At 46.1% G+C, this 71,832-nt stretch overlaps 2 protein-coding genes across 2 annotated transcripts; one reads left to right on the top strand and one right to left on the bottom strand.

Annotated features, from left to right (window-relative positions):
• Nucleotides 1-25,945: 25,945 nt before the first annotated feature.
• Nucleotides 25,946-41,805, bottom strand: LOC139163507 (matrix metalloproteinase-9-like). The gene is made up of 10 exons (XM_070744309.1): nucleotides 41,576-41,805; nucleotides 41,005-41,234; nucleotides 40,675-40,823; nucleotides 35,310-35,441; nucleotides 35,053-35,226; nucleotides 32,685-32,858; nucleotides 31,841-32,014; nucleotides 27,675-27,830; nucleotides 26,691-26,802; nucleotides 25,946-26,016 (listed from the first exon to the last, which is right to left on the bottom strand). Exons 1-9 carry the CDS (start codon nucleotides 41,732-41,734, stop codon nucleotides 26,696-26,698), a joined length of 1,455 nt encoding a protein of 484 aa, XP_070600410.1. The 5' UTR covers nucleotides 41,735-41,805; the 3' UTR covers nucleotides 25,946-26,016; nucleotides 26,691-26,695.
• A 16,360-nt stretch (nucleotides 41,806-58,165) lies between these two features.
• LOC139163450 (matrix metalloproteinase-9-like) lies at nucleotides 58,166-66,901 on the top strand. Its single transcript, XM_070744251.1, is given in 9 exon segments — nucleotides 58,166-58,394; nucleotides 58,780-59,009; nucleotides 60,082-60,230; nucleotides 61,726-61,857; nucleotides 61,942-62,115; nucleotides 64,132-64,305; nucleotides 65,007-65,180; nucleotides 66,027-66,182; nucleotides 66,831-66,901. Coding segments are annotated over 9 exon segments (1,416 nt in total). The 5' UTR covers nucleotides 58,166-58,238.
• The last annotated feature ends 4,931 nt before the right edge of the window (nucleotides 66,902-71,832 follow it).

Below are 71,832 nucleotides of genomic sequence, written 5' to 3'. Positions count from 1 at the left end.
ATATCCACAGCACCACCTTGATCCAACACCTTTGTGACATAGTCAAAGAAATCAATGAGATTAGTCTGACATGATGTGCCTTCACTAAAGCCATGCTGATTTGGGTCCAATAAGTTATTGTTTTTTAGGTGCTGATTTATCCTCTTTTTGAGTAGAGTCTCCATCATTTTAACTACAACTGATGTCAAACTAACTGGCCTGTAGTTACCAGCTTCCTCTCTATTGCCCTTCTTGTGGATAGGCACAACACTGGCCATTCTCCAATCCTCAGGAACATCTCCTGTTAACAGGGATTGGTTAAACAAATCAGTCAGGGAGGTAGCAATGACAGATCTGAGTTCTTTAAGAACTCTGGGGTGGATGCCATCTGGACACATTGCTTTATTTATCTTTAATCATTCAAGTTCTTCTAAGACATCTGCTTCTAAGATCACTGGAGCTGAATCCATACAGCTGGAAGCAATGCTGTATCCCTCTATAGTATTATTTTGTAAGGTGTCTTTTGAGAAAACTGAACAGAAGTAGCTATTGAAATGGTCAGCGATCTCCTTATTCCCATCAATGCATGTATTTTTCCTGGTACTAAGCTTTGTGATGCCGCAATTTTTCTTCTTCCTATCACTAATATATCTGAAGAAGGTTTTATCCCCCTTTTTTACAGATTTGGCAATTTCTTCCTCTTTTGAGGCTTTAGCAGCATATATTATCTGTTTCGCCTCCTTCTGTCTCATTTTATACACCTCTCTATCAGCTATACTTCCAGACTCTTTATACCTCCTATAGGCAGACCTTTTCTTTCATTAACTATAGCCCTTACATCATTGCTAAACCATAGCGGTTTCTTCTTCCTTTTATCTTTAGTTATTTGGTTTACATAAAGTCTTGTGGCTTTTAGGATGGCCTTTTTCAATACAGTCCACTGGGTGCTCGCTTCTGCCATTTTATCCCTCCTCTTTAATTCATTATTTAAATATTCCCCCATTGCATTAAAATTTGTTTTTCTGAAATCCAATACTTTGGTTGCAGTATAGGATTGGTCACAATCAGTTTTTACATCAAACCACAAACATAGATGGTCACTGCAACCTAAATTTTCTCCCACCTTGACCTCTGAAACCCAATTCCCATTCATAAAAACTAAATCTAGAATATTCTCCTCTCTAGTTGGTGTCTTGACCAGCTGTGCCAGAGCTGCTCCTGTAAAGGCCTCTACTATATTCTTACTTTTGCATGTAAGGGCACTGGGGATATTCCAGTCAACATCAGGCATGTTGAAATCACCCATAACCACAATGTCTCCCTTCACTGCCATTAGGGTAATTTCATCCACCATCTTGTTGTCATATTCCTCGGATTGCCCTGGAGGCCTATAGATCACCCCAATTCTAATGACAGAACCTTCTTTATTTTGCATGCAAATCCAGAGAGTCTCCCGACATGTATTTTGAATTAGTGTTGTTTTTAGACTTTCTTTAACATAAATGGCTACTCCACCTCCCCTTCTCTCTATTCCGTCCTTCCTATATCCTGGTATGGATATTTCCCATTCATTAGAATCCTTAAACCATGTCTCAGTTATGGCAACCAGATCCAAATTATCTCTAGATTTTATGGCCATTAACTCACAGAGCTTGTTGCTCAAGCTTTGAGCATTCGTGCACATTACCCGAATAACATTGTTTTCATTATTAGTTTGCCCCTTATCATCAACAACTACATCTATTTTATTTGCAGCTCCCTTTTCTTAAGCTTCCAGAAACTGATTTATCCTCATTGGTCGGGGACAGAAATCATCCACATCAGTTACATCTCTGTCACCTTTACCTAGTTTAAATGCCTGTCCAAAAAAGTTCTGAATTCCTCACTGAGCACCTGGGTACCTCTGTATGATGGATGCAAACCATCCCTCTTAAACAACTCCCTATTAGACCACCTACTGACATCATGACTTACATAGCCAAAACCTTCAGCTTTACACCACTGCCTTAACCACACATTAAACTCTCTGATACAAGATGTTTTATCCTCCTGGTTTCGGACTCATGAGGGTGATTGCACCAAAAGGAATGGCCTAGCTTGGCTGGCATCACGTTTGTATATTCCACTGGCATTGAGGCCTATAATATTGGAAAGAGGGCATGACTCTAAGGTGGCAAGACATTTTGCTTTCTTGAAAACCTTGCATTTATTAAGAAGGCAGTTCTGGTGGCCCTCCATGAAAAAGGACATTGGGACTTATGTAGCAAGTTGCCCGGTAGGTGCAGCTGCTAAACGACCCCCAGGTCACCCCCAAGGATTGTTGCAGACAGTGGCGAGACCGGGGGCACCCTGGAAAGAAATATCAATGGATTTTATTGTGGATCTACCTGAGAGTGGGGGGAATACAGTGATTTGGGTTGTTACTGACCTTTTCTCCAAACAGGTGCATTTTGTGGCGTGTTCAAAAATCCCCACTGCCAAAACATTAGCAAGACTATTCATACAACATGTGTATCAGTTACACGGAGTTCTTGAGCAGATCATATTGGATCATGGGATGCAATTTATCTCTAATTTTTGGAAAGAGTTCATGGGATTATTGGGTACCAAACAGGGGCTCAGCTCGAGCCATCATCCTCAAACCAATGGGGGGGGTGAGAGGACAAACTCCATCCTAGAACAGTACCTGAGGTGTTATTTGAACTATCAACAGGACAATTGGAGTGAGCTCTTGCCCTTTGCGGAAGTGGCCTATAATAACTCATTACATAGTAGTACGGGGTTTACACCTTTTAAGTTAGTAAGTGGACAAGATTTTGTACCAATTCCAGAACTACCCCAGGATGAGCCTCAGCACCCATCCTTAAAAGATTGGGTGTCGCAACTCAAGGCTACTTGGCCCATAGCGAGAAAGGCACTTGATGAGGCTCAGACTTCTCATAAGGCCCAAGTGGATAAGAAAAGGGTAGCTGCAGAGTACAAGGTGGGAGATAGGGTTTACCTCTCAACCAAATTCTTGAGGACAACGCAGAAATCCAAGAAACTGGGAGCTAAGTACGTAGGTCCTTTCCCTACCATACAAGTGGTAAATTCGGTGGCAATGAAGTTAGAATTGCCAAAAGAGCTGAGGAAAGTCCACCTAGTGTTCCGTGTAAGCTTGCTGAAACTGGAACGCATAAGTGAATTAAGACCTAATTGTGTACTATGGTATTGTGTACTGTACTGTTTTTTATTATTGTTGTGAGCCGCCCCGAGTTTGCGGAGAGGGTCGGCATATAAATCCAATAAACCTAACCTAACCTAACCTAACCTCCGCAGCCAGATCCCCCAGCCCCATTACTCATTGAGGGTGAACAACATTTTGAGGTAAAAGAGGTGTTGGACTCTCGGAAAACCAGGGGGGAAATTCAATATTTGGTCGCTTGGAAACATTTCCCAGCATCACATGCAGAATGGGTGGATGAGAAACACATGAATGCTCAGAGGGAAATTGACCCTTTTCGATTGAGATATCCTGATAAACCGTAATGTAGTATTGTATATATTTGTGTTGTTTTGTTTTGTCTTTTAGGACTAAAGTCCCATTTCCATGGGGGCCGAATGTCAACCTGCGCTGCCTGCTGCTGCATTCTTTGCTTGGTTGTCATAGAGACGGGGAGGGGTAGACAATAAAGGGGGGTTGGGAAGTGTGCAGGAGGAGAAAAGTTGTGTTAAGTTTCGATTTCCCAGGCATCGGCGAGACCGTTAGACTGGCAGATTCCTGAGATGCCCGGGAGGAGCATCTTGGACCACCTGATGCATCTGGACAATGGAGATTGGGCGGATGCCCTACAGGGGGGTGGGAAAAGGGTTTTTTAGTATGTGGGTTACGCGCCATTTTCTTCAGATTTTGCTTTGCTTCTGATGCTTCAAGTTCTGATTTTGATAAATTCACTTTTAACCTTAAATGAAAGGACTCTGAGTTTTATTTGTCTGAATTCTGACTGGCAGCACCTGACAATTTCCTAGTAATGCCAGAATGGATTTCACCGATAGAAGCTATTTCTCACCCCAATTTATTAAAAGAAGGTAAAATGTGGAAATATAGAGATTTACTTAATGATCAATTAAAACTGAAAACAAAACAAGAATTACAGGAGTTAGGGGGGGAAATATATTGGTGGCAATACGCCCAGATTAACTCTAGATACCAAAAAGACGTAAGGACATTTATATTTAAGAAGGAAAATAATATACTCAGGAAAGTATTAATCCAAAATCAGGAGAAATTGATTGGGAAGTTGTTGTGGTTAGCTCTGGCCCAGCTCCTGCCCCAAGGACTGTGGATGTGGGGGAGACATCCACATGCTGCAGGCCTGTTTTGCCCCCGGTGGAATCTGCTGATGAAGGCTCCTCTGACCAAGAAGACATGAGTGACAGGGAGGAGGAGAGTGTGGCAGACAGCTCAGAAGGAGATCAATTATCTAGCTCCTCCTTGGATTCAGAACAAGAGTTAATGATACAGCCACGCATGCGGAGAGCGATGCATAGGCAACAACAACTGAGAGATTATTATCAAAGAAAATGAGGCCACCTGTGGTTGGGTGGGGCTGTGGTAATTAGTGAGGCTGCTATAAATAGCAGCCTGTGGGTTTGGCCATTGTGGAGGATTATCTGATCATTGTCTTTCGTGACTGCTTTACTGATTTTGACCTTTTGTGTGCTGATTTTTCCCCACTTTGAAACTAAACCAGGGCAAAGTGTGTTTCACTTTGTGAAAGAAGAAGGACTGTGAATTGCCTCACAGCTGCAAGCTAAGTATCACAGAACTGATAAGGGACTTGTACAAATTACCAGTTTGTTTGGAGACGAGTGCTCTTTGCTATACCAAAAGAGGGCTTGGTTTAAGTGAATTTTCATTATAAAGAACATTGTTTTGAATTTTCAAACGTTTGTGTGTCTGAAATTTGTACCTGTGAATTTTTGTGAGGAGTCTACCAGAGAGCCCGACAGAACAGAAGTTATATAAATATATAATAAATTATAAGACAATAGGTTGGATATTAAAAGATAACATGATCAGTTGGTGTAAAAATTTAGGAAAATAAATAGATTTAGATACATGGGAAAAGGTCTGGATATATAACTGGAAAATAACTAAATCAGTCTCTTTTAAAGAAAATCAAATCAAGATGTTCTATAGATGGCATCTGCCACCTAATAGGATTTCAAAGATGTTTCCAAGCGCTTCCCCCATTTGCTGGAAATGTAAAAAAGAAATTGGCACTTACTTTCATGCATGGTGGATATGCCCCAAATCTAAGATTTACTGCAACAAGATAGAAAAATGGTTAAAGGAAATCACAAATAGGAAATTAGGAAGACTCCATAATTTTTTCTACTAGGTATTACAGATATTAGATACAAAAAAGAAATACAGTGTTCCCTTGATTTCCGCGGGGGATGCGTTCCGAGACCGCCCGCGAAAGTCGAATTTCCGCGAAGTAGAGATGCAGAAGTAAATACACCATTTTTGGCTATGAACAGTATCTCAAGCCTTCCCTTAACACTTTAAACCCCTAAATTACCATTTCCCATTCCCTTAACAACCATTTACTGACTATTATTACTGGTACTCACCATTGAATAAGACACTTAGTGATCCTGATATTTATAAACATAATTATTTGTTAACAATAATTATTTTTCTGTTATTTATTTGCAAAAATTATTAGTTTGGCAATGACATATGATGTCATTGGGTGGAAAAAACCGTGGTATAGGGAAAAAACCGCGAAGTATTTTTTAATTAATATTTTTTGAAAAACCGTGGTATAGACTATTCGCGAAGTTCGAACCCGCGAAAATCGAGGGAACACTGTATATTATTTAATAATTCATACATTAGTAGCAGCAAGGATTACATTTGCACAAAAATGGAAAGAAAAGGACATTCCAACAGATGAAGAGGTCTTTAGGAACATTATGGAATGTGCAGAATTAGATATGATGACGAGACGGTTAAATAATCAAGCTGAAACAGAATTTTACAAAACTTGGCAGAAAGTCTACAATGGGTGGAATGCAAAAAAGAATTTTTAAAGGTATTAAAATAAAGTACAGTGATCCCTCGATTTTCGCGGGTTCAAACTTCGCGAAACGGCTATACCACAGTTTTTCAAAAAATATTAATTAAAAAATACTCCGCAGTTTTTTTTCTATACCACGGGTTTTCCCACCTGATGACGTCATACGTCATCACCAAGAGTCACTTCTCTCTCTCTTTCTCTTTCTTTCCTGTCATTCTCTGCTTCAATCATTTTCTCATTTCTCTTTTTTCTCCCTTTTTCTATCATTTTTCTCTCTCTATCTACCTTCCACTCTCCCCCCTCTTGCTCTCTCTCTCTTTCTCCCTCTCCCTCTCTGTGAGAACACCTGCCCCCACCTCTCCTGCAGCCCCCTCGCTGATAGCTGGGACGAAAGTGCTCTCAGCTAAGGGACTGTGAGAGGGGCGAGGCAGGCATTCTCAAAGCGCTCAGAGCGGCTACCAGCCGAATGAGGAGGATGAGAAGCCGTAGCCACCAGCGCTGCTGCAGGAGGACCCGTGTCCGAAGAAAGCCGGTGAGAGGGGTGGATCGGGCGGGCGGTAGCGGCGAGGGGGCCGGAGGCGCTGGGGGGGCAGGAGCAGCCGACATTCAAAGCAATCTTTGTCAGCCTCCGCACTTTCGTCGCTCCCTGCCCTAATTTCAAGCCCGGCTCCTTGCGCTGCCTTGAAAAAGGGTGCGTGGGGGTAGTTTTTGGCTGTCCATAGCCAAAAATGGTGTTTTTACTTTCGCACCGCTACTTTTCAGAAAATCGACTTTCGCGGGAGGTCTTGGAACGTAACCCCCGTGAAAATCGAGGGAACACTGTATTGAAATAGTTAAATTTACTAGGTTGAATATACTATATAATGATATTAAATAAATAAGCTTATTCTTTCTTTTTTTTTGTAAATATTTTTTATTGATTTTTAACAATTTAACATCACACAACATAAAACAGTGCGTAGTGAATTGTGCCCACCACCCCGACATACACACATTCCCCACCACCAAATTGGGGGTATTTCTTTTATAGTCCACTTAACCCAAGAGCAATATATCTGTTTACATATTATAGAGTGATTCCAATTTATTTCTTGTACCTTGGTCTCGGATTCTGCTCGTCATATATCGTCTTACCTTGTCCCACCGTCCCATCAGCTTTCCCAACTCAGTTTCATTATCCAAATTTATCCTTTTTTCCATAATTTCAAATTGAATATGGTCCACCATGTACCTATACCAATTTTGCATTGTCCATTTTGTCGCATCCTTCCAACCCAGAACTATTACTGCCTGAGCGCTTTCTATTGCTGCTTTTTTTATTTCTCTAAATTCTCCCATCGCATTACTTTTTACTAGTACTGCCATTTCCTTAGTGATTGTCCATTGTATATTTAACATTCTATTGATATCCTCTTTCACTTTTTGCCAAAATTCCTGCACTATCGGGCATTCCCAAAACATATGCATAAACACTCCTTTGTCTTGACATCCATGCCAACAATTCCCCCTGACATTCTGCTGAAAATGTGTGAATTGAACGGGAGTAAAATACCACTTATGTAATATTTTCCTTCTCATTTCCCTGATTCTTGTATTTTTAATTTTCCTTATATCTTCTACTATATTTTCCATTTCTTGTACCTCTACTAATATCTCATTTTGCCACCATTTAGTCAATCCATCAATCGTATCCCCTTCTGACTGCACTAGCAATTTGTATATATTAGTTGCTTGCGCCTTTATCCCCTCACTTTTTTCTCTTATTATTTTCTCTAACCCTGTCTCCTCCCGCCATAATACTTCTTTATTCTCCCTTTCATTTAGATATTTAGATATTGCATTTATTTGTAGCCACCTTCCCTTACTTTACCACCATTCTATACGATTTCTACTTGGCCTGCCATCCTTCTCGTATAACTGTTCTATCTTAGTTATCCCTCTTCCCTTCAACTCTCCTATAACCCTATTTAAGTTAATTTCGTTTTCTCTATTTATTACATAAAGCGATGACAGTTTAGATTTATATAATCCTATTTTCCCCTGCCATTTTTTCCAAATTTACATAGTCCCTTTCATTGGGCCTATTAATTTACCTATGTCACTCCTATTCCACTTTCTAAAAATTAATTCTCTATTGTTCATCCCGTTTATCTGTTTTTCCAATTTCACCCATTTATTTTCACCTAATTGCAACTCCATTAGCCTTTCCACTTGAAAAGCTTCCCTATACAGCTCCAAACATGGAACTCCCCATCCCCCCTCTTTTTCATTCGCAATTAACCACTTTTTTCTTATTCTTGGTCTCTTGTCTTCTTCAATCCAATAATTTAGTTTTTTGTCCCACTCTTTAACCTTACATACCGATAGCCCCCCCCCCCCCCCCGACAGCACCTGAAATAGGTACATCATCTTGGGAGCTATCATCATTTTTAAAGCTCTTATTTTAGAGAGTCTCCTTAGCTTTTTATCTTTCCAGCTCCTCAACTGTTTCAACATTTTCCTCCATATTAATCTATAATTAATCTCTTCAATTTTCACTGGGTTTTTCAATAACCAAATTCCCAAATATTTTATTTTTTTAAGTCCTAATTTCAACACTGATTCTTTCCTAATTTCTATCTGTTCTCTCGGATCTATATTTAAACACATAATCTCTGATTTTTCCATATTAACCGACAGTCCCGATTCCTGCTTAAACTCTTGTAAAATATTTATTATACCTTTAATCATCTCCATCGGGGTCTGGGTCAATATAATTGCATCGTCTGCAAATAAATTTATTTTCATTTCTAATTCCCCTATTCTATATCCTGCCCAAGTGTTATCTTGTCTTATCTTATTAGCTAAGATCTCTATTGCTATTACAAATAATTTTGGAGATAAAGGGCTGTTGGATCAGAAAGATCTTACCAAGCAGAGTACTCAGTTCGCTAGAACTGAAGTAAGGCTTTCCAGAGGTCAATGGATATTAAAGCACAACCATTCATGTTAAAATGAACCAAACTTTTATTATAAAAAGTAGGAAAAATAAAGTTAGCCTGGAAAGGCTGAAAAATACATCTACATCTCTAAGAGACAAAGACCAGATAAAACATGTCTTCTTCTTCTCTTCCTGCAAGGAGGAGGAAGTGAGAAAAGCAGTTACATCATAGAGAGGGAGGAGCTACATTAATAGACAGAGTTAACTATCTAACTACTGGATGTTTCTTAATGTCTTTGGAGGCTGTCAATCCTCAGCGTGACACCCCTTCTTTGGCAGTCATCAGGGACATAAGGGACATCAAGACATCAAGGCCTCAATTCACTTAAGGCACGTTTTGTTGGAGAGGTATTCATGTTGATCAACTGGCAACGGCTTATTCAGCAAGTCAGCGATGTGCTCAGTAGTAGGCACATACTGGATTTTCACGAATCCTGCTTTCACACACTCTCTGGTATTTCTATACCGGATGTCAATGTGCCGTGAACGAGCTCCAACACATTCAGCTTCAGCAATATATGTGACTGAAATATTATCTTCCATGATAACAATTGGTTTCTTTGGACTTTCCCAAATACTATCAATAAGAGCAGAAACACAGGTTAATGCATTACAACAATCAGAAACACATGCATATTCAGCCTCAGTTGAAGAGCAAGAAATAAACTTCTGTTTCCTAACTTTCCAAAAGATAGGACAACCATTTAAGAACAATATGTAACCAGAAGTACTTTTTCGTGTTTCTACATCACCTGCCCAGTCAGCATCTGCATAACAAATCACTTCAGGGTACTTATCATGTTTCAGCTCAAGGAACACCTTCATGTCCTTAGTAAGCTTCATGTATCTCAACAGTCTCTTTATGCAAGACCAGTGAAACGTAGTTGCTTTTCCAATGTAGCAAGGTCCCTCAGGCAGAGAATGAGGGGATGTTCAAAGGGGAAGTTGTCGTAAATGTCACCAAACCATCAAGTACAGTTAGTAGAAATAAAAAGAGGACACATTTTCTTGTGGGTGATTCGACTGTTAGAGGTGTTGATTTGGGACAGAGCAAGGATGTGGTTAAGGTGCTGAGGTGTCTCCCAGGGGCCACTGCCAGCAGGGACAGGAGGCGGATTACAAACATTGTTAAGACTGTGAGTAAAGGTAATAACGTTGATGTGGTGGTGCATCTTGGCACAAATGATTTATCCCAGAGAAATGTTAATGTAGTAAAAAGAGATTTTCAATGTCTAAGTGTGGAGCTGGGTAAAACAACTGATTCAGTGACTTTCTCAGAGGTGTTACCGGTTTGTGGCCAAGAGGATAAAACAACGTGTATCAGAGAGTTTAATGTGTGGTTAAGGCAGTGGTGTAAAGCTGAAGGTTTTGGCTATGTAAGTCATGATGTCAGTAGGTGGTCTAATAGGGAGTTGTTTAAGAGGGATGGTTTGCATCCATCATATAGAGGTACCCAGGTGGAATTCAGAACTTTTTTGGACAGGCATTTAAACTAGGTAAAGGGGACAGAGATGTAACTGATGTGGGTGATTTCTGTCCCCGACCAATGAGGATAAAGCAGTTTTTGGAAGCTTATGAAAAGGGAGCTGCAAATAATATAGATGTAGTTGTTGATGATAAGGGGCAAACTAATAACGAAAATAATGTTCTTCGGGTAATGTGCACAAATGCTCGAAGCTTGAGCAACAAGCTCTGTGAATTAATGGCCATAATATATAGAGATAATTTGGACCTGGTTGCCATAACTGAGACATGGTTTAAGGATTCTAATGAATGGGAAATATCCATACCAGGATATACACTGTATAGGAAGGATAGAATAGAGAGAAGGGGAGGTGGAGTAGCCATTTATATTAAAGAAAATCTAAAAACAACACTAATTCAAAATACGTGTCAAGATCTAGAGACTCTCTGGATTTGCATGCAAAATAAAGAAGGTTCTGTCATTAGAATTGGGGTGATCTATAGGCCTCCAGGGCAATCCGAGGAATATGACAACAAGATGGTGGATGAAATTACCCAAATGGCAGTAAAGGGAGATATTGTGGTTATGGGTGATTCCAACATGCCTGATGTTGACTGGAATATCCCCAGTGCCCTTACATGCAAAAGTAAGAATATAGTAGAGGCCTTTACAGGAGCAGCTCTGGCACAGCTGGTTAAGACACCAACTAGAGGGGAGAATATTCTAGATTTAGTTTTTACGAATGGGAATTGGGTTTCAGATGTCAAGGTGGGAGAAAATTTAGGTTGCAGTGACCATCTATGTTTGTGGTTTGATGTAAAAACTCATTGTGAGCAATCCTATAATGCAACCAAAGTATTGGATTTCAGAAAAACAAATTGTAATGCAATGGGAGAATATTTAGATAATGAATTAAAGGGGAGGGATAAAATGGCAGGAGCGAGCATCCAGTGGACTGTATTAAAAAAGGCCATCTTAAAAGCCACTGGACTGTATGTAAGACAAATAACTAAAGGTAAAAGGAAGAAGAAACAACAATAACTTATTGGACCCAAATCAGCATGACTTTACTGAAGGCAAATCGTGTCAGACTAATCTCATTGAGTTCTTTGACTATGTCACAAAGGTGTTGGATCAAGGTGGTGCCGTGGATATTGCCTATCTGGACTTCAGCAAAGCCTTTGATACGGTTCCACATAAAGAGCTGATAGATAAATTAGTGAAGATTGGACTTAATCCCTGGATAGTTCAGTGGATTTCAAGCTGGCTGAAGCATAGACATCAGAGAGTTATTGTTAATGGCGAGTATTCTGAGCAGAGACAGGTTACAAGCGGTGTGCCACAAGGGTCTGTTCTGGGTCCTATTCTTTTTAATATGTTTGTGAGTGACATAGGGGAAGGTTTGGTAGGGAAGGTTTGCCTATTTGCCGATGACTCTAAAGTGTGCAATAGGGTTGATATTCCTGGAGGGGTCTGTAATATGGTAAATGATTTAGCGTTACTAGATAAATGGTCAAAGCAATGGAAACTGCAGTTTAATGTTTCCAAATGTAAAATAATGCACTTGGGGAAAAGGAATCCTAAATCTGAGTATTGCATTGGCAGTTCTGTGTTAGCAAAAACTTCAGAAGAGAAGGATTTAGGGGTAGTGATTTCTGACAGTCTCAAAATGGGTGAGCAGTGTGGTCGGGCAGTAGGAAAGGTAAGTAGGATGCTTGGCTGCATAGCTAGAGGTATAACAAGCAGGAAGAGGGAGATTGTGATCCCCTTATATAGAGCGCTGGTGAGACCACATTTGGAGTACTGTGTTCAGTTCTGGAGACCTCACCTACAAAAAGATATTGACAAAATTGAACGGGTCCAAAGACGGGCTACAAGAATGGTGGAAGGTCTGAAGTATAAAACGTATCAGGACAGACTTAATGAACTCAATCTGTATAGTCTGGAAGACAGAAGGAAAAGGGGGGACATGATCGAAACATTTAAATATGTTAAAGGGTTAAATAGGGTTCAGGAGGGAAGTGTTTTTAACAGGAAAGTGAACACAAGAACAAGGGGACACAATCTGAAGTTAGTTGGGGGAAAGATCAAAGGCAACATGAGAAAGTATTATTTTACTGAAAGAGTAGTAGATCCTTGGAACAAACTTCCAGCAGACGTGGTTGGTAAATCCACAGTAACCGAATTTAAACATGCCTGGGATAAACATATATCCATTGTAAGATAAAATACAGGAAATAGTAAAAGGGCAGACTAGATGGACCATGGGGTCTTTTTCTGCCGTCAGTCTTCTATGTTTCTATGTTTCTAAGAAACCGCTATGGTTTAGCAATGATGTAAGGGCTATAGTCAATGAAAAAAAGGCTGCCTATAGGAGGTATAAAGAGTCTGGAAGTATAGCTGATAGGGAGGTATATAAAATGAGACAGAAGGAGGCGAAACAGATAATATATGCTGCTAAAGCCTCAAAAGAGGAAGAAATTGCAAAATCTGTAAAGAAGGGGGATAAAACCTTCTTCAGATATATTAATGATAAGAAGAAGAAAAACTGCGGCATCACGAAGCTTAGTACCGGGAATAATACATGCATTAATGGGAATAAGGAGATCGCTGACCATTTCAACAGCTACTTCTGTTCAGTTTTCTCAAAAGACACCTTACAAAATAATACTATAGAGGGATATAGCATTGCTTCCAGCTGTACGGATTCAGCTCCAGTGATCTTAGAAGCCGATGTCTTAGAAGAACTTGAACGATTAAAGATAAATAAGGCAATGGGTCCAGATGGCATCCACCCCAGAGTTCTTAAAGAACTCAGATCTGTCATTGCTACCCCCCTGACTGATTTGTTTAACCAATCCTTGTTAACAGGAGAAGTTCCTGAGGATTGGAGAATGGCCAGTGTTGTGCCTAATCACAAGAAGGGCAGTAGAGAAGAAGCTGGTAACTACAGGCCAGTTAGCTTGACATCAGTTGTAGTTAAAATGATGGAGACTCTACTCAAAAAGAGGATAAATCAGCACCTAAAAAACAAAAACTTATTAGACCCAAATCAGCATGGCTTTACTGAAGGCAAATCATGTCAGACTAATCTCATTGATTTCTTTGACTATGTCACAAAGGTGTTGGATGAAGGTGGTGCCGTGGATATTGCCTACCTGGACTTCAGCAAAGCCTTTGATACGGTTCCACATAAAGAGCTGATAGATAAATTAGTGAAGATTGGACTTAATCCCTGGATAGTTCAATTGATTTGCAGCTGGCTGAAGCGTAGACATCAGAGAGTTATTGTTAATGGCGAGTATTCCGAGCAGAGTCAGGTTACAAGCGGTGTGCCACAAGGATCTGTTCTGGGTCCTATTCTTTTTAATATATTTGTGAGTGACATAGGGGAAGGTTTGGTAGGGAAGGTTTGCCTATTTGCCGATGACTCTAAAGTGTGCAATAGGGTTGATATTCCTGGAGGCGTCTGTAATATGGTAAATGATTTAGCTTTACTAGATAAATGGTCTAAGCAATGGAAACTGCAGTTTAATGTTTCCAAATGTAAAATAATGCACTTGGGGAAAAGGAATCCTCAATCTGAGTATTGTATTGGCAGTTCAGTGTTGGCAAATACTTCAAAAGAAAAGGATTTAGGGGTAGTGATTTCTGACAGTCTCAAAATGGGTGAACAGTGCAGTCAGGCAGTAGGGAAAGCAAGTAGGATGCTTGGCTGCATAGCTAGAGGTATAACAAGCAGGAAGAGGGAGATTATGATCCCACTATATAGAATGCTGGTGAGACCACATTTGGAATACTGTGTTCAGTTCTGGAGACCTCACCTACAAAAAGATATTGACAAAATTGAACGGGTCCAAAGACGGGCTACAAGAATGGTGGAAGGTCTTAAGCATAAAACGTATCAGGAAAGACTTAATGAACTCAATCTGTATAGTCTGGAGGACAGAAGGAAAAGGGGGGACATGATCGAAACATTTAAATATATTAAAGGGTTAAATAAGGTCCAGGAGGGAAGTGTTTTTAATAGGAAAGTGAACACAAGAACAAGGGGACACAATCTGAAGTTAGTTGGGGGAAAGATCAAAAGCAACATGAGAAAATATTATTTTACTGAAAGAGTAGTAGATCCTTTGAACAAACTTCCAGCAGATGTGGTTGATAAATCCACAGTAACTGAATTTAAACATGCCTGGGATAAACATATATCCATCCTAAGATAAAATACAGAAAATAGTATAAGGGCAGACTAGATGGACCATGAGGTCTTTTTCTGCCGTCAGACTTCTATGTTTCTATGTTTCTATGTTTCTATGTATCTGGACAGTAGATTCACACTCAGTGAAATGTCAGGTCTTGTCCAACTGCTGATGTACAATAGTGATCCGATCACTGACCGATACAGCGTTTGGTTGTCAAATTCAGGATGTTCTTCTTGAGTTAACCTGTAAAAATCAGTCTGCATAGGGGAACAACAAGTGTTCGCATCAGACATGTTACAATTCTGCAAAAGCTGGTCAACCTTACTTTCTTGTGAAAGAGAGAACCCCTTCTCAGTTTTTTCAAACTGAACACCTAGATAATCATTAATATGCCCTAGGCTTTTTAAGGTGAAATGTTTCTCAAGACCCTTAGCAAAAGTTTCACTCATGCGTTCATTGGGACCAATGTAAACAATATCATCAACATAAACAAGAACAATTTCATAAGTCTTACCTTGCCCTTTTGTGAACACGCATTCATCTGAGACGGACTTTTAAAAGCCCATTGAATTTAGCTTTTGGGTTAAGAGGTGGTACCACATAAGGGCACTCTGTTTGAGGCCGTATAAAGACTTGCTCAGAGACCAGACATCACCTTCTCAGTCCTGGAACCTGGGAGCACCCTTGACGTAGATCTCTTCATTCAGATCAGCGTTCAAATAGGCAGTCTCTACATCAAACTGAAAAACCTCTAAGTTCAAAGCAGTAGCAGTGATCAGAGCAATCTTGACACTCTCATTTCTGACTGTGGGTGAAAATGTGTCGGTGTAGTCATCTGGATAAATTTGAGAGAATCCTTGAGCTACAAGTCTAGCTTTGTACAGCTTTTCTTCATTAGGTTTTTGTTTGACCTTATACACCCAGCGTGTGCCAATGACTTTCTTGTTTTTAGGAGGCTCCATCTGTTGGAACACTTTCAGTTTCTTTAAACAGTCCAGCTCAAGTTCCATAGCCTCATACCATTTTTCTTGTTCAGATTCAGGCAAAAGTTTGATCTGATGAAAATGATCAGGTGGAAGTGTAAGATTATTACACAAGAAAAGAAAAGGAGATTGAGATACTTGCTGTGCAAATCTCTTTGGAGGAGTTCCTTTGGTGGTTCTCTTTGAATGCCTTGGAACGCTGGTCCATCCTTCATCATCATCTCCGCCTTCAAGTTCATCGTCAGGGATTTCCTCTGCGACTGTCGAAGGTTGTTCATCATCTGGAACATCAGGATCATCTGGAACAGCTGCCTGAGAATCAGGTTCCGCCATACCATCCTTAGGAAAATAAACTGAAGTATCATTACTATGTATACTGGACCAATATGTGTCTTCCTCAAATTTGGCTGAATTGGAAATATATGCTCTATGGTAAGAGTCAGCAAATTTGTAGTATTTAGAGCTTTCATCAAAGCCGATGAATCTCAGTCTTTCTGACACGGGACCTCCTTTTCTTCTTTGTTCAAGTGGAATGTTAACAGTGGCATAACAACCAAAAATGTAGATGTTATGAACATCAGGCTTCTTAGCATGAAGCAAGTAATAAGGAGTCTCTTGTATTGCGCTACTCCATGTTCTGTTAACAATGTAATTAGCATACCTTAATGCTTCGCCCCAGTATGAAAAGTCCAATCCTGCATCCTCAAGGAGACAACGGAACATTGTCTGCAGGACCCCGTTACGACATTCACAAATACCATTGTGCAAAGGCGTTGAGGGTGCTGAGGTCTGCTGACAGATTCCATTCCTGGCAATCCATCCTTGGAACTGTTGCAACATGAATTCGCCTCCACGGTCACTTTGAATTCGCTTGATCCAGACATCGTGTTGGGTAAGTACCTCTGCAGCAAAGTCTTTAAATACCTGAAACGCCTCAGATTTTTGCTTCAATAGAAAAAGAAAGCCAAAACGTGAGTAACTGTCAACTACAGTTAAGAAATACTTACGATTACCAACAGTAGGCCGAAATGGACCGACAACATCAGTGTGGACCAATTCAAAAATGTGTGTAGACAATCGAAGAGCAAACTTACGTATGGGAGATGCCCTGGACTTTGCTGTGTTACAAACTTTACAGTCTAAATGAACTTTGCAAGCCCCATCAATTTTGAAACCATCAACATATTCAGACATCTTTGCTAAAATGGGGTAAGAAGCATGCCCCAAGCGATGGTGCCATCTGTGAATACACCTGGAATGAAAAGATTTGTTTGTTAATACATGTTTAACATTTGTAACAGTATTTGGAACCTCAGGGATTTCATTGGCTTTAGGAGCCTCTGAACTAGTAGTTGCACCAGGTTGTCTCTCTGGACCTGTGCTTTCGCCCACTGGAACTTTTATACTTACATCACCTTTAGTTGGAGGTTTAGGTTTTAAATAAAAAACACCTCTAATGGGAATGGCAGTAGCAAGAATTTTGCCATTCTTGGTAATGTAAGTCTCTGAAAGGTCATGGCTTACTACAGTCCCTAATTCTTCTCTCAGGCAATACACACTAAGAATGTTGTTCTTGGCACTTGGAATGTAGAAAACACTTGAGATGTGGCAGTCCAGTTCTTTGACATAGACTTTTCCTTTTCCTTCCACTTTGCAGAGGCATTCTGCAACTCCAATCACCTCTTTGACATCTGTCTGGTGTAGCTCAGTGAAGGATTCCTTCCGGTATGCGATTTGCACCGCTGCTCCGCTGTCTAGGGTCCATAATTGACGTATGTCGTAGACTGGACTCTTGTCAGGAACAGCTTTGAGGAGGAGAGTGCTAACATAAGTAGGTTTCTCACCTTTAGAGTCTTTGGGAGTTGTCTTTGCAGTCCCAGAACTCTTTCCTCGGGATCCTTTCTTCTGTGCCCCCTTTGGTTGAGTTGGATATGGTGGAGGATCAGATTCGCCAGATTGAACACTTTGCAAATCAGCAGACTTACGAGTGTCATCCTTCTTAGGTTGTTTCTGGCGTGGGTATCTCGGTGTACTGGTTTTCTGTTGACTGCTCTTGGCCAAGCTAGGTTTGTGCGTTGCTGACATTGGTCTAAAGTTAGTGTGCAGCAACTCTTCTTCTTCAGTTAGCATGTTACAGAGTCTCTGTGTTGTCTTTTGGGCCAATGGGTAAATATTAAACTTGTAAATGGCTTCCCTCCATTCAGGGCCAAGGGAATTTATGATAGCAGCATTGACTTGTGTATTGTCCATGTGATATCCTCTCTCCTCCAAATCTCTATGCATTGATAGCATGTTGGATAAGTGTGGAGCAAGTTCATTCCCAGTAGGAAGTTTAATATTATGAAATTTGGATAGCAGAATGAAGTTGCCTTCATCTGAGATTGGCCTGAACATACCATCCAGTGTCTCTAACAGCTCAGCAGAAGTAATATCAGGTGAAAACCTGGTTGATAATTGTGAGTCTACACTCATAAGAATAAGAAGTGTTGCTTTAATGTCAGCTTCTCTTTCTTCTTCAGTCCAGCGCCTTACTGGAGGATTCAGAGCAATTTGATAGATCTGATGAGCCAGTAGGAGCAATCTTATCCTGTGAAGCCAAATCTTATAGTTCTGCCCATTCGCTTTCAACATGAACTCACCTTTCAGTACTGATGAGGTGATAGTTTGCCTTGTAGATGCAGTTGGCATAACTGCTTGCGGTTGTTGTGGTTGAGCCACAACACCCACTGGCAAAGCTGAAGGTTGATGAAGCTGGGGAAACTGTGTTGGCATCTGTGGAGTCAGGACTGGAGGTCTCTGTGGTGAAGCAGAAGTTGCTGGAATTTGAGGAGTTGGATCCCTTTGCATTTGTGCGGCCTGAAAAGCTCTTGAGACACTAGGTTTAGTATCAGAGTAAAACATTTCATTTGTTCTAGCTTCAGGAAATGCCTTAACTTTGTGGGCATACCATCCACTAGTGTCCGCTGTTGCGTTACTTGCTGCGGTGGGTGAAATAGCCCCCCTTTCTCTCGCAACTGCTATGGGGGGATCCTCCCTCCTTCCTCTTGGAACTTCTGTGGGTAATTCAACCCCCCTTTCTCTTTTACCTTGTAAAGGAAAGGCTTCTATTTGTGACTCGGCAGCTGGGTAGAAGTGGGAAATTATAGAGGCGTGCCCAGTGTTAAGTGGTCATCCATTGAAATTGAGTGGGTGATTTGACTCTGTTGTGCATGACTGCCATCGGCTGGATAGGACAAAGACATTCCATCGCTATCAGCTTGTTTGGATTGGGCATGCGTAGAAATTGCCAAAGAAACACACTCCATCTTTTCAGTTAACAATTTAAACTGCAATTTCTTTCATTCCCATAACTCTTTTCTGGATTCAGTAAGTTGTTGCAAATAACACAGATACAAATCTCGCTGCTCTATATTTTTGCCACAAGGTAGATTATCAAGGTGAATACAGAATAACTCTAAACTCCGAATTTCATTCTCAAGCTTTCCAATTATTTCCTCAATTCTTTCTAGATTCAAGGCGGTTCCCTTAATTCGAGTAGAAGTCAGAGAAACCTGATCATCATTGTGCTTTGTCTTAGCAGTAGCTTTTGAAGGCAAAGTTGATGACTGGATGCTTTGAGTTTGGGAGGGAGTTAGGGTTTCTTCCTCTTCTACCTCTTCATCACTGGGCTGAGTAGAAGTAGTGTCTATGGGGACCCCAAGGACAGTTTTAACTTCATCTCCATTTCCCTTCTCAATCATGTAAGAATGACTTACGGTTTGTTGAGATTCGTCAGCATCAGAGGATTCCAGCATACGCTGCTGAGACATGGTGAAATTCCGTTTCTCTTCCGTTTCTCTTCCGTAGTACGAATGAGGTCTTTGAGGGCAGCTAGCTGTCCGTCGGAAATTGCATCGATGTGAATCTGAGTCAAAGGATTTTTCTTCCTTTTAGCTGGCATCGGGAGAACAGCCAGTGTGCTTATGGTTTGTAAGCGCTTGTTGCTTTAATAGGTGACTTTTAGTAGCAGTAGCATGGTGCATCACATTCATTACATTTCTAATTGGTTCACTTATTTTCCTTCCCTTCACGAATCCATATTGATCCTCTTCAATTATTTTTGGTAAAATATTTTCTAATCTATTTGCCAGTATTTTCATAAATATTTTATAATCCTGATTTGCCAAACTGATCGGATGGTAAGACCCAGGCTCTCTTAAATCTCGACCCATCTTCGGAATGGTAACAATTTCTGAAAGCTTCCATGTCTGCGGGATATCACGATTTAACAATATATTATTAAACAATTTCCCCAAATGCGGCAACAACACATTCACATAAGTTTTATAGAATTCCCCTGTAAACCCATCTGGGCCCGGTGCTTTGGCTTGTTTTAACCCTTTAATTACTGTAGCAATTTCATCTTGTGTAATTTCTGCATTCAAAATTTGTTTATCTTCTTCACTTACTATTTTCCCAAGCTTGAGGACTCCTATCTTCACTTGCTCCTCTTTATACAAATCTTCATAATATTTCCTCATTATCTCCTCTAACTGGTCATTACCATATCTAACCACTCCACTAGTGTCCCTCAATGCTAAAATACATGATTTTTCTTTCCTCTTCTTCAGATATCTCGCCATTTGCTGCATTGATCTTGTCCCCCAGCTCTGTAATTTTTGTCGCATCGTCATTCTCATCTTGTTCCATTTAATCTCATCATACACCATCAATTGTTTCTTTTTCAATTTCAATAAACTATTCCAATCTCTACTTTTAGTTAATCTTAACTGCTCTTGTATCAAATCTATTTCCCTTATCTTCCTTTCCCTCTCTCTACCCCACCTCTTCCTAATATCTGCTTCCATACATATACATTGTCCCCTCATGAAGGCCTTACATGCATCCCATACAATTGATTGTTTAATACCACCCACATCATTAATTCCTAAAATATTCTGATAACTCTGTTTGCAATTTCTCTTTATCTTTATCTACAACTGCATTATATCTCCAAATTCTTTGATTACGTTCCTGACCTATTTCCAATTCTGCCAATAGTGGGGCATGATCTGATATCCATATACTTTTAATGTCTACTTTTTTAACTTGTATATTGCCTCCCTTATTCATTAATATGTAGTCTATGCAGCTAAATGTATGATATCTTGCTGAATAATATGTAGCTCTGTTTAAAATATCTGCATGTAGATCCACCATATTAAGTCTGTTTAAATGTAACATCCTGCTATTTGCAGTCCCATTTGTTAATTGCATATTAAAATCTCCTGCCAAAAAAGTTGAGCCCTCCATAAAGTTGTCTAACTTCCTCTTAGTATTTATTATAAATTGTTTTGTTTTCACATTTGGGGCATAAATTGCTGCTAATGTCAGCTTCTTTTGATTTATTTTCCCTTTAACAAATATCCACCTTCCTTCTCTGTCTTTCTAAATTCCCACCTCTTCAAAATTAACCCTCTGATGAATCAGAATCTCTGTGCCTCGGCTATTTTGTATTCCTCTAGATTCAAACACCCATTTCCAATTTCTATCATTAATCAATTTATCCCTTCCTCCCCTTCTTTTATGTGTTTCTGTCAAAATCATAATATCCACCTTATATTGCTTAGCCATCCTTAATATCCTAAAACGTTTCAAATCCGATCCCAAACCATTCACATTTAAAACCATTATCTTACACTCCATCATAATATACCAAAATCACCCTTTTCCTCTCTTGTTTTGCCCTTGGTTTATTTTTCCCCCCTTTCTTTCCCCCTATTACCCCCCCCCAATGTGCCTCCCCCTGTGCTCCCCCCACTAAGTGCGGAGAAGACAAGAAAAAAACTTGCCCATACATGAGGCACATTATCTGGATTGCGTTCCCACTCGACTAGCTCCTCTTTCAACCCTTTTTAATTATAATAAAGAGAAAACTTCTCCCCCCCTCCTTTCTCCTTTAAATAATTCCTTCTTTAATTTTAAATTCTTAAACCACCTTTTTCTCCCCCTTAGACTTCCCCCACTGAATGACAGATATACAGGAATCCCAAGGCATCTCCAAGAAAAATAATAATACTAATAACAATAATAGTAATAGTAATAATTCTTTTCCTTTCTTTCTTTTTTTTTTCACAACAAGACAAGGGACCAAACACCATCACTTTCTGGCTCTCTTCTCACACAGAGCCCGTGTTTTTCTCTGCTCCTTTCTGATGGCCTCCACCTGCCCGCTTAACTCCTTCAGCTGCTCTTCCCTTCGTCTTTCCTCCTCGTCTGGGGTACTCCGACTGTCAAAAGCCTCTTCTCCTTCATATGCTAGTGCTCCAGTTTCATCAAACTTAATCCCCAGTTGATCCAATAAAGCCTTTCCCTCCTCCAATGAACGTGCTCTGTACATTTTATTTTCCTGGAACACCAAGATGGCCACTGGGTAGCCCCAGCTAAATCTGGTTCCACTTTGATATAGCCGGCTTGCAATTGGTTTCAAAACAGCTCTTGCTGTCAGGGTTTCCCAGGAAAGATCCCTCAGAACCCTTATCTCATTTCCGTCTTGTTTAAGGCTCGTAGAAGTCTTCAAAGATTTATAAATCATCTCTGCTTTTTTTTCACTAAGGAAAGCGACAATTATGTCTCTCTGCCTCCCGTCTCTTCTGGGGGCCGCCCAGTGAACTCGCAATAAATCTTCCAAGCTGACATGTACGCCTGTCTGTTTATTTAACCAAGCACAGACAGCTTCTGTTAACTTTGAATCAGAGGCAGAATCCATTCTGAACCCACGTAAACGCAAATTCCTTCTTCTCTGTTGGTCCTCCAAATTAGCAATTCTATCATTCATTTGTTTTATTATTCCATCGTAATCCTTCACTTGTTTTTCAGCTTTCTGTATCTTTCCAGCAGAGGATTCCTCCTCCTTTTTAATTTGGTTTACTTCTGAAGCCAACTCATCCATTGTACTTTCTACTTTAATAAATCTCTGCTCAAATCCAGAGCAAATGTCCAGCAATTTATCCAGTTTTTTTTCAATGTTCGCTAAGCTGGAAGCGTCTTCTTTTTTCCCCCCCTCCGCCATTTTAAGATTTATTGTACTCACTTATCACTTCCTTGTTACAGCGAAAGCACCTCCATCTTTGCTTGAAATCGTAAATCTTCAAATTCTCTTTGATGCCTGTAGACTCCTGTACCTCCTATTTTTTTTCCTAAGAAGGATTTATAGTATTTTTAAGGGAGAGAAAACCCTTTACATTATATATTAATTCGGAGCCAGAGGTGAAATGCCTAGAAACCAATTTGGCACATGCGCAATCCCCTAAATAAGCTTATTCTTACTGATTTTAGTTATATTAATTATAATTATATAAATGCTAGAAAATATTGGAAAGTTAAGATTTCTACATTATTATTGATTACATAGTGATTTTTTTACTGATAAGATTATTTTTCTGTATTGATCTAAATTAGAATTAGTATCTTTTTTCTGTATTAAGAAGACTTCTATACTTAGCGGAGTAATTGTAGCTCCCCTATATGTTAACTGTTGTATGTCTTGTTTTGTCCTACATTTTAAAAAATCAATAAAAATATGTTTTAAAAAAATAACATCATAGGTTTTTCCAATTGGCCTGGCTGGACTTTCTTTTTACAATTAAAAGTGGGGTGCCTTGTGGGGCCTCTCTGTGGCAAGATTTTGGTGGCTTTTCTAGGCTGCAGTCCTTCCATGCCAGGCCCTGGATGGAAAAAAGGCCCCTCCCCGAGACTGGCACCAACCTCCAGCATGATTCCCCCCCCAGGAAGCAGTTACAGCCCAATGGACAGAAAAGATGCAAGAGATGAAACAATCAAAGCCTTTTTTGCCTCCTGGGCCAAAGGATGTTAAACCTCCACGCAATTCAGAACCAGGGCAGTGAAGACTCCTCCTCTGTCGCAACGTTTGGAGTCATTTCAGCCTGGGGCAGTTTGAGCAGGAGGCCCGACTAGAAGACCTCCCAGGTCCCTTCCAACTCTCTCAGCCTGTTAAAGCCGGATATCAGAATTGCCCCTGACATGAAGCAGCTCCTAGGAAGGCCGATACGGATTTGGGTTCCAGGACAAGAGGAAGCAAAGGGGGGAGGTGTCAGATGAGAGCCCCCCCCTTTGAATCACAAATAGATGCAAAGCTGTGAAGAGCCCCCCCTCTGAAGACTCCCTCCTCCTCCTCTCTCTGCCGGCTGCTTCCTGAGCGAGTGATACCAAGCGATCCGGAGGAATTAGATAAAATAAAATAAAAAATTGATAGATAGAGGTGCCGGGGCGGAGGGCTTGTGGCCGGAGCTTCCCACCCCATTCAATAGATCTGGGAGGGGCACGGCTGAGAACTCTCCCCCCCCCCACAGCACAGCCCCTCCCTCTCCCTGGCAAGCCTTCCAGGGGCCGTGGGGGCGAGGGGCCAGGGCAGCATTTGGCCCACCAAGCAGAGAGGCTGCCTGTCAGGATGGCTCCACTCAGTATTTAAGAAAAGTAAATCTCAGAGTCCATGGAGAGAGGTGGCATATAAGGCCAATAAATAAATAATAAATAAATAAGTTTGAATGGGGTGAATCCTGTGCTACTGTGTAGCGAATTATTATAGGCCACTTCTGCAAAAGGTAAAAGTTCACTCCAATTGTCCTGCCGATAATTTAGATAGCAGCGGAGGTACTGGTCTAATAACAAGTTGGCCCTCTCACACGCCCCGTTAGTATGCGGGTGATGTACAGAGCTTAACCCCTGTGTCGTGCCAAAAACTCCTTCCGAAATCCTGAAGTGAATTGGACCCCTCGGTCTGAGATAACCCGGTTGGGAACCCCATGAAGCCTGTACACACGCTGAATAAACAGCTTAGCCAATGCTTTGGAGGAAGGGATTTTTGGGCAAGCCACGAATGGAACCTGTTTGGAAAAAAGTAACAACCCAGATCACCGTTTCCCCCCCACTCACTGGCAGTTCCACAATAAAATCCATTGATATTTCCTTCCAGGATGCCCCAGGCCTTGACACATTCTGTAACAGTCCCTGTGGCCGGCCAAGGGGCCTTTTTGCAGTAGCACACATGGGGCAACTGCCCACATAAGTCTCAATGTCCTTTTTCATGGAAGGCCACCAAAACTGCCTTCTCAATAAATGCAAGGTTTTCATGAACCCAAAATGACTCGCGACCTTAGAGTTGTGGGCTCTTTCCAATACTGTTAACCTTAGGGAGGATAATTAATTAATAATAATAATAATAATAATAATAATAATAATAATAATAATAATAATAATTTATTGGATTTGTATGCCGCCCCTCTCCGTAGACTCAGGGCGGCTAACAACAATAATAAACACAACATGTACAATCCAATAATAAAAAACAACTAAAAACCCCTATTATAAAACAAAACATACACACAAACATACTATGCATAACTTGTAATGGCCTAGGGGGAAGAGCTATTTCAACTCCCCCATGCCTAGTGGTATAAATGAGTCTTGAGTAGTTTACGAAAGACAGGGAGGGAGGAGGCAGTTCTAATCTCCGGGGGGGGGGTTGGTTCCAGAGGGCCGGGGCTGCCACAGAGAAGGCTCTTCCCCTGGGGCCCGCCAAATGACATTGTTTAGTTGACGAGACCCGGAGAAGGATGGGACATACAACCTAGACCCTATCCACGCTAGCTCATCTCGTCGAGTGCACTCCAAATCATGGGTCAGGAACCACTCATCAGTTTTCAGGACAATGTCAGGATAGCTCCACTCAGTATTTAAGAAAAGTAAAACTCAGAGTCCATTTTGAACTTCAAAGATAAACTTTACTAAATCAGAAATGAATGCCGCAGAAGCAAAGCAAAATCTGTGGAAAAAGACGCGATAGTTGCCCATATCAAAGTATCCCACATGCCCCCCTTTGGGGAACGGCCAACCCCCATTGTCCATCTTTGTCGGGTGGATGTATATTCACCATCGCATCATGCTCATGCACACCACTAATGGACCTCCTTATCTCCTCTTCTCATGAGTAATGAAACTCCCCTGACCTTCACCAGAAGTAACGAAACTTACTGGGACCCCTCCAGAAAACTTCCCCTCCCAAATCCCCAAACACCTACCCACCCCCCGTTACTTATGACAGATGAAGCATAGTTGAAGGATGAAAGATAGCAAGGTGGACACTGCCCCCATCGGCTGGTCGGCCAGGGTGTGGACGAAGCTGCGTCGAGAGGCATTTGGAAGCAGAGTCCAGGTGGGGGGTGGGTCGTCTCTCACTGTTCAGGGCACAGGATGTCCTGCTTGAAGTACCCCATGTGGGTCACCAGGTAGAGGGGCCTCATTTGCCAGCAGAAGGGGTGACGGCGGAAGTGGGACCTCTCTGGAAGAGGGGAAATCAATGAGGGTGAAGGCAAGTGGAGGGCACTGCGGAGCGGCCGTAGGGAGGGAATGGCAGGGACCCTCAGGGGAAAGCCCCTCCTGTGTGGACAAGGAGGCTGGGCCAAGGAGAGGACTGCAGTTCAGGGGCAGCACCCCATTCCTGCCGAGGCCCTGGGAATCTCCCCTCTAACCTGGATCCAGAGCTCCTTCCCAGATCCAGAGCTCCCACCATCTCTCAGCTTTTGGGGGGGGGGGTGTCAAAGGGGATTTTTCCTCCCTGCAGGTCTTGGACAGCTGGGGGGCATCAACCAGGCAGTGCCCTGACCTTCTTCTCAACTTCTCCCCCCAAAGTTCCCTTATTCCCTTGGGGGGCAGGGAGGGAAAGACCCTTGGAGGCCCCCTAGCTTCTCCACTGACATGGATGCAAGTGCCAGATGTGGGCTGCCAGTCTCCTGCCCATCTACTTTGCAGCCCAGAAGGGAGTCAGGGGAGGGGGCAGAAAGAGCCCCCAGGCCACAACCATCAAGAGGAGGAGGTTAAAGGGAGGCAAGGTTCCCTCTCCCACTCCCAGCAATTGTGGTCCTCCCAATAAGCCTCTTCCTCTGCATTGAGGAGGGGGCTCTATCCACTGAATTCAGCCATTCAGGCATGCCCCCCTCTGGCCTAGCCACTCACCCATCCTAGAAGAAGTCCAGCGCCTCATCAACCACAGAGGAGGAGTCCTCATCTTCAGTGCGGGCCTGAGAAGGGGAGATGGGCGCCTGGTACTGAGCACCCGTGTTTTGACCTAGTGGAGGGGGAGAGAAGAGGGACCTTGTTAGCACTATGTACATAACTGGTTGAGTTTGGCAATATATAAATAAACTATCAATGCATGTTTAAATGAATTATAACACTATAGCTTTAAGAGTTAGTGTTGCAATTATCCACAAGAGGGAGCCAGCAGCATCCCCTTCTCTCTCTCTCTCTCTCTCTCTCTTTGATTATTCTCTGCTATTACTGTTATGTTCTGTCACAGCTGTAGTAGAAACTGTGTGTTAAATGCAGGTTTATGCATTTGTAAGCTGAACAAGTAAGATATAGTATTGTATATGTATTGACTGATTTAACTGTGTATGGCTAGGATTGTTCTTGACTAAGATATTTGCCAAAGTAATTAATATTTTATACATTTCATGTATCTGGTTGTCAGCACCACTACTCATATCTCTGGGCCATCAGGTGAATATCTGCCCCCTCCACGTTTCCTCTGTGCATCCTTGCTAACTTCAGGGTTACTCTGCACACTTAACAGAGCAACACAAACATCAGGGGTCCAGATTTGGGGGTGGGAGGAGACGGCAGAAAAGTCCCTGCCCTAGTGCAGAAACAGCTCAAAAGTGAAGCCAAGGAGGTGAGTGGGGGTCTCCCTTGAAGGCGGGGATTGCTAGTGGACTGGAGGATCCCCAGGGGTCCCTCCACATCATGGTAAATGAATGTGGGCTTCATGTTGTCCATGGAAGGAGCTTCCAGACCAGGATCACTCAGGACACAGTGTGTGAACAGGATCCCCACCATGAGCCACCTGCTGCGAGTCCTCGGAGAGGGGCGGCATACAAATCTAATAAATTATTATTATTATTCAACCCCCTGGCAGCCCCTCCCTCACCTCCTGCTCACCGTAGAGATACTGGATTCCTTCGATGTCATCCGCATGCAGCTGGAAGTCGGCCTGGTCGGGGTACGAGGGGTACATCAGGGCTTCCCGAATGCTGGAGTGATTCAGGCCAAGCGAATGGCCGAACTCATGTGCCGCAGCCACAAAGAGGCTGATACCTGGGGTGCAAAGCAGCAGCGAAGGGTATTCATTAATTCATTAATTCATTAATTCATTAATTCATTAATTCATTAATTCATTAATTCATTAATTCATTCGTTCATTCGTTCATTCGTTCATTCGTTCATTCGTTCATTCGTTCATTCGTTCATTCGTTCATTCGTTCATTCGTTCATTCGTTCATTCGTTCATTCGTTCATTCGTTCATTCGTTCATTCATTCAAGTTGGAAGGGACCTTGAAGGGCATCTAGTCCAACCCCCTGCTCAAGCAGGAATCCTACACCACCCCAATAGACTGCCACCAGTCCAGCTAGACCGGGGCCCTGCCTTGGAGGCCGTACCTGGGGCCCTCAATCCCTGGGTCATGCTCTCCCCTCACCACCCTTCCCCCTGCTGAGGAAGTCACCCCTCCCCTAGGCCACACATGGGGAATGTTGGCTCTTCTACGACATGTGGACATCTGAGAGTTGAAGTCCACAAGTCATAGGGTGTAGTGATGATTTATTGATTTATTGATTTATTGATTTATTGATTTATTGATTTATTGATTTATTGATTTATTGATTTATTGATTTATTGATTTATTGATTTATTGATTTATTGATTTATTGATTTATTGATTTATTGATTTATTGATTTATTGATTTATTGAATTATTGAATTATTGTTATACCATGCGGGTCATCAAGTCCAACCCCCTGCCTAAGCACGATCCCTATAGCATCCTAGCCAAATGGCAGTCCAATTTCCTCTTAATAATTTATTTATTTATTTATTTATTTATTATTTAGATTTGTATGCCGCCCCTCTCCGAAGACTCGGGGCGGCTCACAACAAGATATGACAAATCGTAAATTATTCAGATAGCTTTAAAATATTTAAAGATTTAAAAGAACCCCATATACTAACAGACACACACACAAGCATACCATGCATAAAAATTGAACAAGCCCGGGGGAGGTGTTTCAATTCCCCCATGCCTGACGGCAAATTTGGGTTTTAAGGAGTTTACGGAAGGCAGGAAGAGTAGGGGCAGTTCTAATCTCTGGGGGGAGTTGGTTCCAGAGGGCCGGTGCCGCCACAGAGAAGGCTCTTCCCCTGGGGCCCGCCAACCAACATTGTTTAGTTGATGGGACCCGGAGAAGACCCACTCAGTGGGACCTAATTGGTTGCTGGGATTCGTGCGGCAGGAGGCGGTCCCGGAGATATTCTGGTCCAGTGCCATGAAGGGCTTTAAAGGTCATAACCAACACTTTGAATTGTGACCGGAAATTGATCGGCAGCCAATGCAGACTGCGGAGTGATGGTGAAACATGGGCATACCTGGGTAAGCCCATGACTGCTCTCGCAGCTGCATTCTGCACGATCTGGAGTTTCCGAACACTTTTCAAAGGTAGCCCCATGTAGAGAGCATTACAGTAGTCGAAGCACAAGGTGATGAGGGCATGAGTGACTGTGAGCAATGAGTCCCAGTCCAGATAGGGCCGCAACTGGTGCACCAGGCGAACCTGGGCAAACGCCCCCCTCGCCACAGCTGAAAGATGATTCTCTAATGTGAGCTGTGGATCGAGGAGGATGCCCAAGTTGCGGACCCTCTCTGAGGGGGTCAATAGTTCCCCCCCCCCAGGGTAATGGATGGACAGATGGGATTGTCCTTGGGAGGCAAAACCCACAGCCACTCCGTCTTATCCGGGTTGAGTTTGAGTCTGTTGGCACCCATCCAGGCCCCAACAGCCTCCAGGCACCGGCACATCACTTCCACCACTTCATTGACTGGACATGGGGTGGAGATGTAAAGCTGGGTATCATCAGCATATTGATGATACCTCACCCCATGTCGTTGGATGATCTCACCCAGCGGTTTCATGTAGATATTAAATAGCAGGGGGGAGAGGACCGACCCCTGAGGCACCCCACAAGGGAGAGACCTCGGAGCCGACCTCTGACCCCCCACTAACACTGACTGCGACCGGCCAGAGAGGTAGGAGGAGAACCACTGGAGAACAGTGCCTCCCACCCCCAACCCCTCCAGCCGGTGCAGAAGGATACCATGGTCGATGGTATCGAAAGCCGCTGAGAGGTCAAGGAGCACCAGGACAGAGGATAAACCCCTGTCCCGGGCCCGCCAGAGATCATCCATCAACGTGACCAAAGCAGTTTCCGTGCTGTAACCGGGCTTGAAACCAGACTGCCGGGGACCTAGATAATTGGCTTCTTCCAAGGACCGTTGGAGCTGGAGTGCCACCACCTTCTCAACAACCTTCCCCATAAAGGGAAGGTTGGAGACTGGATGATAGTTATTAAGTACGGCTGGGTCCAGGGAAGGCCTTTTGAGGAGGGGGCGCACAAGCGCTTCTTTATAGAGTGTTGGAAAGACTCCCCTCCCCAAGGAAGCATTGGTAATCTCCTGGGCTCAGCTCCGTGTCACCTCCCTGCTGGCCGAAACCAACCAGGAGGGACACGGATCCAGTAAACAGGTGGCGGAACTCACAGCTCCAATGGCCTTGTCCACTTCATCAGGTGTCACCAGATCAAACTCTTCCCAGACAGGTGGACAAGTACGTGGCCCAGTCACCTCGACGACTCGTTTTACAATTGGAGTCGAGGTCGGCCCGGATCTGAGCGACTTTATCAGCGAAAAACGTGTTAAAATCCTCGGCACTACTCTGCAAGGGCTCCCCAACTCCCCCCTGGTTAAGAAGGGAGTGGGTCACCCTAAACAGAGCGGCCGGGCGGGATTCCGCTGATGCAATCAAGGCGGCATGGTATGTGCATCTTGCCGCCTTGAGCGCCACTTTGTAAGTCTTAATAAAAGCTCTTACGAGTGTTTGATCAGATTCAGACCTACTCTTCCTCCATCGCTTCTCTAGACGTCTCTTTTGGTGTTTCAACTCCCGGAGCTCCTCGTTGAACCATGGGGCTCTACGGGGTCTAGCGCCACGGAGAGGTCGCAAAGGCACAATCCGGTCCAGAGTATTGGAGTTCACAACGTCCGCTGGTAGGTTGTTCCACTGGTTGATCGTTCTGACCATCAGGAAGTTCTTCCTTATTTCCCAGTAGAACCTCTCCTTGGTCAGCTTCCAGGAGTTGTTCCTTGTCTGGCCCTCTGGTGCCCTGGAGAATAAAGTGACCCCCTCCTCTCTGTGGCAACCCTTCGTATACCTGTAGACTGCTATCATGTCCGCTCTGGCCCTCCTTTTCTCTAGGCTATCCCTGCCCAGTTCCCTCAGTCTCTCTTCGTAAGTCTTGGTTTCTAGACCCTTGGTCATTTTGGTTGCTCTTTTCTGCGAGCCGTGGTGGCGCAGTGGTTAGAGTGCAGTACTGCAAGATATTTCTGCTGCTCACCGGCTGCCAGCAGTTTGACAGATTGAATCTCACCAGGCTCCAGGTTGACTCAGCCTTCCTTCCTTCCAAAGAGGGTCAAATGAGAAACCCCAATTGTTGGGGGCAAGAGGCTGATTCTGTAAACCACTTAGAGAGGGATGGAAAAGCACTGAGAAGTGGTATACAAGTCTAAATGCTATGGCTATAATGCTAAGGCTATAGGGGAGCCAACTTGGCCCACCCCTGGACTGGACTGCCGGAGGGTCTTCCCAACACACTTGGTGTGGGTGCGTGCACACATGCAAAAGTAAAGATTTTCCCTGCCTGGTCATGTCTGGCTTTGAGGCACAGTGCTCGCCCCTCTTTCTTGGCCAAGGGAGCCAGTGTTGTCCAAAGCTTCTTCTGGGGCCATGTGGCCAGCAAAGGGATACGGCAAAAGTGGATGGAGTGCCGCTAACTTCCCTCTGAAATGGCACCTATTGATCTACTCACAGTTGCATACTTTCCATCAGGAGCTGGAGCAAAGGATGGGACCTCACCCTGCCTGTCGCATGGCACTCGGGCCATCATCTGACAGGCTCAGCGTCGTTAATGGCCGAGCTACTTGTGCCCAGTGGGTGGGTGAGCCAAGCCCCCTCCCCACCAGCTTCCCTTGGGGGTGCAGTGAAATGAGCTTCCCCCTACCTTCGCCAGGGCAAAAGCCCCACTTCTGGTCTGTGTCGAAGTCGCTGGTGGTGGCACACCAGAACCTCCCGTCATCCCGTCCCTCTGTGGTGCAGCTGCTGTACGACCTGCCCCCTAAATTGAAGGGGAAGGCGCAGGGCTCGCCCTGGGAGTTCCCGCCAGTCACGGCCGTGTCTGCAGGGGGGAAGGGAAGAGGTCAGCCATGGCAGAGCAGGACTCTCCGAAGCCCCCCAAAATGATTTTTTCTCTCTCTTTCCCTTCTGGGCTCTGGGTATGTTTTTCCTATTGCAGTAAATGAGGTTGAATGTGTATAATTTTACAAGAGCTGTGTGTGCACATGTGTGTGTTTATATAGTAGACAATGTATATTTTTGTGTGCCTGTATATAATATCTAGGTACAGCTATGGCATTTATACATAGAATTAAATAGGGTTTTTTTTATGTTCAGTCATAGTAAATAGAGAGAGAAATTGTCTCTCTTTGAGGTGAGGAGAGGCCAGGCACCCTAACCCCAACCATTGACGTGAGTGACGTCAATTTGGCCACCCTTATGCCAGTCACATGACCTTTAAGCCACCCCTCCGGTCACATGATCATCAAGCAACTCCTGGTCATATGGACAGCAAGACACACCCACAAAATAAGCCACGCCCACAGTGTGGTAGTTAAATGTTTTTGCAGCCCTTCACTGCCCAAAGCTGAAGGTGAGAATCTCAGGGCTGGTCCATGGGCTCTGCAGCTGCAGCCCCCCCACTAATGCCAGGACTGAGGGTGTCTCTGAGCACATGCAGAGAGTTTTCCCCACCCTGCACCCCATCCTGAATGCCATGTGGTCCCACGTACCTCTATTCGGGCACAAGCCGTATTTCTTGTCCTGGTCAAAGTTGGCGGTGGTTGCGCACCAGCGGTAGCCGTCTGTGCGCCCGTCGGTGGTGCATCCCTGGTAGGATTTGCCCTCGAAAACGAAGGGGAAGACGCACCTCGCCCCATTGCTGTTCCCGTCGTAGGTGAAGAGGACTAGCAAAGCAGCCAGGAAAAAGGGATTCGACCAATAATTCCAGGGAACCGAACTTCCCCCATTGCCTTCCCTGGGGAGGCAGCTCAGCCCCACTTGTTATTTGTTCATTCCTGAAATTTATAGCCACCCAATCACATAAGTGACTCTTAACTAAACAAGAAGCACATTGCTTGAGGGGAGGGACATTTTAAGAAGCCCCGCCCACCAGCTCCTGGTTAGATTGTCATTGGGGCCTGTTTGCTCCCCCTCCTTTCCCCCCTGGGAGGGACTGTGCAACTTTCCAAAGTCAGGTGCCCCCTTCTGGCCATCACACATCTCCCCACAGTCTTTAAGAGTCTTTAAGCGGAGCAATGGTAGCTCCTTGAATGTTGAATGTTGTTTGTCTTTGTATGTCTAATGAAAAATAATAATAATTTTTTTTTAAAGAGCTGGGGTAGCGCAATGGTTATAGTGCAGTACTGCAGGCTTCTTTAGCTAACTTCTGTCTGTAGTTCAGCAGTTCAAATCTCACCACTTGCTCCGGTTGACTCAGCCGTCCATCCTTCCGAGAGGGGTCAAATGAGGATCCAGATTGTTGGGGGAATATGCGTACTCTCATTATGTGAAGTTAGCGGTTTTGGCCTGACAGTTAGCAGCGATAGGGTATTATCATTATCATTGTCATTGTCATTGTCATTATCATTATCATTAATTAGATTTGTATGCCGCCCCTCTCCGGAGACTCGGGGTGGCTCACAACAACAAAACAGTACAAATCCAATAGTTAAAAACAATTTTAAACCCTTAATATAAAAAACAATCACACATCTCAGACAAACCATACATAAAATGGGAACGGCCCAGGGGAATCAATTCCCCCATGCCTGATGGCAGAGGTGGGTTTTAAGGAGTTTGCGAAAGGCAGGGAGGGTGGGGGCAATCCTAATCTCTGGGGGGAGTTGATTCCAGAGGGTCGGGGCCACTACAGAGAAGGCTCTTCCCCTGGGTTCCGCCAGACGACATTGTTTCATTGACGGGACCCGGAGAAGGCCAACTCTGTGGGACCTAACTGGTCGCTGGGATTCGTGCGGCAGAAGGTGGTCCCGGAGATATTCTGGTCCGTGAGGGGGGGGTGAGAGAGAAAGATATTGATACCACCACCCATCCCTTTATGCAGAGTCCAAGGTCAACTGAACTAATGAAGAAGCCAGTGATCCCTGCAGTGGATTGGTCCACATGGTTGCACTTGTGGGTGTGGGGATGTGACATGAACCTTAACCTGGATGGGGAACTGAAGAGGAATTCAGTGTTGGAATGACGGCCACGCATCCAAAGTGGCCATGTCAATCAATGGAACCTTGTGTGAGAATGTGATTTATTTCTCAGATGCTATTTGGTTCGCTGACACTTACTCTCTGTAAACCGCTTAGAAAGGGCTGTAAAAGGACTATGGAGCAGCGGGACATAAGTGCTGTTGCTATTGCTATTTAGGAAGAGACTGGTCAGTCACTTGTCTGAAATAGTCTAGGGCAGCGGTCCACAACCTCAGCCCTGTGGACCAGTACTGGGACAGGGCATGCCAGAAACTGGGCACCTACAGAAACAAAGCCCCATCTAGCAGCACACCAAACCACGGCTCCTTCGGTCCACTGGAAGCCCCCTCTCCATGGAACCGGTCCCTGGTGCCCAAAGGTTGGAGGCCGCTGGTCTAGGAGCTCCTGCTTGAGCAGAGGGTTGGACTAGCAGTAGCATTTAGACTTATATACCACTTCCTAGTGTTTTTCTAGCCCTCTCTAAGCAGTTTACAGAACCAGCCTCTTGCCCCCAACAATCTGGCTCCTCATTTGACCCACCTGGGAAGGAAGGAAGGGAGGAAGGAATAGCAATAACATATTAGACTTATATACTGCTTTACAGTGCTTTTCCAGCCCCCTCTAAGTGGTTGACAGAATCAGCCTCTTGCCCCCAACAATCTGGGTGCTCATTTGACCCACCTGGGAAGGATGGAAGGCTTAGTCAACCTTGAGCTGGTGGTGAGATTTGAACTGCTGAACCACAGCTGGCAGTTAGCTGAAGGAGCCTGTAGTGCTGCGCTCTAACCACTGTGCCACCCCAGCTCTGGAAGACCTCCGAGGTCTATTCCTATTCTACCCTGCCCAATCCCATTCTACTGCCCCCCCCCCATTTCCAGCTACCCAAGTCCTGGCCACTCACGTTCGTTGGGGCAGAAGCCATATGTCTTGTCCTGGTCAAAGTTGGGGGTGGTGGCACACCAGGGCAGCCCGTCTTCTCTCCCTTCCGTGGTGCAGGAGGAGTAGCTCTTGCCATCAAAGACGAAGGGGAAGTGGCAGAGAGAGCCGTCGGCATTGCCAAAGTGGGTCTTCACCACTGCTCAAAGAGGAGAACCAGGCATCAGGCGGACAAGGCTCCAGGGCCCAGAGAAGTACCAGGCAGCAAGGGGCCCCACTCACCGACCCCTCTGCCCAGTGTCCAGAACTCGTCATCATCAAAATGGGCATCCCCGTTGAGTGGGGTATTGCCAGGAACGAAGGCGTGGGCCAGAACCCCATACTCGCCATCAAAAGAGAGGTGGTCACCATGGTCTGTGGGTGGAAAAGAGCGGTCACAGTCTGAGCAGGAAATATCATTATCATTATCATTATCATCACCATCACTATTTATTAGAGTTGGAAGGGACCTAGTCTGACCCCCTGCTCAGGCAGGAGTCTTACATACCATTTTTTTCTGTGTATAAGATGTGCCAGTATATAAGACCCACCCAGATTTCAGGGGAGGAAAACAAGGAAAAAAGCATATTCTGAATCAAGTGGTGTAGTATTATATTGTTTAATAAAATACCAGTGTAGCAGAATACTTTTTACAACCATCATGTATACTTTTTAAAACCATGTACATTTTTTAAAACCATGTACACTTTTTACAAACTTCAAACTTGACAGCTTTAAGACTTGTGGACTTCAACTGTTGTGAGCCACTCCGAGTCTGCGGAGAGGGGCGGCATACAAATCTAATAAATAAATAAGTAAGTAAGTAAGTAGGTAAGTAAGTAGGTAAGTAACTAAGTAAGTAAACAAACAAACAAATAAATAAATAAATTCCCAGAATCCCTCCCCCAGCCCTGCTAGCTCAGAAATGGGAGTTGAAGTCCACAAGCCTTAAACTTGCCAGGTTTGAAGATCGTTGCCCTCCTAACCTCTAACTTAGGGGTCTTCAAACATAACAGCTTTAAGACTTGTGGACTTCTACTCCCAGAATTCTTCCCCCAGCCATACCAGACTCCGCCCTCCTCCTGGTTCTCTCCCCCCCATACCCACCCACCCCATGGTTGAGATTCTGTCTTTCTTTCTGTCTTTACACTGCAATTGATGGGAGAGACACATTTCTTTCTCTAGAGAAGCTGGTTATTTGCCCGCCTCCTTTTCTCTCTCTCTCTCTTTAAAAGAAAAGAGCCTGGTGGAAAGCTAGCAGCCCCCAGCCGAACTCACACCCCAGCCGAACCCAGGTGCGTAGCCTTCCTCAGATCTTCCTTACATTGCAAGCAGAGCAATGGGAAAATCCCTGCAAAGACTTAGGGCTTGGAAAACATTCTTCTTTGCAGAGAGTAACAGTGAAAGAGCTTGCAAGTGGGTAAAAGCTGGGAACATTGTTAGCAACTGGTTAGGACTGAAAGAAACTTACTCAGAGCAAGTTAGAGTAATGAAACAAACCCTACAAACACAGGGTTTGGAATACATTCTTGGCAGAGTGTAACAATGAAAGAGCTTGCAAGCCAGTAAAATAATAATTATTATTATTATTATCAACTCCCCCCAGACATTAGGATTGTCCCCATCCTCCTTGCCTTTTGCAAACTCATTAAAACCCGTTCCCATTTTATGTATGGTTGTCTGAGATGTATGATTGTTTTTTAGATTAAGAGTTTTAAATTGTTCTTAACTATTGGATTTGTACTGTTTTGCTGTTGTGAGCCACCCTGAGTATTCGGAGAGGGGCGGCATACAAATGTAATAATAATAATAATAATAATAATAATAATAATAATAATAACAACAACAACAACAACAACAACAATAATAATTGAATTGAAAAAATCAACAGACATCCAAAGTGCAGACTCTGTAAAGAAACAGATGAAACAATCGATCACATACTCAGCTGCTGCAAAAAGATCGCACAGACTGACTACAAGCATAGACACGATGCTGTGGCACAGATGATCCACTGGAACTTGTGCCAGAACTACCATCTACCAGTGGCAAAGAACTGGTGGGATCATAAGCCTGAAAAAGTGGTCGAAAATGAGCAACCAAACCCTACTGTGGGACTTCCGATTTCAGACTGACCAAATTCTGAAGCATAACACACCAGACATTGTGATCGTGGAGAAAAAGAAAGTATGGATCATCGACTTTGCAATCCCAGGGGACAGCAGAATTGAGGAGAAGCAGCTAGAGAAATTAGTGAAATACGAAGATCTAAAAATCGAGGTGCAACGACTCTGGCATAAGCCAGTGAAAGTGGTCCCAGTGGTCCTTGGCACGCTGGGCGCAGGGCCAAAGGATCTTAGCGGACATTTGAAAACCATCAGAATTGACAAAATCTCCATCTGTCAATTGCAAAAGGCCGCTTTACTGGGATCGGCAAACATAATTCGCCACTACATCACGCAGTCCTAGGTGCTTGGGAAGCACCCGACTGGTGATGAAATACAAAATCCAGCATAGTGATCTCATTTGTTGTGTTGCATTGACATAATAATAATAATAATAATAATAATAATAATAATAATAATAATAATACTGTAATAATAATAATAATAATAATAATAATAATAATAATAATAATAATAATAATAATAATAATAATTGACAGGCTGTTGACAGGCTGTATTTACCAAGGAAAATAGGCGGCAGAGGACTTTTGTAAGTGAAGCAGACTGTAGAAGAAGAGAAGCATGCATTAGCTGACTATGTGAATGAGAACAAAGAATCAGCGTTGATGGAGGTCAACAATAGGAAGCTTCTTAAGGTGAAGCAAACTAAGGACCAGTACAGAAAAAATGTAACTCAATGTTGTATGGACAGTTGGCGGAACAAAGCATTGCATGGACAGTTCTTGGAGAAGATTGAAGGCAAAGTGGATAAAGAAAAGACCTGGTCATGGCTTACAAGTGGAACACTCAGAAAGGAGACAGAAGGACTAATACTGGCGGCACAAGAACAGGCCATTAGAACAAATGCTGTCAAAGCCAGAACTGAAAAATCAACAGACGATCCAAAGTGCAGACTCTGTAAAGAAACAGATGAAACAATCGATCACACACTCATCTGCTGCAAAAAGATCACACAGACTGACTACAAGCATAGACACGATGCTGTGGCACAGATGATCCACTGGAACTTGTGCCAGAACTACCATTTACCAGTGGCAAAGAACTGGTGGGATCATAACCCCGAAAAAATGGTCGAAAATGAGCAAGCAAAACTACTGTGGGATTTCCGACTTCAGACTGACCGAATTCTGAAGCATAACACACCAGACATCTTGATTGTGGAGAAAAAGAAAGTATGGATCATCGACATCGCAATCCCAGGAGACAGAAGAATTGAGGAGAAGCAGCTAGAGAAATGAGTGAAATACGAAGATCTAAAAATCGAGCTGCAACGACTCTGGCATAAGCCCGTGAAAGTGGTCCCAGTGGTCCTTGGCATGCTGGGCGCAGGGCCAAAGGATCTCAGCGGACATTTGAAAACCATCGGAATTGACAAAATCTCCATCTGTCAATTGCAAAAGGCCGCTTTACTGGGATCGGCAAACATAATTCGTCGCTACATCACACAGACCTAGGTGCTTGGGAAGTGTCCGACTGGGGATGAAATATGAAATCCAGCATAGTGATCTCGTAATAATAATAATAATAATAATAATAATAATAATAATAATAATAATAATAATAATAATAATAATAATAATAATTTAATAGATTTGTATGCCGCCATCTCCAAGGACTCGGAACGGCGCACAACAACAATAGACAGTGTACAAATCCAATGTTTAAAAAACAATTTAAAAACCCTTATTATAAAAATAATCACACAACCCAAAGAAACCATGCATAAAACCATAGTAACTAAGGGGTATAGGTTTCCCCATGCCTGGCGACATAGGTAGGTTTTCAGGAGCTTGCAAAAGGCAGGGGGGTGGGCAGTCCTGATTTCCAGGGGAGTTGATTCTAGAGGGCCGGGGCCACCACAGAGAAGGCTCTTCCCCTGGGTCCCGCCAAATGGCATTGCTTAGTTGATGGGACCCGGAGAAGGCCAACTCTGTGGGACCTAATCGATCGCTGGGATTTGCGCGGCAGAAGGCGGTCCCAAAGATATTCTGGTCCGATGCCATGTAGGGCTTTATAGGTCATAACCAACACTTTGAATTGTGACCAGAAACTGATCGGCAGCCAGTGCAAGCTATGGAGTGTTGACGAGACATGGGCATATCTAGGAAAGCCCATGATTGCTCTCGTGGCCATATTCTGCATGATCTGAGGTTTCCGGACACTTTTCAAGGGTAGCCCCATGTAGAGGCTGTTGTAGTAGTCATACCTTGAGGTGATGAGGGCATGAGCGACTGTGAGCAATGACTCCCTATCCAAATAGGGCCGCAACTGGTGCACCAGGCGAACCTGGGCAAACGCCCCCCTCGCCACAGCTGAAAGATGTTTCTCTAATGTGAGCTGTGGTTTGAGGAGGACGCCCAAGTTGCAGACCCTCTCTGAGGGAGGTCAATAATCCCCCCCCCCGGGTAATGGACAGACAGATGGAATTGTCCTTGGGAGGCAAAACCCACAGCCACTCCGTCTTATCCGGGTTGAGTTTGAGTTTGTTGACACCCATCCAGACCCCAACAGCCTCCAGGCACCGGCACATCACTTCCACTGCTTCGCCGACTGGACACGGGGTGGAGATGTAAAGCTGGGTATCATCTGCATACTGATGATACCTCACCCCATGCCCTTGGATGATCTCACCCAGCGGTTTCATGTAGATATTAAATAGTAGGGGGGAGAGGACCGACCCCTGAGGCACCCCACAAGGGAGTAACCTAGAGGTCGACCTCTGACCCCCCACTAACACCGACTGCGACCGACCAGAGAGGTAGGAAGAGAACCACTGAAGGACAGTGCCTCCCACTCCCAACCCCTCCAGCCGGTGCAGAAGGATACCAAAAAATAGTGTGTGTGTGTGTGTGTGTGTGTGTGTGTGTGTGTGTGTGTGTAAGATATTATTGCTGATAACAAAAAGGAAGAGAGACTCTTATGCATCTATTTTGGGCTTCTTTGCCTTCATCAGGTAGCCACACCCTTTTACTGGGATTTGAACCTGGGGCCTCTGCCTTGTCTTAGCCATTAGGCTACAGGCTCATCTCCTATGTCAGCTTGTACCAGTGAAGGGTTATGTGTGATTTTTTTTTTGTCTAGTCACCCTGGTATATTGAAGGAGCATCACAGCTTCCTTTTGGCCTCTCGGACCCACCAGGGGTCATATTCCAAGGCAGATAAACTTTTTTATAGCTGACAACTACAATCTATAGGTGTAACATATTTTTGGTGATAACTGAAAAGCAAGGGAGCCTGTGATAGATCTATTTCAACATTGTTAGCTATCATCAGACAGACATACCCTTACTGGGATTTGAACTTGTAGCCTTGTGCATGCATGGCAGGATTTTAATTATATATATAATTCTTCCAGGTCTCCAGACAGATGGGGGAGGGGGTGATCCCAGCTACCCCCACCTCCACCCTCCCCTCCCACTCACCTCGGGTTCCAAACTGGATGAGAATGTCCACCTCCCCATCCTGCTGGCGGGTGAAGGTGAGGGGCGTCACCTGGCTCCAGACATCAAAGGCTCGGGCGAAGGTGTCCTCGATGATGGAGCCATCTAGGTCAGGGGAATGGTTGTCCACCCTGCCGAAGAGTGGAGGAGGCTCAGAGGCTTAAATCAAGCCCCAACTCCAGCCCCCTCCTCACACAAACAAACACGGGGAAGCGCAGGTGGGCCTCGAGGGAGGGCAGCCTTCCCCAGTTTCCTGAGCCCCTCTGTTTGCAACCCGACACAGGAGCACACACACACACCCCACTGCCTCACCGGTACGTGAGGTCCGTGTGGTCCCACTTGAGGTCGCCCTCGAAGGTTTTGTAGCGACCCACGTCGGGGACCCCACAGCGGGGCGTGCGCATGGCCGTGAGGGTGGGGGCGTCCAGCTCCCCTGTTTCCGGCAAGCCCAGCCGCTTCTGCATGGCCTTCAGGGGGGTCTCCAGCATCACCTGCGCCTCAGGGTTGGTCGCCTCCAAGTACCCGTAACGCTGGAGGTAGCGCTGCGGAGAGAGAGGGAAAAACGGGCGCTAGCTGGCGGGTGGGCCCTGGGGTTGACCCCCAACCCTCCTCCCGGGACCGGATCCCTTGGATCGCCTCCACAATCCCCGGGAGTCCCTGGTGGGGCTGCCTTCTCACAATCTGACCTGGGTCGGGCGAGCGGAGCGCACCGGGGGACTCGAGGCAACCGGGCGCCCCAAAGGCACAGCGGCGCCCCTCTCGCCCTCCAGCCGCGCTCGGGCTCTCTCGGGCTCCAGGCGGAGTAGGAAGGCGGGTGTGCGTGTGTGTGTGTGTGTTTCCGTCCAGCGGAGGCGCCGCCAGAGCGCGCAGCTCGGAGACTCACGGCGGCCAGCTCCCGGTCGCTCAGGGGGCTGAGGGCGTCTCCGGGTAAGGTGATGACCACGGGGCTCTTCTCTTCCGTCGGGGCGGCCCGCGGGCAGGGCAGCGGCGGGAGCGCCAGGAGGAAGAGGAGGAGGAGGCCGGCCGGGGCTGGGAGGCTCATGGCTGCGGAGGGTCTCGGGCAGGGCGCGTCTCTCCTTCGCGGGCTCTGCGGGAAGCGCGAAGCTCAGGCGAGCACAGCCGTCTGCAGCTCGACTGCCGGCGGGGCCCTTTATGGTCGGCGGAGAGGGGGGGGAGGCGGGGGGAGGCTGAGTCAGCCGCGGTCCCTCCCCCGGTGGAAGAGGGGCAGAACCGGCGGAGCGCTGCCTCTTCCCCGCCTGGTCTCACCAGGAAACGCGAAAGGCGGCCGGCACCAGCCAAGGGGTCCAAGAGGGCGGCTGTCCGCCTCCACGGGGGGCTCGGAGGCCGCTGCAGCCAGGAATCCCCGTCCCCCGCCGCATCTGGCTCCCGAGTCCTTCGTGGGGTGACCCCGGAGCCCTTCAGGCGCTGCCCCGCTCGCCCCTCCCGCCCTCTGATATGTATGTACTACAACACAGGGCTACCAAGAAATACTTTTATAACCATCGCACTTGACCTTGTACTTTTCTGAATCATTTTTCTGTTCTGATTTCAAAAATGTTTATAGTTTCTCGGTAGCAGCTACAGTTTCCAGCGAGCAGCATCGTTATTATAAGGGATAGGAAATATATTGGCCACATTAAGAAAACAGTAATTCCCACATACATTGAAAATGTAGAAATCACATCACAACAAAAATTATTATTATTATTATTATTATTATTATTATTATTATTATTTATTAGATTTGTATGCCGCCCCTTTCCGTAGACTAGGGGTGGCTCACAACAATAATAACACAATATATAACAAATCCAATAATTAAAAGTCACTAAAAACCCCTTATTAAAAAGAAAACATACACACAAACATACCATGCACAAATTGTATAGGCTTGGGGGAGATGTCTCAGTTCCCCCATGCCTGGTGGCAGAGGTGGGAGTTAAGAAGTTTACGAAAGACAAGGAGGGTGGGGGCAATTCTAATCTCCGGGGGAGTTGATTCCAGAGGCTTCGGGGCCGCCACAGAGAAGGCTCTCTCCCTGGGTCCCGCCAGACAACATTGTTTAGTCAACAGGACCCGGAGAAGGCCAACTCTGTGGGACCTGACCAGTCGCTGGGATTCGTGTGGCAGAAAGTGGTCTCAGAGATATTCTGGTCCGGTGCCATGAAGGGCTTTATAGGTCATAACCAACACTTTGAATTGTGACCAGAAACTGATCGGCAACCAATGCAGACTGCGGAGTGTTGGTGTAACATGGGCATACCTGGAAAGCCCATGGTTGCTCTCGCAGCTGCATTTTGCATGATCTGAAGGTAGCCCCATGTGGAGAGCGTTACAGTAGTCGAGCCTCGAGGTGATGAGGGCTTCCATATCAGAAACTTTATGGGATAGAGCAAAACTAAGTATATTTTTTGGAATCAGCACATCAAACTCCATAGAACTGACATATTACCTTTGCTGATGATATTTTTGTGCTGACAATAGAATAGAGCAGAACAGAAGAGAATAAAATAGAATTCTTTATTGACCAATTGTAATTGGACACACAAGGAATTTGTCTTGGTGCATATGCTCTCATTGTACATAAAAGAAAAAGATACATTTGTCAAGAAACGTGATAAAACACTTAATGATTATCATAGGGGTAAAATGAGCAATGAAGAAACAATCAATATTAATAAAAAATCTTAAGGATACAAGCAACAAGTTACAGTCATACAGACCTAAGTGGGAGGAGTTGGGAGAGAGGAATGATGAGAAAAAACTAAGAGTAATAGTAGGAGCTCCGGGAGTTGAAACCCCAGAAGAGACGTCTAGAGAAGCGATGGAGGAAGAGTAAGTCTGAATCCGATCGAACACTTGTAAGAGCACATGTTAAGACTTACAAAGTGGCGCTCAAGGCGGCAAGATGCGCATAGCATGCCGCCTTGATTGCATCAGCGGAATCTCGCCTGGCCACTCTGTTTAGGGTGACCCACTCCCTTCTTAACCAGGGGGGAGTTGGGGAGCCCTTGCAGAGTAGTGCCGAGGACTTTAACTCATTTTTCGCTGATAAAATCGCTCGGATCCATGCGGACCTCGACTCCGATTGGAAAGCAGAGTCGACTGACAATGAGTCAGTCGAGGTGACCGGGGCACGTACTTGTCCACCTGTCTGGGAAGAGTTTGATCTGGTGACACTTGATGAAGTGGACAAGGCCATTGGAGCTGTGAGTTCCGCCACCTGCTTACTGGATCCGTGTCCCTCCTGGCTGGTTTCGGCCAGCAGGGAGGTGACACGGAGCTGGGTCCAGGAGATTGTCAATGCTTCCTTGAGGAGTGGGTCTTTTCCATCATCCTATAAGGAGGCGCTTGTGCGCCCCCTCCTCAAGAAGCCTTCCCTGGACCCAGCCGTACTCAATAACTATCGTCCAGTCTCCAGCCTTCCCTTTATGGGGAAGGTTGTTGAGAAGGTGGTGGCGCTCCAGCTCCAACGGTCCTTGGAAGAAGCCGATTATCTAAGTCCCCAAGAATCGGGTTTCAGGCCCGGTTACAGTACGGAAACTGCTTTGGTCGCCTTGATGGATGATCTCTGGCAGGCCCGGGACAGGGGTTTATCCTGGTCTGTCCTGGTGCTCCTTGACCTCTCAGCGGCTTTCGATACCATCGACCATGGTATCCTTCTGCACCGGCTGGAGGGGTTGGGAGTGGGGGGCACTGTTCTTCAGTGGTTCTCCTCCTACCTCTCCGGTCGGTCACAGTTGGTGTTAGTGGGGGATCAGAGGTCGACCCCTAGGTCTCTTCCTTGTGGGTTACCTCAGGGGTCGGTCCTCTCCCCCCTGCTATTTAATATCTACATGAAACCGCTGGGTGAGATCATCCAACGACATGGGGTGAGGTATCATCAATATGCAGATGATACCCAGCTTTACATCTCCACCCCATGTCCAGTCAATGAATCAGTGGAAGTGATGTGCCTGTGCCTGGAGGCTGTTGGGGTCTGGATGGGTGTCAACAGACTCAAACTCAACCCTGATAAGACGGAGTGGCTGTGGGTTTTGCCTCCCAAAGACAATTCCATCTGTCCGTCCATCACCCTGGGGGGGAAAATATTGACCCCCTCGGAGAGGGTCCGCAACTAGGGCGTCCTCCTCGATGCACAGCTCACATTAGAGAAACATCTTTCAGCTGTGGGGGGGGGGGGGCTTTGCCCAGGTTCGCCTGGTGCACCAGTTGAGGCCCTATTTGGATAGGGAGTCACTGCTCACAGTCACTCATGCCCTCATCACCTCGAGGCTCGACTACTGTAACGCTCTCTACATGGGGCTACCTTTGAAAAGTGTTCGGAAACTTCAGATCGTGCAGAATGCAGCTGCGAGAGCTATCATGGGCTTTCCCAAAAATGCCCATGTAACACCAACACTCTGCAGTCTGCATTGGTTGCCGATCAGTTTCCGGTCACAATTCAAAGACCGCCTACTGCCGCACGAATCCCAGCGACCGGTTAGGTCCCACAGAGTGGGCCTTCTCCGTGTCCCATCAACAAAACAATATCGCTTGGCGGGGCCCAGGGGAAAAGCCTTCTCTGTGGCGGCCCCGACCCTCTTGAACCAACTCCCCGCAGAGATTAGAATAGCCCCTACCCTCCTTGCCTTTCGTAAGCTCCTTAAAACCCACCGCTGTCGTCAGGCATGGGGGAATTGAGACATTCTTTCCCCCTAAGCCTTTATAATTTATGCATGGTATGTTTGTTGTATGGATGTTTAGTTTTATAATAAGGGTATTTTAGTTGTTTTTAGTATTGGATTTGCATGATGTTTTTTATTACTGTTGTTAGCCGCCCCGAGTCTACGGAGAGGGGCGGCATACCAATAAATAAATAGATAGATAGATAGATAGATAGATAGATAGATAGATAGATAGATAGATAGATGATAGATAGATAGATAGATAGATAGATAGATAGATAGATAGATAGATAGATAGATAAATTAAATAAATAAATAAATAAATAAATAAATAAATAAATAAAAAAAATAGTGCAAACTTAGTAAATACTTTGACAGTGTTGAAAGAATTATTTGTTTGGCAGAGTGATGGCATTCGGGGAAAAACTGTTCTTGTGTCTAGTTGTCTTAGTGTGTGGTGCTCTGTAGCGACGTTTTGAGGGTAGGAGTTGAAATTTTTTTTTAGTTCTTCCTGCTAGTATCGACATGAAGACCTTATAATGTGCGTTCAGCAGTGATATTGGTCAATAATTCTGTAAATATTTTCACTACCCTCTTTTTAATGAAAGGCAGTTTGGTAGCCATTGTTTTTTCTGCAGTTCTGATTCTCCTCTGAAGTCTGTGTGGGTCTTGTTGGGTTGCAGAACCAAGACAGTTCTAGACGTGCAGATGACAGACTCAATGATTCCTCTGTAGAACTGGATCAGCAGCTCGTTGGGCAGTTTGAGCTTCCTGACCAGTGTTATTTATTAATTCCACTTCTATGCTGTCCACTCCCGATGGGACTCAGGGCAGCCTGGCAGGGCAGAGGGGATGGGGACCCTCATAGGGTGAGATGGGCCAGGAAAGGGGTCACGTTGGACTGCTAGCTGGACCAGCCTGCCTAAGCCTCCAACGGCCTCCAGCTGCCTGGGCATTATTCTGGCCCAGAGCCTCCTCTTTGTCCAGCCAAGCTCCCCCAGAGGCCCTGGGAGAGCGCTCAGAGGCAGACCCTGCTCTGTCCTGGGCTGGGGGAGAAACTCCCGGAGCCCCTTCCTTCCTTCCTTCCTTCCTCCCTCCCTCCCTCCCTTCCTGCCTCCCTCCACCAAGTGGACATACATACCTTAGAAAGTGTCCAGCAATAGTTTACGAGAGGAGCCCCCCACTCCTCTACCCACAAGAGAATCCCCTATGGAACCAGACTTGAAATGCTGGGCTTAGAAAGCTGAGAACTACGTTGCCTTAAACACGACCTAAGCAAAGCCCATAAAATCATCTTCTACAACGTCCTTCCAGTCAACGGCTACTTCAGCTTCAACCACAACAACACACAAGTACACAACAGATACAAACTCAAAGTGAACCGCTCCAAACCCGACTGCAGGAAATACATCTTTAGTAACCACCGCGTGCCTTCCATCCCCTGTTCTAACGTTTCTTTGTGTCTTTCTTTGTTTGTTATTAATTAGACTTCTATGCTACGCTTGGGGCTCAGCTTGAAGCAGAAACGGGGTTGGCTCTGCTTGCCTGCTGCACGGACGGTCAGTCGGGGTGCTGCATTCATTTATTTGGGGCTGGAGGTGTGTGAAGGTGGCCCTTTGTGATTTGTTCAGACAAGCTTTTCAAGGGGAGCATGCTGGGTGACTGCGGTTGCGTATTGATTGGCGCTAAATCCAGGTTAACCGAGCACTGATCCACAGAAGGAGAGAGTGGGAAGGGGCCTTGGGGGTAAATAATAACAACACCACAGTTGGCAGGGACCTTGGAGGTCTTCTAGTCCAACCCCCTGCTTAGGCTGGGAACCCTACACTACTTCAGACAGATGGTTATCCAACACTTGCTTACAAATGTCTAGTGTTGGAGCATTCATAACTTCTGGAGGCAAGCTGTTCCACTGGTCAATTGTTCTGACTGTCAGGAAATGTCTCCTTAGTTCTAAGTTCCTTCTCTCCTTGTTTAGTTTCCACCCATTGCTTCTTGTTCTACCCTCAGGGGCTTTGGAGAATAGCCTGAGTCCCTCTTCTTTGTGGCAAGCCCTGAGATACTGGAAGGTGCTATCCTGTCCCCCCTGGTCCTGCTTTTCAATAAACTAGCCAGGCCCAGTTCCTGCAACCGTTCTTCCACATGCACCGCCCCACTCCCATAATGCAATGCCCTCCCCCGCGTATGTGCAAACACACCCACACTTCCCACCATGCCCAGTTCCTGCAACCTTTCTTGGTATGTTCCAGTCCCCTAATCCTCTTTCTGGCTCTTCTCGGTGATCTTGGCACAGTGGACTTGGCAAAATGCAAGACACTCAAATCCCATGGGCTAAATCTATTTATTATTTAGATAATATTTGGTTGGATAATATTGATTGACTTGTAAAGCACTACATGGCATGGGACCAGATTACCTATGGGACCGCCTTCTGCCGCATGAGTCCCAGTGGCCGGCCAGGTCCCACAGAGTCGGCCTTCTCCAGGACCCATCAGCCAGACAATGTATTCTTGTGGGGCCTAGGGGAAGGGCCTTCTCTGTGGTGGCCCCTGCCCCCTGTAGATCCACACTGCCCCCACTCTCCCTGCATTCCCTAAAGTTTTAAAGACCCACCCATGCTGACAGGCCTTGGGCCGTTTCAATTTTAATAACTTCCCCCCCCCCCACCGAAGTGAATAAATTTGTCTCAGGAAAAGGGCGGCATAGAAATTGAATTAATACATAAATGATAAATAAATAAATTTGCATGGACTGTATTAAAAAAGGCCATCTTAAAAGCCACTGGACTGTATGTAAGGCAAATAACTAAAGGTAAAAGGAAGAAGAAACCGCTATGGTTTAGCAATGATGTAAGGGCTATAGTCAATGAAAGAAAGGCTGCCTATAGGAGGTATAAAGAGTCTGGAAGTATAGCTGATAGGGAGGTGTATAAAATGAGACAGAAGGAGGCGAAACAGATAATATATGCTGCTAAAGCCTCAAAAGAGGAAGAAATTGCCAAATCTGTAAAGAAGGGGGATAAAACCTTCTTCAGATATATTAATGATAAGAAGAAGAAAAACTGCAGCATCACGAATCTTAGTACCGGGAATAATACATGCATTAATGGGAATAAGGAGATCGCTGACCATTTCAATAGCTACTTCTGTTCAGTTTTCTCAAAAGACACCTTACAAAATAATACTATAGAGGGATATAGCATTGCTTCCAGCTGTACGGATTCAGCTCCAGTTATCTTAAAAGCCGATGTCTTAGAAGAACTTGAAAGATTAAAGATAAATAAGGCAATGGGTCCAGACGGCATCCACCCCAGAGTTCTTAAAGAACTCAGATCTGTCATTGCTACCCCCCTGACTGATTTGTTTAACCAATCCCTTTTAACAGGAGATGTTCCTGAGGATTGGAGAATGGCCAGCGTTGTGCCTATTCACAAGAAGAGCAGTAGAGAAGAAGCTGGTAACTACAGGCCAGTTAGCTTGACATCAGTTGTAGTTAAAATAATGGAGACTCTACTCAAAAAGAGGATAAATCAGCACCTAAAAAACAGTAACTTGTTGGACCCAAATCAGCATGGCTTTACTGAAGGCAAATCATGTCAGACTAATCTCATTGATTTCTTTGACTATGTCACAAAGGTGTTGGATGAAGGTGGTGCCGTGGATATTGCCTACCTGGACTTCAGCAAAGCCTTTGATATGGTTCCACATAAAGAGCTGATAGATAAATTAGTGATGATTGGACTTAATCCCTGGATAGTTCAATGGATTTCAAGCTGGCTGAAGCGTAGACATCAGAGAGTTATTGTTAATGGCGAGTATTCTGAGCAGAGACAGGTTACAAGCGGTGTGCCACAAGGGTCTGTTCTGGGTCCTATTCTTTTTAATATGTTTGTGAGTGACATAGGGGAAGGTTTGGTAGGGAAAGTTTGCCTATTTGCCGATGACTCTAAAGTGTGCAATAGGGTTGATATTCCTGGAGGGGTCTGTAACATGGTAAATGATTTAGCTTTACTAGATAAATGGTCAAAGCAATGGAAACTGCAGTTTAATGTTTCCAAATGTAAAATAATGCACTTGGGGAAAAGGAATCCTCAATCTGACTATTGTATTGGTAATTCTGTGTTAGCAAAAACTTCAGAAGAGAAGGATTTAGGGGTAGTGATTTCTGACAGATCTCACTAGTTAGCCTCCCCAAGGCCAGTGGCCCCAGGCCTGTTGGAAAAGCCAGGTCTTTACAGTCTTTCGGAAGGCCAGTAGGGTGGGGACAGTGTGGATCTTGGGAGGTAGCTAGTTCCAAAGAGTCGGGGCAACCACAGAGAAGTCTCTTCCCCACAGACCCACCAGCCAACATTGTTTAGCTGACAGGACCCGAAGAAGACAAACCCTGTGGGATCTAACTGGTCACTGGAAGGCACCGTTCCCCGAAAGCTGCACATGTGCCCGTGCGCGCACCCCAAAATACCCCCGCGCACAACCTTTTTCACGGCCGCGCGCTCCCCATCCCCCTGCCAGCCTGCGGGGGGGCAGGGGCAGGGAGGCGCCAGCAGCAGAAGGGAAGGGAGGCGCAGCCGCCCCTGCCTCCCCACGGTGCCTCCGGCCCCCTCGGCCTTTCGGCGCTGCCGCCCAATCCGCCCCCTCTGCTCCTCCGCCGCCTCCTGCCTTTCGGCGCGGCTCCTCCCGCACCCAGAACGCACGCCCTGCCCATCTCACCTTTGCCAAGAGCACTTTCGTCCAGGGCTCTCAGCAATGGGGTTGCAGGAGAGGTGGGGCAGGCGTTCTCTCAGCGGAGGCCGGCGAAGGTGATATTCAATGTCGGGGGTGCGCAGGCAGTTGCGCGCGCTCCCTATCCCCCTGCTAGCCCGCTCAGAATATTCAAAATAAGAAAAACCTTCACCGGCGAAGGCTTTTCTTATTTTGAACATTCCGAGCGGGCTAGCAGGGGGACAGGGAGCGCGCGCAACCGCCCGCGCGCCCCCGACATTGAATATCACCTTCGCCAGCCTCCGCTGAGAAGAACGGAGAGAGAACGAGAGTGAGTGAGAGCAACAGACAGCAAGATAGAGAGAAAGTGAGAAAGAGAGAGAGAAAGGGGGAGAGAAAGAGATAGCAAGAGAGAGAGAACAAGAGAGAGAAACAGTGTGAGAAAGAAAACAAGTGAGAAAAAGAGAGAGACAGAGGGGGAGGGAGAGAGAAAGAGAGAGAGAAAGAAAGAGAGAGATGAGAGAGGAAGGAAGAGAGTGAGAGAGAGGAAGAAAGCAAGAGAGAGAGAGACAGAGAAAGCAAGAGAGAGAGAGAAGAGTGGAAGGAAGAGATAGAAATGATAGAAAAAAGGGGAGAAAAAAAGAGAAATGAGAAAATGATTGAGGCAGAGAATGACAGGAAAGAAAGAGAAACAGAGAGAGAAGTGACTCTTGATTTAAAGCATATGGTAAAAGCACTTAAATAATAAAAGAGAAAAAAAACCCAGCCTTCACCTGTTTTTATTAATAGTTTTGCTGGTTGTTTTAGTTTTAATAGTAATGGATTTTGGGTTTTTTTAATTATTAATTTCTTTTAATAAAAAAGAAGCGATTTTTTTCTTATTTATTTATTTATTTATTTATTTATTTATTTATTTATTTATTTATTCTTCTATGCCGCCCAGTCCCAAAGGGACTGTCGCTCAGACACTATACTTTTCCGCTCACCCCGAAAAAAAATTAGAGGGTACATTGCTGGGAGGTATGTGGTAGAAGCCGGTCACAAAGATAGTCTGGCCCTGAGCCATGGAGGGCTTTAAAGGTAATGACCAACACCTTGAATTATGACCGGAGACCGATGGGAAGCCAGTGCAGCTCACGAAGAATTGGTGAAGTGTGGGTGCACCTGGGCATATCTACAACCACTGGCACAGCTGCATTCTGGATCCACTGTAGTCTCCGAACATTCCTCAAGGGTAGCCCCATGTAGAGCGCATTGCAATAATCTAGCCGTGAGGGCATGGGTGACTGTGAGAAGAGTCTCTCGATCCAAGTAGGGTCTCAATTGGTGCACTAGTCCAACCAGTGGAAAGGTTCCACCCAGCCACAGCTGTCAGGGGTTGGTCTAACCCTAGCTAGGAGAACGCCCAAATTGTAAACCCATTCTGAGGGGGTAATTCCTCCCCCCCCAGAACCAAAGGTGGACAGGCAATGTGATCTTTGGGAGGCAGTGCCCACAGCCATTGGGTCTTGTCAGGGTCGAGTCTGAGCCTCTTGACTCCCATCCAGACCTTCCCCTCATCCAGGCATGGGCACCTCGGACAATAACCTCTTTTTGCTCTTTTATTATGCCTTAAGTTGGTAAATATTTATATGTTATCAGAATGAAGTTAGACTTAAGTAAAGTAAATGTTGTATCATATATAAACAGGAGGTTTAAAAGAACTGGATGAGTGGGTTTTGATTATTATAATAACAATTTCTTTTTGTGTTTGATTTTTTTTTGTTACGTTAGATGAATGGAATATATTAATGGGGTATAAATTGATATAAATTTGACTAATTGACCAATGTTAGGTACTGGTAATAATCTATATAAATTTATTTAATTTGAATGAAGATTACCATATTTCTGGAGTATAAGACGCACCCTTTTCCTCCCTAAAAGAAACTGATAATTTGGGTGCTTCTTATACTCTGAATGTAGGGTTTTCCCCCAGCCCTAACTACCTGCTCACAATCTTCCCAGCTCTTTTACTGTTACTCTCTGCAAAGAATGTTTTCCAAGCCCTAAGTCTTTGCAGGGTTTCTTCCATTGCTCTAACTTGCTCCGAGTACGTTTCTTTCTAGCTGTAACCACATGCAAATGATGTTCCCAAACTCTTACCGGATTTCAAGCTCTTTCATTGTTACTCTCTGCAGAGAATGTTTTCCAAACCCCGTCTTTGTAGATTTTTTTCATTACTTTACATGCTCCAAATGTTTCTTTCCAGCCCTCACCAGGTTCTATTAATGTCTCCAAGCTCTTTCATTGTTGCTCTCTGCAGAGAATGTTTCCCAGGAATGTTTTCCAAGCCCTAAGTCTTTGCAGGGTTTTTTTTTCATTGCTTTACTTGCTCCAAATGTTTCTTTCCAGCCCTCACCAGGTGCTAACAATGTTCTGAGCTCTTACTGGTTTGCAAGCTCTTTCATTGTTATTCTCTGCGAAGAAGAATGTTTTCCAAGCCCCAAATCTTTGCAGGGTTTTTTCCATTGATCTACTTGCGCAAATGTTTCTTTCCAGGTGCTAACAATGTTCCCAGCTCTTACTGACTTGCAAGCTCTTTCATTATTACTCTCTCTGAAAAAGAGGGTGAGGTATCATCAATATGCAGATGATACCCAGCTGTACATCTCCACCCCATGTCCAGTCAATGAAGCAGTGGAAGTGATGTGCCGGTGCCTGGAGGCTGTTGGGGTCTGGATGGGTGTCAACTGACTCAAACTCAACCCATATAAGATAGAGTGGCTGTGGGTTTTGCCTCCCAAGGACAATCCCATCTGTCCGTCCATCACCCTGGGGGGAGAATTATTGACCCCTTCAGAGAGGGTCCGCAACTTGGGCGTCCTCCTCGATCCACAGCTCACATTAGAGAAACATCTTTCAGCTGTGGCGAGGGGGGCGTTTGCCCAGGTTCGCCTGGTGCACCAGTTGCGGCCCTATCTGGACCGGGACTCATTCCTCACAGTCACTCATGCCCTCATCACCTCGAGGTTCGACTACTGTAATGCTCTCTACGTGGGGCTACCTTTGAAAAGTGTTCGGAAACTTCAGATCGTGCAGAATGCAGCTGCGAGAGCTATCATGGGCTTTTCCAAAAATGCCCATGTTACACCAACATTCCGCAGTCTGCATTGGTTGCCGATCAATTTCCGGTCACAATTCAAAGTGTTGGTTATGACTTATAAAGCCCTTCATGGCATCGGACCAGAATGTCTCTGGGACCACCTTCTGCCGCATGAATCCCAGTGAACAGTTAGGTCCCACAGAGTTGGCCTTCTCCGGGTCCCGTCGACTAAACAATGTCCTTTGGCGGGACCCAAGGGAAGAGCCTTCTCTGTGGCAGCCCCAACCCTCTGGAACCATCTCCCCCCAAAGATTAGAACTGCCCCCACCCTCCTTGTCTTTCGTAAACTTCTTAAAACCCACCTCTGCTGCCAGGCATGGGGGAACTGAGACATCTCTCCCGGGCCTATACAGTTTGTGCTTGGTATGCTTGTGTGTATGTTTTCTTTTTAATAAGGGGTTTTTAATGACTTTTAATTATTAGATTTGTTATATATTGCGTTATTATTGTTGTGAGCCGCACCGAGTCTACGGAGAGGGGCGGCATACAAATCTAATAAATTGAATTTAATTGAATTGACTTTGTCCTTAATCGTTCAAGTTCTTCTTAGACATCGGTCTCTGAGATCACTGGAGGTGAATCCCTACAGCTGGAAGCAATGCTATATCCACCCGTAGTATTATATTGTAAGCTGCCTTCTGAGAAAACTGAACAGAAGTATTTATTTATTTATTATTATTATTATTTTATTTATTAAATTTGTATGCCGCCCCTCTCCGTAGACTCGGGGTAGAAGTAGCTATTCAAATGGTCAGCGACCTCCTTATTCCCATCAATGTATATATTATCTCCAGTACTAAGCTTTGTGATGCTGCAGTTTTTCTTCTTCCTATCACTAATATACCTGAAGAAGGTTTTGGTTGAGGTGTTAACAGCATATATCATCTCTTTCACCTCCTTCTGTCTCATTTTATACACCTCTCTGTCAGCTATATTTCCAGAATCTTTATACCTCCTATAGCCATACTTTTTTCATTGACTATAGCCCTTATATCATTTATTTATTTATTTATTCATTCATTCAATTTTTATGCCGCCCTTCTCCTTAGACTCAGGGCGGCTTACAACATGTTAGCAATAGCACTTTTTAAACAGAGCCAGCCTATGCCCCCACAATCCGGGTCCTCAGGTTAACTAGCGAGATCAGCCCATGAATGTACAGCTGGCTCCAATTATTTTAAATTAAAATGTTTTCATAGAACCATAGAAACATAGAAGATTGACGGCAGGAAAAGACCTCATGGTCCATCTAGTCTGCCCTTATACTATGTCCTGTATTTTATCTTAGGATGGATCTATCTTTATCCAAGGTGTTCTGCCCCTTAAGGGTTGAATACTGATCGCTGATTGGCCAACCACGCGGCACCAATTTCAAATGGCCATAAAGCCACGCCTCCACCATTGAACTGCAGATATAAAAGGTTTATTTAGTGTACATTTTTGCTGCAAAGCCTGTTTGTGAATAGTTGCTGCCATTACAGTTATTTATTTATTTAATTGGATTTGTATGCCGCCCCTCTCCGAGGACTCGGAGCAGCTCACAACATATATAAAGAGACAATAATAAAATCAATCCAATTAATACATAAAAACAATCCATAAAAATCTACTTTAAAAACTTCCATTACCATTCATTCAATGATCATACTAAAAACATTTGTTGGTTGAGAGAAGATCCAGTAACCCCAGGCCTGGTGACAAAGATGAGCTTTTAGGCTCTTTCGGAAGGCAAGGAGGGTGGGAACAGTGCAAATCTCTGGAGGGACTTGATTCAAGAGGGCCGGGGCCACCACAGAGAAGGCCTACCAGACGACATTGTTTAGTTGATGGGACCCGGAGAAGGCCAGGCCAACTCTGTGTGACCTTATCGGTTGCTGGGATTTGTGCGGCAGAAGACAGTTCCACAGGTATTCTGGTCCGATGCCATGGAGGGCTTTATAGGTCATTACCAACACTTTGAATTGTGACCAGAAACTAATCGGCAGCCAGTGCAGGCCACGGAGTGTTGGAGAGATGTTGGTTAATCTAGGTAGCCCCATGATAGCTCTCACGGCCGTGTTCTGCACGATCTGCAGTTTCCAAACACTTTTCAAAGGTAGCCCCATGTAGTGAGCGTTGCAGTAGTCAAACCTTGAGGTGATGGGGGCATGAGTGAGGGCATGAGAATTTGGGGCAGGATAGGAAGCATTTGGAATGGCAATTTTTGGGAGAATTTGGGGCAACATAGGAAGCTTTTGTAGTGGCGATTTGGGGCAAGATAGGAAGGATTGGATTTTCCTAATGGGTTTGCATGCATTATTTGCTTTTACATTGATTCCTATGGGAAACAATGTTTCATCTTTTCCCCCCATTTCACATGAACCACTCTGGTTCTCTCAACATCCATGATCCTCCCTTGTAACTTCCAGCTGGTGCTGAACAAGGGATGACCTTGAATCTCTGGAAAGAACTTGTTGTGGCTAGTAGTTTTTCCCTCTCCTGCAGCCCTCCCCAGTTCCAACGGTGCAATTCTCCTTGTGGTGGGTCAACTCAAATCGAGGGTCTTGGGCTGACAGAGGCCAGGAGAAGCAGGCTCTGGGGGAAGGGAGGGGGAAGGGGCCGAACTTGAGAAAGGAGGAGGGAAGACGGAAGGCAGAACAGGAAAAGAGGAAAGCAGGTCCAAGGGCTCAAAGAAGACCTGAAAAATATTGATACAGTCGGTTCTTAAAGCTCTTTTTATTTGTGAGGACAGGACAGCTCTTTTTCTAAGTGACTTCGAGTAAGAACGCGGCTGGAATAAACAGTGCCAGTGCGCTCCTTTTATGCTTTATTTTTCCCACTAAAATCCTACTGTCAAACTCTTAGCCAATCAGAATGCACCAACCACTTCAACTATTTACATTTACCTTAGCGCATATTTCACAAGACCCCAATGGGATCACCCCCTTGCTCCCCTCGGCCCTGGTGCGGAGTCCATGCAGGCATTCTCTTCAGATACGGAGCAAAGTTATTTATTCATCATTAATGTATTAATTCACTTTTTATGCTGCCCTTCTCCTGAGACTCAGGGCGGCCTACAACAAGTAGTATAAACATGAGAGGAATCTATATAAAATTACAAAATAAAATCCCCAGAGTTAAAAACCAGCCCAACAGATTCAGACCTCATGCGTCACACATTCACTCACTGGGCGGCCAAAGTATTAAAATTTCAATGGCCCCAGGCCTCTCACCATGGGTGGGTCTTTAAAAGTTTACGGGAGGCAGGCAGGGTGAGGGCAGTGTGGATCTCCAGGGGGGCAGCTCATTCCATAGGGCCGGGGCCACCACAGAGAAGGCTCTTCCCCTAGGTCCCGTTGTCTGGCTGATGAGACCTGGAGAAGGCCGACTCTGTGGGACCTGACCGGCCGCTGGGACTCATGCGGCAGAAGGCGGTCCCATAGGTAATCTGGTCCCATGCCATGTAGGGCTTTACAGGTCAATCAATATTATCCAACCAAATATTATCTAAATAATAAATAGATTTGACCCACGGGATTTGAGTGTCTTGCATTTTGCCAAGTCCACTATGCCAAGAGCACCGAGAAGAGCCAGAAAGAGGATTAGGAGACTGGAACCTACGAAGAAAGGTTGTAGGAACTTGGAATGGCTAGTTTGACGAAAAGAAGGACCAGGGGAGGCAGGATAGCAGCGTTCCAATATCTCAGGGGCTTTACTCAAAGAAGAGGGAGTCAAGCTATTCTCCTGAGGGCAGGACAAGAAGGAATTCACTTTGAGGGCCCAATCCACTGTCTTTCTGGAATGGCCACAAAGGCCTCAGCCGGCAGGCTTGTGCAGGGCAAGGGGACGGGGGTGTGGAGTGGCTAAAGTCCCCCAGTCCTGCCCTGCCCTCCCCCTGGGGCTTTGGAGGAGCTGGCTGGGAGGGCAGGTTGCAGGGCAGAAGCAGGGCAGCCCCCACCATCCAGGATGCCCCACAAGTTCCTTGTCTGTCCTGGCAAAAGCGCCCAGGGATCCCCCCCTCGCAGGCCAGCCAGCTGCCCCAGGTGCCAGGCTCTTCGTCCAGGAGATGGGCGACCACCCACTTGGTTTAATATATTTGTTCTTATCAAGAATGCATTGGTGGTATACACAGATATAATGGTGTTTACGTACATGAGATGGGTAATAATAAGAGGGATAAGAACTGAGAGCATATGCACCAAGACAAATTCCTTGTGTGTCCAATCACACTTGGCCAATAAAGAATTCTATTCTATTCTATTCCATTCCATTCCACTCTATTCTATTGTCAGCAGAGAAAAAATCATGAGCAAAGGGAACATGTCAGTTCTATGGAGTTTGATGTGCTGATTCCAAAACTATGCTCAGTTTTCATCTATTGCATAAAGTTTCTGATAAGGAAGCATTTTTGTTATGAGGTTACTTTTACATTTTCTATGTATGTGGGAATTACTGTTTTCTTAATGTGGCCAATATATTTCCTATCCCTTATAATAACGATGCTGCTCCCTGGAAACTGTAGCTGCTACCGAGAAACTATAGACATTTTAAAAATCAGAACATAAAAATGATTCAGAAAAGTACAAGGTCAAGTGCGATGGCTAGAAAAAGTATTTCTTGGTAGCCCTGTGTAGTACATAAATATCAGAGGGCGGGAGGGGCGAGTGGGGCAGCGCCTGAAGGGCTCCGGGGTCACCCCACGAAGGACTCGGGAGCCAGATGCGGTGGGGGACGGGGGTTCCTGGCTGCAGCGGCCTCCGAGCCCCCCGTGGAGACGGACGGCCGCCCTCTTGGACCCCTTGGCTGGTGACGGCCGCCTTTCGCGTTTCCTGGTGAGACCAGTCGGGGAAGGGGCAGTGCTCCGCCGGTTCTGCCCCTCTTCCACCGGGGGAGCGACCGCGGCTGACTCAGCCTCCCCCCGCCTCCCCCCCTCCCCGCCGACCATAAAGGGCCCCGCCGGCAGTCGGGCTGCAGACGGCTGTGCTCGCCTGAGCTTCGCGCTTCCCGCAGAGCCCGCGAAGGAGAGACGCGCCCTGCCCGAGACCCTCCGCAGCCATGAGCCTCCCAGCCCCGGCCGGCCTCCTCCTCCTCCTCCTGGCGCTCCCGCCGCTGCCCTGCCCGCGGGCCGCCCCGACGGAAGGGAAGGGCCCCGTGGTCATCACCTTCCCCGGGGACGCCCTCAGCCCCCTGAGCGACCGGGAGCTGGCCGCCGTGAGTCTCCGAGCTGCGCGCTCTTGCGGCGCCTTCGCTGGACGGAATCACGCCCCCCCCCCCCGCCTTCCTACTCCGCCGGAGCCCGAGAGAGCCCGAGCGCGGCTGGAGGGCGAGAGGGGCGCCACTGTCCCTCCGGGGCGCCCGGTTGCCTCGAGTCCCCCGCTGGGGCCAGGCGCCTTAAGTGGCGGTGCGCTCCGCTCGCCCGACCCCGGTCAGGTTGTGGGAAGGCAGCCCCGCCAGGGACTCCCGGGGACTGTGCAGGAGATCCGAGGGATCCGGTCCCAGGAGGAGGGTTGGGGGTCAACCCCAGGGCCCACCCGCCGCATGACCGTAGAGCCCTCCCCCTGCCAGCTAGCGCCCGTTTCTCCCTCTCTCTCCGCAGCGCTACCTCCAGCGTTACGGGTACTTGGAGGCGACCAACCCTGAAGCGCAGATGATGCTGGAGACCCCCCTGAAGGCCATGCAGAAGCGGCTGGGCTTGCCGGAAACAGGGGAGCTGGACGCCCCCACCCTCACGGCCATGCGCGCGCCCCGCTGCGGGGTCCCCGACGTGGGTCGCTACACGACCTTCGAGGGCGACCTCAAGTGGGACCACACGGACATCACCTACCGGTGAGCCAGCGGGTTGGGGGCTATTGCGTCGGGCTGCAAGGGGAGGGGACCCCAAGACTCCTGGAGGGGCTCAGCAGACTGGGGAAGGCTGCCCTCCCTCGAGGCAGACCTGCGCTTTATTTTATTATTATTTATTAGTTAGTTAGTTAGTTAGTTAGTTAGTTAGTTAGTTAGTTAGTTAGTTAGTTAGTTAGTTAGTTAGTTAGTTAGTTAGTGGTACCTCTACTTAAGAACTTAATTCGTTCTGTGACCAGGTTCTTAAGTAGAAACGTTCTTAAGAAGGAATCAATGTAAAAGCAAATAATGCACACAAATCCATTGGGAAAGAAATAAAAGCTTGGAATTTGGGTGGGAGGACGAGGAAGAAGAAGAGGAGGAGGAGGACAGTTGCTGACCAGAGCGAAGGGAGCGTTTCTTTTCTCTGGGTACTGGCAGAGGTTTATTCCCTCTCCAAGTGCCCAGAGAAAGGAAAATGCTTTGTTCACTCTGCACTGCCAAAGCCTCCTTAAACATCACCGAAAGGCTCCTCTGGCAGCCCAGAAAAGCCCCAGATGAACAGGATTAAAGGGGGAATGGCAGGAAACTGGCTGGGCCTTCGTGCCACTCTCAAATTTCCTGGGAAATTTTTCTGGGTTCAGGTTCTTAAGTAGAAAATGGTTCTTAAGAAGAGGCAAAAAAATCTGGAGCACCTGGTTCTTATCTAGAAAAATTCTTACGTAGAGGCATTCTTAAGTAGAGGCACCACTGTATATAGATATAGAGAGAGACATATAGTGATAGAAGAAGAGAGAGTTATAGAAGAGACAATAGGACAGGGGACGGGAGGCACTCTAGTGCGCTTATGCACGCCCCTTACTGACCTCTTAGGAATCTGGAGAGGTCACCCGTGGATAGTCTAAGGCTAAAATGTTGGGGGTTAGGGGATGACACTATGGAGTCCAGTAATGAATTCCACGCTTCAACAACCGTATTTTTGTGTTTGTGGTGTGTGTGTGTGTGTGAGGAGGGGGCTGGAGGCGGGGCTTGCTCGAAGGCACCAGGCAGCCTCTGAGCCTCCTCTGCTATTCGGCAGGGTGGTCAACTATTCCCCTGACCTGGATGGCTCCATCATCGATGATGCCTTCGCCCGAGCCTTCGATGTCTGGAGGCAGGTGACGCCCCTCACCTTCACCCGCCAGCAGGATGGGGACGTGGACATTCTCATCCAGTTTGGAACCCAAGGTGAGGGGGAGGGGAGCGTCGGCAGCTGGGATGGCCCCAACCCCACCTGTCAAAAATTATCTGCCTTGGAATATGACCCCTGGTGGGGCCGAGGGGCAAAAAGGAAAAAACCCCACACATGACCCTTCCATGGTGCAAGCTGATACAGGAGATGAGACTGTAGCCTAATGGCTAAAATAAGGTCTTGGCCTTAGAATGCAGAAGCCCCAGGTTCAAATCCTAGTACGGGTGTGGCTACTTGATGAAGGCAAATAAGCCCAAAATAGATCTATAGTAGTCTCCCTTCATTTTCATTATCAGCAAAAATATGTTACATACATATATATGTGTACATTCATACATGGACTAGTGCCTGAGCAGTGTTCTGGTCTGACTGAGGGAACAAATCTCTTCTCAAGGCTTTGGTTTTGAAACAAATAAATCTTTCATTCTCTGGATAGACAGCAAAGTTTCATGCCCGGGATGGGAAGTCACATTTCAAGCTAATGAGCTGAATTTGCAAGGCTATAAATTCCTCTAATCCGTAGAGGGGAGTCTCAGAACACATCAGCATTTACTCAGAGTTATTTCTAATCTAAATTAGCTCAGTTTATCATGTAATATCAAAGGCTTATTTTTCGGGAAGGGAGGAATTCGCGCCATATTTCAAATACACAGTTTGACCGAAAGCAGCTTCAATTCCGATATTCTCCGGAAATAACGTCTCACCTATTGCACCATTCTAACCTGCAGATTCAAAACTTTTTCCCCGTGATCTCCTCCCTTCTCTTTGCGAACCTCCTAAATCTCAGGTTGACCCAGGGGCTGTCAGCCATCCCCCTTCTCTGAAGATGAACTGCTTTCCATGCTAACGTCCAAATCATTTTCTCCTACACTCTCGTCCCCACTGCCTTCTGACCCCCTTCTTAAATCCAGGTAGAAACTAACGCTTCTGTTTCCTCTTCCTCAGAATCTGATATTTCCTAAGGCTGGCAAGGAATACTCAGAACAAGCAGGGGGTTAGACTAGATGACCTACAAGGTCCCTTCCAACTCTAATTAATAATAATCATCATCATCATCATCATCATCACCATCACCATCTTCGTCATCATCTAAAAGTCGAGCTGCAATGACTCTGGCATAAGCCAGTGAAAGTGGTCCCAGTGGTACTTGGCACGCTGGACGCAGGGCCAAAGGATCTCAGTGGACATTTGAAAACCATCGGAATTGACAAAATCTCCACCTGTCAATTGCAAAAGGCCGCTTTACTGGGATCGGCAAACATAATTCGCAACTACATCACGCAGCCCTAGGTGCTTGGGAAGCGCCTGACTGGGGATGAAATACGAAATCCAGCATAGTGATCTCGTTTGTTGTGTTGTATTGACATAATAATAATAATAATAATAATAATAATAATAATAATAATAATAATAATAATAATAATAATAATAATAATAATAATAATAATTCCTGCTCAGGCTGTGACCTCTCTTCCCCCCCGCCCCCTGCAGAGCACGGTGACGGCTACCCGTTTGATGGCAGCAATGGACTTCTGGCCCACGCCTTCCCTCCTGGCAACTTCCCGATCAGCGGGGATGCCCATTTTGATGATGACGAGTTCTGGACGCTGGGCAGAGGGGTCGGTGAGTGGGCCCCCTTGCTGCCTGGTGCTTCTCTGGGCCCTGGAGCCTTGCCCGCATTGATGCCCGGTTCTCCTCTTTGAGCAGTGGTGAAGACCTACTTTGGCAATGCCGATGGCGCCCCCTGCCACTTCCCCTTCGTCTTTGATGGCAAGAGCTACTCCTCCTGCACCACGGAAGGGAGAGAAGACGGGCTGCCCTGGTGTGGCACCACCCCCAACTTTGACCAGGACAAGACATACGGCTTCTGCCCCAGCGAACGTGAGTGGCCAGGACTTGGAAAGATGGAATGGGGGCTGGATGGAGTGGGATTGGACAGGGCAGAATAGGAATAGACCTCAAAGGTCTTCTACAGCCTGGGTGGCTCAGTGGTTAGAGTGCAGCACTGCAGGCTCCTTCAGCTAAATGCTAGCTGTAGGTCAGCAGTTCAAATCTCACCACCGGCTCAAGATTGACTCAGCCTTCCCAGGTGGGTCAAATAAGGACCCAGACTGTTGGGGGCAAGAGGCTGATTCTGTTAGAGAGGGCTATATAAGCCCTAAGAAGTGGTATATAAAAACATAGAAACATAGACGTTGGACAGCAGAAAAAGACCTCCTGGTCCATCTAGTCTGCCCTTATACTATTTCCTGTATTTTATCTTAGGATGGATATATACTTATCCCAGGCATGTTTCAATTCAATTCCTGTGAATTTACAAACCATGTCTGCTGGAAGTTTGTTCCAAGCATCTACTACTCTTTCAGTCAAATAATATTTTCTCACGTGGTTTCTGATCTTTCCCCCAACTAACCTAAGATTGTGCCCCCTTGTTCTTCTGTTCACTTTCCTATTGAAAATACTTCCCTCCTGAACTTTATTTAACCCTTTAACATATTTAAATGTTTCAATCATGTCCCCCTTTCCCTTCTGTCCTCCAGACTAGACAGATTGAGTTCATTAAGTCTTTCCTGATCAGTTTGATGCTAAAGACCTTCCACCATTTTTGTAGCCCATCTTTGGACCCGTTCCATTTTATCCATATCTTCTTATAGGTGAGGTCTCCAGAACTGAACACAGTATTATTCCAAATGTGGTCCCACCAGCACTCTATACAGTGGTTCTCCCTGCTTGTTATACCTCTAGCTATGCAGCCAAACATTCTACTTGCTTTCCCTACTGCCTGACTGCACTGTCCACCCATTTTGAGACTGTCAGAAATCACTACATCTAAATCCTTCTCTTCTGAAGTTTTTGCTAACATAGAACTGCCAATACAATAGTCAGATTGAGGATTCCTTTTCCCCAAGTGTATTATTTTACATTTGGAAACGTTAAACTGCAGTTTCCATTGCTTTGACCATTTATCTAGTAAAGCTAAATCATTTACCATATTACAGACACCTCCAGACACCTCCTTGTGGCACACTGCTTGTAATGGTCTAAGTCTTATACTATGTAGGTCTAAGAGCTGTTGCTATTCCTTCCTCCCTTCCTTGGTGGATCAAATGAGGACCCAGAGTGTTGGGGGCAAGAGGCTGATTCTGAAATCCACTTAGAAAGGGGTATATAACTCTATATTACTTGTATTACTTGTCCAACCCTCTGCTCAAGTCCTGTGCTGGTCCACAGAGCTGGGGTTGGGGGGGCCTGCCCCAGACTATTTCAGACATGTGTCTGTCCTGTCGCTTGTTAAATAGCAATAGCATTTAGACTTATATACCACTTCCTAGTGCTTTTACAGCCCTCTTTAAGTGGTTGACAGAATCAGCCTCTTGACCCCAACAATCTGGGTCCTCATTTGACCCACCTCGGAAGGATGGAAGGCTGAGTCAACCTTGAGCCGGTGATGAGATTTGAACTGCTGAACTACAGCTGTCAGTCAGCTGAAGGAGCCTGCAGTGCTGCACTCTAACCACTGCGCTACCCTGGCCCTTAAGGGTGTCCAGAAGGGGGCATTTGGGGACATGGAGGGGTGTCCAGAAGGGGGCATTTGGCTTTGGAAAGTTGCATGGTCCCTCCCAGGGAAGAAAGGAAGGGGAGCAAACAGGCCCCCACTGACAATCTAACCAGAAGCTGGTGGGTGGGGCTTCACAAAGTGCCCCCCCTCAAGCAATTTGCTTCTGGGACCCCTGTTTCTTGTTTAGTTGTGAGTCACTATGTGATTGGATGGCCTATAAATTTAAGGAATGAGCAAATAACAAGTGGGGCTGAGCTGCCTCTCCAGGGAAGGCAATGGGGGAAGTTCGGTTCCCTGGAATTATTGGTCGAATCCCTTTTTCCTGGCTGCTTTGCTAGTCCTCTTCACCTTCGATGGGAACAGCAATGGGGCGAGGTGCGTCTTCCCCTTCGTCTTCGAGGGCAAATCCTACCAGGGATGCACCACCGACGGGCGCACAGATGGCTCCCGCTGGTGCGCAACCACCGGCAACTATGATCAGGACAAGAAATACGGCATGTGCCCAAACAGAGGTACGTGGGACCACGTGGCATTCAGGAGGGGGTGCAGGGTGGGGAAAACTCTCTGCATGTGCTCAGAGACACCCTCAGTCCTGGCATTAGTGGGGGGGCTGCAGCTGCAGAGCCCACGGACCACACTTGGTGTGGCTTATTTTGTGGGTGTGGCTTGCTGGCCATCTAACCATGTGGGAGTGGCTTGATGATCATGTGACTGGGTGGTGGCTTAAAGGTCGTGTGACTGGCTTCAAAGGTGGCCAACTTGATGTCACTCACGTCAAGAGTTTGGGTTAGGGTGCCTGGCCCCTCCTCACTGCAAAGAGAGACAATTTCCCTCTCTATTTACTATGTCTGAACGTCCAAGATATACTATTTAAGTCGATATATATATATGCCACTGGTGTCCATACATATTACACACAGGCATACAAAAATATACATGATCTACTATGTAAACTGCATGTGTACACACATTCACGCACTCACGCCCAACTCTTCTAAAATTATACATATTCAACCTTATTTATTGTGATAGGAAAAACATACACAGAGTCCAGAAGAGGAAACAAGAAAAAAAACCCATTTTTTTCCTACCGGTTCTGCATACCTGACCGTACCTGTAGGAGCCCTTCACTGGCCTTGGGGCTTCGGAGGGTCCTGCTGGGCCGTTGCAACTGCTGGGGGCCATGGCTGACCTCTTCCCTTGCCCCCTGCAGACATGGCCGTGACTGGCGGAAACTCCCCGGGCGAGCCCTGCGCCTTCCCCTTCAATTTCGGGGGCAGGTCGTACAGCAGCTGCACCACCGAGGGACGGGATGATGGGAGGCTCTGGTGTGCCACCACCAGCGACTTCGACACAGACCAGAAGTGGGGCTTTTGCCCTGGCGAAGGTAGAGTTGGAAGCTCCTTTCACTGGCCCCCCAAGGGAAGCTGCTGGGGAGGGGGCTCAGCACACCCACCCACCAGGCATGAACAGCTCGGCCATTAACGACGCTGAGCCTGTCAGATGACGGCCCGAGTGCCGTGCGACAGGCAGGGTGAGGTCCCATCCTTTGCTCCAGCTCCTGATGGAAAGAAAGCAACTGTGAGTAGATCAATAGGTGCCATTTCAGAGGGAAGTTAGCGGCACTCCATCCACTGTTGCCGTATCCCTTTGCTGGCCACGATCTGTTGAACTGCTGGCAGCTAGTGAGCACTCTAACCACTGCGCCACCCAGGCTCACTCTAATCATTGGACCCCTATGACTTGTGGAGTTCAATTCCCAGAATTCCTCAGCCAATCAGGCTAGCTCAGGAATTCTGGGAGTTGAAGTCCGCATGTCATAGAAGAGCCAACATTCCCCACCCGTGGCCTAGGGGAAGGGGTGTCTTCCTCAGCAGGGGGAAGGGTGGTGAGGGGAGAGGATGACCCAGGGGCCCCAGGTGAGGCCTCCAAGGCAGGGCCCAGGCCTGCCTGGACTAGATGGCAGTCTATTAGGGTGCTGTTGGATTCCTTCTTGAGCAGGGGGTTGGACTAGATGACCTGCAAGGTCCCTTTCAACTTGAATGAATGAAAGAAATGAATGAAATGGATGAAATGGATGAAATGGATGAGATAAATTAGATAAATTAGATAAATTAGATAGATTAGATAGATTAGATAAATTAGATAAATTAGATAAATTAAATATATTAAATACATTAAATAAATTACATAAATTAAATAAATACGCTTTACTGTCACTTGGCATCCCCAGGTTACAGCCTCTTCCTGGTTGCGGCACATGAGTTCGGCCATGCGCTCGGCCTGGAGCACTCCAATATCGAGGGAGCCCTGATGTACCCCACATACGCCTACCAGGCCGACTTCCAGCTGCATGCGGACGACATCAAAGGAATCCAGTATCTCTACGGTGAGCAGGAGGTGGGGGAGGGGCTGCTGGGGGGGGTTTGAATCAGGCAGCCACGTGGCCCTGCCTGGGAAGCTCTCGAAGGAATCGGGGGGGCTCTGGGCTGGAGGGTCCTGTTTACCCACTGTGTCCGGAGTGACCCTGGTCCACAAGCCCCTTCCATGGACAACATAAAGCCCATGTTTATTACCGGGATCTGGAGGGACCCCTGGAGGTCCTCCAGTCAACTAGTAATCCCCACCCTCAAAGGAGACCCTCCCCACCTCCTTGGCTCCACTCTTGAGCTGTTTCTGCACCAGGGCAGGGACTTTTCTGCCGTTTCCTCCCACCCCTAATTACTTTGGCAAATATTTTAGTCAAGAACAATCCTAATCATACATAGATGAATCAGTCAATACATATACAATAATATATCTTATTCGTTCAGCTTACAAATACATAAACCAGCATTTAACACACAGTTTCTACTACAGCAGTGACAGAGAACTTGAAGAGAGAGAGAGGGATGCTGCTTGCTCCCTCTTGTGGCTAACTCTTAAAGCTATAGTGTTATAATTCATTTAAACATACATTGATTGTTTATATATTGCCAAATCCAACCAGTTATGTACAAAGTGCTAACATTCTCCTCCTTCTCTCCCCCTCCACTAGGTCGATGATCGGGCACTCAGCCCACGGAGCCCATCTCCGCTTCTCGCTATCGGGTTCCGGTAGAGAAATAAAGCATTCAGACAATCTTGGTTTGTCACAGCTTTCTTTACTCCTTCTCCGGCACGAACTGATACACACTCTCAGTGGTAAAGTGTAAACTTTGTCAGAGCTGAGTAATGTGCACTCCCACCACCTTTTATAATATGTGTGCCAAACCCAGTGCTTAATTGTCATCCAATCTTGCAAGCAGGCTTGTAAGCAGCAGGCAGCCTCAAATAGAAACAGGTGTTACTGGAATGAACGGCATTGTTGTATGGTACTTCAACATAAGGCAGTATTTCAGCCCAATTTGTTTGTTGATGGTCAATGTAGCACCATAAACACCGTTCTATCATAGCATTCACTCTTTCAACAGCCCCATTGGTAGCAGGGTGGAATGCCATACTTAAACCTTGTGAAGAGCCTTATATAAGAATTCCTGCCAAAACCTGGCAGTAAATTGTATCCCCCGATCCAACACTACCCGCTGAGGAATCCCATGTAGAGGACAGATATGCATAATAAATAATTTCACCAATGTATTAGCCGAAAGGAGATCAGAACAGGCTACAAAATGGGCTTGCTTCGAAAAGAGACCCACCACTGTCCAAATCGCCGTTTTCCCATGGCTTTTTGATAGGTCCACCATAAAGTCCATACCGATTTGGTCCCATGCTCTCACTGGAGAGGTGACTGACTGTAACAACCCTGGTGGCTCTCCAGGCTTACTTTTTGTGGTGGTACATACCACACAACTCCTTACATAATCTTCCACATCCTCTTTCACGTGTGGCCACCAAAGCTGCCTGTTGATTAACTGTAAGGTCTTAAGGAAACCAAAATGGCCAGATGCCCGAGCATCATGGCACCGTTGAAGCACAGCTAAATGAACAGCTCTTGGTACATACAATTTGGAACCTTTCCAACAAACCCATTCCTGTGTCTTAACAGGGATTGGTTTTCCTGATACCACCTGTCTACCAATAGTGCTGCTTGCGTGTCTTTTGAGATAGGGGACGGGTTCACTGACCGGGCCTCCTGCACACCTTCCAGAGAGCCTAAAGTTTGAGGGGGTGTTGGCATTAGGGCCTCTACTACCACTTCCCATTGGCTGTCACATTGAGGTTTCCTAGACAAGGAATCTGCCAGAGAATTATTCCCATTTTAAGTTTTTATCAATATAGGCCCTCATCTCAGCCAACTCTTGGGGGGGGGGCATGGAATACATTTTTGGTTTCAGAGGTGTGGCTCCAGGGCGGATTTCAATGCCACAGTATGTGTTATGATGGTGAGGTAGGATGTCACATTCCTTTTCACTAAATACTTCCCTTAAATTGGCATACAACTCTGGTTGTTGTTTTTGTTACGTCTGGAATGAACTTTTCATGAGAAGGGAGAGTAGGATCGAAACCTATCTGTATGTTTCTGCAACCACCACCCCAACAAATTGTGGGACCCCTTTATCCAGCCACAGTAACCCTAGTACAACTTCCTCGGTTATACCTGGGACCACTACAAAATGTAATGATTCTCGATGTGAGCCTGTTTCCAGGATTACTCGTTCAGTAACATGCGCAGCAGGATGTTGACCTAACAATGAGCCATCCATCTATTCAAAATGAGTTGGCCGTCGTAGCTTCTGAAGTACTACCCCTAACTCCTTAGCCATGGTTGCACTCATCTATCAACACCATACTGGACCTTCGTCTCCCTGCTACTTCCACCACTGCCGGTATCAGGAAGGGCTTTATTGGGGCACTTACAATTGGTTCGGCTTCCGCATCCTCTTCGCTGTCACTATTAGTGCCATTCCCAACCAGCTCAGCCCCCTCAGTTTCCCTTTTTGCCGGATCTCTCCGAGCTGTCTGCCGCACCCCCCTGGTCTTGTCTGGAGTGGTCTTGAAGCTTTTCCGAGCAGGACTGCCTCCTGGGTTGGCTTGTTCAACAGGCTTCAGAAGACTTGCTTCTCGACACTCTGCCACCCTATGTCCCTGCTTCCCACAGTGGAAACAGGTGGTCTCCGGGGGGAAACCTCAACCGCAGGCCTAGGTGGCACTCCTACCGCCACAGACTGAACTCTCAGAGATGTATCAGGAGCCTGCATAGGTGGTCACTGAAGTCTCCCTCGTGTCTTGTTCGAACTCGAGACCCAGTTCTGTGGCCACCTGGTACCAGTCTACGAGTCTGGGAGGGAGGCCTCGACACATACAAGCCTGTTGTAATGTCCTCTCCAAACTGGACTTGAAATTATATACGAGTAGGCATTCTGGCCAGTCCCGCACTTTCCCAGCCAGGCGCCGAAATTGTCTGATGTAGTCAGCGGCTGGCCTCCCTTGTGGCCTGGCTTCGAATATTCCCCCTTCTGCTTGCTGTGTCCCCGTAACGTCTTCAAAACGTTCTTGAAATGCTGACAAGAACAGCCCCAAATCCCCTAACTCTGCTGCATGTTCACCAGATAGGTCCGTGACCCATTCAGAATTAACAACAACAACAACAACAACAACAATAATAATAATAATAATAATAATTTATTAGATTTGTATGCCGCCCCTCTCCAAAGACTCGCCTTCCACAACATTCCAGAAGCTTCCCCTTCCATAACATTGGCTACTGCCATAGCTCTGTCCCTTGGGGAGGTATATAGATAGCCATAGCGATCCATATGATTTAGGACCTGACCCAGGAAGAGGGCTACTTTCTCCACACTACCCTCAAAAGATGCTTTCAACGTTGGAGATCCCATCGACCCCCTGTGTGGGAGGCATATCCCATTGGAGGCCTGGTCTGGGGCCCACATCCTGGGGAAATGTCCTCAGGCAAGATTCCACCCCATTGACTTGTGGGGCCTTGTCTCTCCATTGGCCAAGGGGCCCCTCCTTGACTCCCTTGACCCGCAGAGGTACTGGTCACTCGAGGCATGGCTGTACTGAACTGAGGGCCAGCTCCCACCTGTCGCAGTCCATGTGAAGCCCTGTCCACAGGTCCTGGGTGTCTCCCTCCTTTCCCGACTTTTAAATGCTGCCTGCAGCCCCATAGAACTCTTGCAACACCTCTCTTGTCTGTGAGCCCAGTGCAGTGGAATAGCTCCAACCACCCTCCATTGGGAGAAACGGGCGCCCTCTGGTGGTAGCTGAGGCCTTCACTGCTGAAATGACTCCAACCCTTGTGACAGAGGAGGAACCTTCACGGAATCGCAGGGAGGTTTCACATCTTCGATTCCAGACTGATTTAATTTGATTTATTTCATTTATAAGCTGCACAACTCCTTCCAGACTCTGGGCAGCAACATAACAATTATATTGTTACAATAACAATTGTATTTTTATTTTAACAATATAATAACAATTAAAAACCCCAAGAATAAACCATTCCATTGGGTCCCATGTGTTGGGGAAGTCCAGGGAAAGGGAGGGTCCAGCCTTCTGCTCAGGATCCCCAGGGACAATTGGGGGGGGCACTGTGGGACACAGAATGCGGGACTCCATGGGCTTTGCCCCCATTCAGCAGGGCCCTTTGTGGGGTCTCTTACGTTCTTACGTTCTTATTCATATCCATGGCCAGAGCTCGGTGGTATGGCTCATCGGCCCCAGGTCTGCTGGCAAAGCCAAGTTCTTGTGGCCTTTTGGGCACTTTATGGGTCTCCGGGGGCAGCTGGTTCCAGAGTGCTGGAGCCACCACAGAGAATGCCCTCCCACACAGCCCCGGGCCCCAACATTGTCTGGCCAGTGGGACCCTGAGAAGGCCGACCCTGTTGTGAGTCCCAATCGGTTGCGGCAGAATGCAGTTCTATAAGTCACTTGGTCCTAAGCCATGCAGGGCTTTGTAGGTGAGAACCAACACCTGGAATTGCATCCGATTGGGGCCGATTGGGAGCCAGTGCAGCTTGCGGAATGTTGGTGTGATGTGGGTGTGATACCTAGGCACACCCACAACAGCTCACTGCAGCAGCATTGTGAACCAGCTGTAGCCTCCAAACACTTTTCAAGAGTAGCCCAGTGTGGAGGGCTAAGTCCAGGGTTCACGTCTCCCTCCCTCCCCCTCTCTTTCTCTCACACACAGACACACATCGAGGTTACTTGGAGCATTGCCTGGGTTGCTGTAAATTGGGCAACATGCATCAAATCACTGTCTCGGGGGAGGCTTCTTTCCATCCAGGGCCTGGCATGGAAGCACCTGCAGCCGAGAAAAGCCACCGAAATCTTGCCACAGAGAGGCCCCACGAGACGCCCCACTCTTAATTGTAAAAAAGACATCCAGCCAGGCCAATTGGGAAAACTTATGATGGCTCATGGCCGTTTTTCACGCTTACAACCATTGGAGCATCCCCTGTGGTCACGTGACCAAAATTCAGAGAGTGGTAGCCCTTAGACCAGTGATGGGGGACCCATGACAAGGGTCCCACAGGTGGCATGTGGAGCCATAATGTGCTGGCACACAAGCCGTTGCCCTCGCTCAGAACCAATGTGCAAGTGTGAGCCGGCCAGCTGATTTTTGGCTCGCAAAGCATTTTTGGCATCCAGAGGGCCTCCGGGGGGGTGGGGGAGGGCATGGGGGAGGGCATGGGGGAGGGCATGGGGGAAGCCTTTGGAGCCTAGGGAGGGCGAAACACAAGCCTCCTTGACCCACCAGAAGTTGGGCAACAGGCCATTTCCAGCCTCCAGGGGGTCTCCGGGGGGTGGGGGAAGCTGTGTTTGCTCTCCTCGGGCATTGAACTATGGGTGTGGGCACTCAGCATGCGCGCTAGTGTACCCACACGCTCTTTTGGCGCCCGAGGGAGAAAAGGTTCGCCATCAGTGCCTTAGACTGCCTGAGGACTATCTGCTTAACGAGACTTCTACCGCTTCATATTGCTTTGTGCCCCTTCTAAGCGGTTGCCAGACAGTCAGCCTCTTTGCCCCCAACAACCTGGGTCCTCACTTGACCCACCTGGGAAGGACGGAAGGCTGAGTCCACCTGGAGCTCT

The sequence above is a fragment of the Erythrolamprus reginae genome, chromosome 3 (assembly GCF_031021105.1).
Source record: "Erythrolamprus reginae isolate rEryReg1 chromosome 3, rEryReg1.hap1, whole genome shotgun sequence".
In the NCBI taxonomy this organism is placed as follows: domain Eukaryota; kingdom Metazoa; phylum Chordata; class Lepidosauria; order Squamata; family Dipsadidae; genus Erythrolamprus; species Erythrolamprus reginae.
This window is presented reverse-complemented; position numbering and strand designations above follow the sequence as displayed.

What these genes read in the sequence shown, in the direction of transcription:
- LOC139163507 (XM_070744309.1), bottom strand. Translation starts at nt 41,734, where the DNA reads ATGAGCCTCCCAGCCCCGGCCGGCCTCCTCCTCCTCTTCCTCCTGGCG. An exon ending in CGGCTTGTGCCCGAATAGAG is followed by an intron (nt 32,015 to 32,684) that starts GTACGTGGGACC and finishes TCCCCCCTGCAG; the next exon opens with ACACGGCCGTGACTGGCGGG. An exon ending in GGGCTTTTGCCCTGGCGAAG is followed by an intron (nt 27,831 to 31,840) that starts GTAGGGGGAAGC and finishes TTTGCACCCCAG; the next exon opens with GTATCAGCCTCTTTGTGGCT.